Here is a 72,089-nt window from a genome sequence, read left to right on the forward strand (position 1 = left end):
TGTTTATATCAGAAACATATTAATCCTGCCCACCACAAGTTCAGTTTAGAGAATAAATTTCATTATATGAAGAAATAAAATAATATTTGAAGTTACAATGAGAACTCTCTTAGATGTCCTCACTGTTGAATTAGTAGGACCTCCTTAATATTCTTGAGAATATAAGTGCCAGACAGAGGGCTAAGTATTTTGAATGAATTGATACCCTTCTTCACAACAGCATTTAGTGGAAGACACTAATATATTATTTTATGGATGGAGTAGCTGATGTTTAAAGAGGTTGAGTAAAAACCTAGACAAACAAGTAGTTATTAAAGCTAAATATTTTGTATAAAATCTTATTAAGAACCTGCCTCCTATTATACTAAATTTTACTATCTTAACAAAAGGAAATTTGCTTTATCTAAATTATCAAGTGTTCATTGTTTTTTTTTCTTTATTCAAGCAGAGCAGCTCTGAGTCAGTACCCTAATTATTCCTCATGAAACATTCAGGTAAAGCAGAGTAGTCTAGCAAAAACCAAAGGACTTTTTTTTTTTTTCAGAGAACATGCATAAATTAAAATTTAGCAAAATATCAATGACAACTGCATGTGCTTAAAAAAGAAAAGATCTTGATTGATAATTATTTGTTTCAAAATAAAATTACTTATATTTAAATGTAAAAGTTTTGGTGACTTTTAATGTTGAAGGAAATGTTAATCATAAGTAAAAAATAAGACATTCAAATATTCATTATAAAAGTAAATGAATATAAATTATCACCACTTTGGTTAAGTTAAAATTTCCTGTTAACTAAGGAAGAAAAAGGCCTGTAGAATTATGTGTAGCTGTCATGGTTCAGACAAAAAGGATGCAAATTATTTTCAGGATATTTTCCCTGACACCAATTCTAGAATGTATTGATTATCCAGATTTTGATGTAAGGGTGATTAAATAACATAAAGAGCAATTGCTCTAACTTCAGCTTTACAGAGGACAAAGAGCTCTTTTGATAGACAGTATGTATGTTCCTTTCTGGAAAAGTGAAAGTGTTTATAACTAAATCTACATCTACTGACAGTATTTCCACTGTGGCCTTGAGTATTAAAATCTAGACAAATCCAGAATCTGTGACAATAAAAAGAGTTTAAATAATCTTGGAAGAATATTTAACATTTGTTTCCAATAACTATCTATTTATTGTAATAATTATCTTGGAAATGTTTTAAAAATTCAGCTTCCAAGACTTAACCCTGGACCTATTGAATAAATATTTCTTTATAGGACCCAAGAAATCTCTCTAAACTTTCAAATATTGTTATTGATATTTTTACAAGTGTGGATTGCAGTCAGTTATTTTATAACAGTTCATAAAACGTTAGTATTTTAGATTAATTACATAAATAAATCATATTTTAAAAGCAGGCTATAAAAATTTAAAAGTTAAGGCAGAGTTAATTAAAATTTTAATAGAGAACAGTTTTTTTTTTGTTAGTTTCTACACGAGTGTACGTATATTAGCCATTAAAAAAAAGTAGGTCTGAATCTGCAAAAGTGTGCAGACAAGCATTGCATTGCTATCTCACAGTTGTACCAAATAGCAGGGAAGCAATTCTATGGTTACAACCATAAAGGAATACCAGTATGGCTTCTTCAAAATGTATTGCTAAGATTAAATATTACAACCCAATTTTTGCACATGTTGCATTAATATCTCCATTTCAAATAGTAGTCATGTTTAAAAATCATACAGTAATACCACTTCATTTATAAAAAATAAGTAACTAAAATCTCTGTTGTAGGAATTTTTTATTGAAGAAATTGAAACCCTAGAGTAAATACAAAACTATGTATTTAAATGTGTCCAATGAGGTTGTGAAAACCTATATATAAATATGTTGCTATTTACTAAAAACAAAACAACAACAAATAGCCAAGTGTTATCTGATGAGAGGGAACTAGAGGTTATTCTTATGCCACTATAGAAATGACACTCACTAATGGCCATAATTAACTTTAAATGCAATTATGCAATGCACTACATTTGGCTTGGGAGTGTGACTGGTGATTACAATTTTAAAAATTAATGACACGCCTACAAGCACACAGATTACCAACACAAGACTCCTGTTTTCATATAGAGTATAGAAAAATAGAACATTCTCAGGTGTTCAACAATACCACCACCAGCAGCAACAACAACAACAAAGCTGGGCAACCATCTGATTCACAACTATTCTTGAAACCATCAATGAGCTAAGATCACAGGCCAACCAAGTAACTCCAAATCCATGGAAAGACAAGTATATCTAAGGACAGATGCAGATCAAGCAGTTGCTTGTCTGGGACAGACACCACTGGTCAGCTAAACATTTTGAGAAATTCTTCCACATAATGCTATGGTTTGATGTTTGTCCCCTCCCAAATTCATGTTGAAATGTGGTTGCCATTGTGTTGGTGTTGGAAGGTGGGGCCTTTGGGAAGAAATTGAGCCATGAGAGCTCTACCCTTATAGGTGGATTAATGCCATTATAAAATGTCCAGTTTGTTCCCCTCAGGACTTTTTGCCTGTTCGCCTTTCACCATATTAGGGATGCAGCAAGAAGGCTCTGACCAGATGCTAATGCCCTGATCTTGGACTTACCAGCCTCTAGAACTGTGTGAAAATAAATTTCTGTTTGTTTTTAAAACATAAATTACCTAGTCTGTGGTATTCTTTATACACAAAATGGGCTTTTAACACAAATGGACTAAGATAGGCGGGGTAAGAACTAATGACAAAATATAGATCCTCTGGGAAGGAGAATGCATATACAAAGTGAATGCATACCTACTTACAGTCTATTCTTTAGGGACTTCTCCAAGTGCTCAAGAAAAATATTGGCCACAGTACTGAGAAAGTATACTTTGTTGTGTGGACAAAGAGCAGACAAACAGTAGCCACTGAAGGATAAAAAGTCCCAAAGCAATTAAAGAAAACACCCCAACTTTCTCCTATAGAAGGAAAGGCTTAAGCCAATGGGGAAGTGGAGCTGAAGCATTTTCCTTCCCTGAAGGCACTGGTGAAAACCCATGATAGCTGGAGAAAGAGAATGGAACAATAAAATAAAATAAAATACCTACACTCTTGAGAGAAAGGCAGTAATTCATGCTGGGCCCAGGTATACAGCAGGAAGTGGAACAGCCATTGACAAAGCCTCACTGTCTGACTACCAGGTCCGACCCACAGACCCTGACAGAGTGACAGATGAAAAGCTGCACTCAGATACAGGTATCCAGTAAGAGTGGGCTAGGGGACTGGGCCACTCACAGAAAGAGTTGAAGCAGCAGTGTCCCTAACAGGCTGGTGCTGAAGGCATTTACTTAGTACAGATTTAATGACAAAGGCTTTGAGTCAACACACTTGTGGGTGATTAACATGGTTGCCACTGTACCCCTCCCGCCCACCGCCTCTCCCTCCCCTAAGCCCTGACAGAGCAGTCCTGCGTGTAGATGATTAAAGGCCAGGTTCCAAGGCCTAAGTAAACTAATGTATCTAGCTCAGTTTCTTTATACCCCCTTGTTATCTAAGCTAAGCTTTCAGGCACCAGGTAAGAGAATCTGGCTGCCTTCAGTCAAATCCTTTTCCAAAGCTTTTGTGAAACCTCCTCACCTTCCAAGGAGGTTTGCTTCTTTCTATAATTTCCTCTTATAATTTTTCCCACCACCCTAACGAAACTCCTATACCTTCCCCTTTTCTGTTTTTTACATCAGGTTGTGTTGATTGAAGAGTACAGACATGTGCAGCAACAAGTCTGTCTGGCGTGGTGGTCACTGCTCATATTCCAACTTTGCATCCTAGAATTAGTAAATAACATAAGACAAACATGAGTATAATCAGCAACATTCTTTTCCAATCAAGTAGTGACCTGCAGTGTTACTTGGCATTTCAGTTTGATGTGTGCTGTTACTAAGGAACCCCACTGTAGGTATGTTAATCCCTCTTAGCCAAGCAGTCACATTTGTTAGAAGCTGGGAAGGGGGTGTTTGTCTCAGTAACAGGGTAGAAGAATGGAGGATTTAGAAGATGGGCCCAATAGAGTGTAGCAGTTACTGGTTGCAGGCAGAGTGAGAGAATTAAAAAGGATTAATAAAGCATAGCAAGGAACAAATTATCTGGAGTGAATGGTGTCTGTATCCAGAGTAGGTTTTGCTCAGTCTTCTGACTTGTTTTTTCAACATCATGTCTGGGGCCTGTGTTGGCCTATGTCATCTGAAGAAGCGGAATGGTCTGGTGCTGTGGGTCCTTTACAGTCATTTTCTTTATTACTGGTACCAGGTTGGGTCCTAGCCATGCAAGGTATGGTTTGACACGTCGTGCTGGAATCTAAAGAGGACCTGAGGGAGTGTGAACATAAGCATATCCTCTTGCCCATGTTAACAATTCATTTGGATCACACTATACATTACTGTTTACATTTTTCCATAAAACTGCAGGTTTTATATCTTAAGAGGTTTTAGCAAAGTGCTTTTCTATAGTTGATTGAAATTTATCATTTAAATTTTTAAAAATTAAATAAGCCTGTGCCAATAGTGTTGCAGGGTACTTACTCATATTCCCCCCTTTTTTGTTTTCTGAGCTATTTTTAAGGGTGGAATGGACACGTTCTATTATGGCCTGTCCTTGGGGGTTACACAGGATGCCTGTGGAATGTTGGATGATCCACATGTAACCAAATTGTTGAAACTGTGAACTGGTATAAGCTGGATCATTGTCAGATTTAATTTTTGTGGGCCACCCCATAAATGCAAAAGTTAAAAGAAGATGTTTAATGACATATTGGGTGGACTCTCCAGGAAAAGCATGAGAGCTAATTAAGTGAGAACTGGTATCAATGGATACATGTGCATATTTAAGTTTTCCAAATTCAGCAACATGTGTAACATCTGTTTGCCATAACTGATTAGGTTCTAGTCCTCTAGTGTTAACACCTGTTGAAGGAGGGGACATACTTGTGGGCTGGCAATCTGGGCATTGCAGGCTAATTTGTTTACTCTCTGGGTAAGTTGAAATTGTTTAGTTAAATTTCTCCAGTTGTGGAAAAATTGATGTGACTGGGTGGCTTGACCAAACACTGTTGTCATAACTTGTAGATTTGCTTGATCATTGACATAAGCCAATGGGCCAGGCAGTGAGATGTGGGCCCGAATGTGTGTAATAAAAACAGGATGTGTGCGTTGATCTAGCAATTGCTGAAATCAAAGAAAAAGTACACACAGGGTGGGCTCCAGAGTGGACTTAATGAGGGCTGTCTCAAGGTTCTGCAATAAATAAACAGAGGAAGCAGAGTCACTAACAATATTGAAGGGCTGAGCACAGAAAGTTTTCCAAGGCCAATATTAAGGCTCCCACCCTAGCTTTCTGAGTGCCAGTAAATCCAGAACAAGTGAGAGAATTATGCAATCTCCACCAAACAGCCACTTTTCCATTTTTACCAGAGCCATCAGAAAACAGTGTTAAAACATTAGGTTTGGGGAATTGAACTATTTTTGTAGGCAAAACCACAGAAGTATGAGGTAAAAACTGAGGGAGTTTGTCAGCAGGAATGGCATGCTCTATATGGCCTGTGTAATCAGAGAGTGCTATTTGCAGGTCCATAGATAAGGGCAACACTGCTTCGAATTGCTTTTTACATAAAGAACTTCTGATGATATCAGGGTCATAATTTAGTAATAGATTGCATTGTCTGTGGCCTGAATGGATGGCTTTACTAACTAACTGGATATAGGGATAGAGTGTTTTAGTCCCATTGTGTGAGCAAAAAATCCATTCTAGAAAGCATAGCTCTGGGCCATCTCTGCTATTCACCCTGTAGGGGAGTGTTTAGTGGGAAAAACAAACAATTGAATTGAATACCATGGATCTATCTGATCTGGTTGCCTCTGAGAAATAGCCTGCTCTACTTCCTCAATTTCCCTTTGTGCTGCAGGAGTTAAATACCTGGGAGAGTTGAAGGCAGCATTGCCTTTTAAGAAAGAAAACAGGTTCTGTAACTTGTCAGCAGTTATACCTATGGTGGAGTGAAGCCAGTTAATATGGCCTAGTAATTTTTGATAATTATTTAAGGTGTGTAAGTTGCTAGTATTTAATTTAACCTTTTGAGGTCTTACTGACTGGGAAGTTAGTATGTGCCCAAGATATTTCCAAGGAGAAGACATCTGTACTTTTTCAGGTGCTGTGATTAAGCCTCTTAACTGTGTATTCTTTACAACAGAGGCATATAACTTTAAAAGTACTGGCTTCATTGGGGCTGCTACTTAAATATCATCCACAAAATGAATAATCTTGCAATTAGGCAATTCTTTTCTACTGGGGAGCAAAGCCTGATTTACATGATGGTGACACATGGTAGGACTGTTCTGCATTCCTTGAAGAAGCACTTTCCAATGAAATTGGCAAGCTGGCCTTTCATTATTAATAGCTGGTATTGTAAACACAAATTTTTCTCTGTCCTGTTTGCAAGGGAATAGTATAAAAACAGTCTTTTAACTCAATAACAATTATAGGCCAATCTTGAGGAATCACCACAGGGAAGGGGAGCCCCTGCTGAAGGGGACTCTTAGGTTGCAAATTAGCATTGATAGCATGTAAGTTATGCAAAAGTCTCCATTTACCAGACTTTTTGGGAATGACGAAAATGGGCGAATTCCAGGGGCTTTTGGATGGTTCTATATGGCCGGCTTTTAATTGTTCCTCAACTGTCTCATGGGCTCTTCATAATTTCTCTCCCTTTAAAGGTCACTGTTCTACCCAAATAGGATTTTGAGAGAGCCATGTCAAGGGTAGTGGAGGAGTAACAGTGGTCATTATAAGAAAGAGGTCTGTAGATTGACCTCAATTAACCCTTTTATAAATGTGCTGAGGCTCTGTTTTCTCTAATGCCCTTTTTTATCTGTTTGCCTTGTTGATCTTGCATTGCCCGGCAGGATAAGAGCTCCCCTTCTAATGCTGTTTGCATAAGACAGGGTCCCATAGCTGTAGCATATCCCTTGTCTTTTTTTCCAATTTATTGGAAGAGGGGGCTTAGGCAAAACCTCTGTTTCCTCTTTGTTATTTTTACCCAGAAATGGCAAGGCTGAGGGAAATGGAGGCGGTAAGGTAGGTGACAGTTCCTTCTCCCTTCCCTTTTTAGGCTTTTCTGTGTAGAGTGGGACCAGAGTCAGCCTAACTAAAGCCCATAATGTTAGAGATTTTACTATGACCCATTGCCCTTGTGTATGATAAGTTTTCTCCCCACTTTTTCCCAGAGCTCTACATGTAGTGTGCCGCCTTCTGGAAACCATGGGTTATGGAAAACAACAGTTTTCATTATGTCCCTTAATTCAGCCTATGAAACTGAGGCTCCACTAGCTTTAAGCAGCTGTTTCAATACTTTTATATACTGTTGCTATTGAGCTGATAACTATTGTCCCATGATGAAACCCTAGCCTGAACACTTCCCTCAAACTTGGAAATCCCGAGCAGGCACCAATGACTTACTGACTTACTGACTGCACAGTGTCTTCACCTTCGCTTCCAAAGGTTTCGCCATGATCCATTGCAGCATTCCTCATGCAGGGCACCACGTGCCATGTCAGACCCACAGATCCTGACAGAGAGATAGATGAGAAAATGCATTCAGACGCAGGTATCCAGTGAAAGAGAAGGCCCGGGGACTGGGCCACTCACAGAAAGAGTTGAAGCAGCCATGGCCCTGACAAGCTGGCACTGTGGGCATTTATTTGGTACAGATTTAATGACAAAGGCTTTGAGTCAGCACACTTGTGGGTGATCGACATGGTCACCCCCACCAGAGAGAGCAGTCCTGCACCTGGATGATTAAAAGCCAGGTTCCAAGGTCCAAGTAAACTAATGTATCTAGATCAGCTTATTTATATCCCATTGTTATCTAACCTAAGCTATCAGGCACTGGGTCAGAGAATCTGGCAGCCTTCAGCCAAATCATTTTCCAAGCTTTTGCAAAACCTCCTGGCCTTCCAAGGAGGTTGGCTTCTTTCTATAATTTCCTCTTATAAATTCTCCCACCACCCTGACCAAACTCCTACACTTGAGCCTACTGATTAAGAAGCAGGGGTTACAAATTATTAGTGCCAAATTTTTCCTGTTAATACACATTTTCCTCAGTCATCTTCAAATCATTATCTTATTAAATGATGAGTGTTGGTATGTTGATTATTTCAAAAATTAAGATATGAAGGTAAAAAATAAGTTACAGTGACACAGGGAAGATTTATACATGCAGATCAGGGCACTTTCCTGGATCATGGTGCTTCTAATAGAACTTACCCATGTGCTAGTTTAACTAATGTTTTGGATACATAAATAATCCTCTCAGGATTTGCTGAAGTAGATTATTTTTTACTCCTTTCTTATATACACTATTTGCAGTCACAGAAGAAGCATACATAGCAGCCAGCTTACAGCCAGGGGAATTGGGTAGACTATAAGGAATAAGTGTAAAATAGAAATTTAAAAAGAACTTCTTTTTCAGTTTAGACTGGCTATCAGAATCTAGCTCAGTGTCTTCAATCTATTTTATAATAATTTTATTATCATAAAATTAATATTTAACAAGTCTTTAATTGTGACATATTTCCTATCTTGACAAACTCATAGATCAGTGAAGGAAACATATATACACACATCATCATCATCATCATCATCATCATCCTCGTCATCTTAATGTCATGTGGTAAAAGCACTGAGGGAGTAATGCCCAGGGTATGTTGAAAACACAAAAATTGAAAGAATTAATCTAGCCCTGGGTTGAGGTAAAAAGGGAGGAGGTTAAGGTGTCTGAGAAGACTTCCTGAATACCTAATATGAGTTAAACTGAAAAGTACATACTCTGAGGAAAAAGAAAAAAAGGATGAAAAAGTATGTACTCAATTCTCATTCCTCTCAAGTTGATCCAATACAAAAGGAGAGGCAAATTTGATACCTCCTCTGATTTATCCTGATGTTTCATAAGAAGAGAAAAAATAATGCTCTTGTTCCTCACTGTCATTCACAAACATAGATTGCAGCCTGGGATAGACAACTGCACTGTTTTTGGGTTTAAAAATGTAATTTGAAATAGAATAAAATATATCAAATTGTTTCACACTTAGTAAGGGCAAATAGTATATGTTGTGAAACTTTTTATTCAGTTAAGTATATGTGTGTATTTTGGGTCCAGATGGAAATGCATTTCTTACTAGCTTTTGGTTTATAAAAGTTTAAAAGCAAGAGTCCTGTCTTACCTCTGTTTTAGCCTTTAGACATTAAGCATTGGAACAAACATTTTTCCCACTACAGGCTATTCTTTGAATCAGCTATTTTCCCCTTGGTAACAAAGTTGTAAGATCACAGATGAATGGATTTGGAGCCAGCTGACTGTAAGGTCTAATTTGCTCTTAGGTTAATTAGGCTTATCCATTTTTTTTAAAATCCCCTGATTCCAACACAGCTTACTAGAATTCATCAACTCTTCAAGAGCAATCTTTTGCCATTTCTGCCTATGTGTACACTTGTTTGGCTAGCTCCCAAGTGGAAGAATAACTAAAACATGGCAAATATTTGGTGTCTGCACGTCTTCATATTGTAATCACCAAATGGGTCAAATTAAGGTCATCAAGGAGACAATATTTTATGTTCTCTGGTTAAGGAATTTTGTAGAACTTTTTCTATACATAGGATCATGTTCACACACCATATACACAATGTATTCTCTTCCCTCCAAATAAAATATTATTTAATATCCCTAGCAGAGTAAACAAAAGCACAATAAATCAATTCATTGTCCCTACAGAGAAAACAAAAATTAATAATGTTAATAGTTATTGTTTATGGAGCACAGCACATACGCTATTCTTATGCTTACTGTAGCCCTGCAATAATATGATTATTAGTCCTGTTGGAAAGATGAGGAAACCCAGGTTCAAGAAATTTCAGTAACCATACTGATTCAAAACTTCATTATCATTTGCCAAAAGGATTTTAAGTTAGATTTAGCTCACCAAAAATGGCATTTTATCTATTAATACTCCTACTTTTAATATCAATTTTTCATTTAAGATGGGTGCTAATATCTATGCCTATTAATAAATAAAGATGTTCATGAGGTCATATAAATTATTATATTTTTACCAGTTTTAGTTTATAGATTAAGGGAGAACAGATAAGTGTAGTCTTCTTTATGTTTGAGGTTAATCAAGAAAAATGCAAAAAACTTGTTTAAAGACTCAAGAAGTTGTAAGACACCTATAACACCTATTGTTTTGATATGAATTTTAATTTGTGATTCTCGTATTTTTTTTATCATTACTAAGATTTGCTCCCACCATTTTAAGAATTCCACTGCTTGATTTAGAATTTGTATTTGGGATAACAGCTCCAACAGGCAATCATACCAGCTAACATAGACATGGAAATTAAGTTATATTCCTGTAACTGCAATTGAGATCACAGAGACCTGATTTTCATACTATCATTATTTTTTTTCCTAATGAAGTTCTTCACTGAATGACTGTTTATAAAGATTATTGTATTTATAGAAGGGGTATAGTATATGAAAAACAAATTTAAGCACAGATGTTGGCAAATCGATACATTCTAGGAATTTTCATTTGCTTCTTCAAATCTAACTACAAATGTTTACTCTTACAAGTTTTTATTTTACTTAACAACTGTGTGAGCACATAAACTTTTTATTTAAGGGCTCTTTGGTTCATCATGCTCAGAAATTCTGAGAGGTTCATCAGTGGATTTTATTGGAATCTGCTAAACCAGCTGTCTAGCTAAACTGAATTAGAATCTAAGACTCTCAGTTATTTACTAATATCTTCGTCTTCACCATATAGTTAAAATCAGCTCTCTCAATTCTCCATCTCTATTCTACTGCAGTCACTGAAACTTACACTTATAGCAGTGGTTCTTTTATTTTAATTTGTAAGAACCACACTAAAATTACAGATTCCTTGTATACGGGGATTCCAGCTTAGGAAGTATGATATGAGTCATAAATATGTGTTTTGAAAATTTTCCATATCCTTTGAGATAAAAGATCATGTATTCCTTTTTGAGAAACAGTAATACCTAATCCCTTGTCCCCAAACAGCACAGTGCAGACCACTGCAGCCAGCCTTGAGGCTTAGTTCAAAGTTCAGGCCAGGTCTCCTTGGCGATGTTTTGTGGACCCAGCATAGTCACGGATCTCACCATTCTTTACTGACTCCTGGTTGTGCCACTGGGCACAAAATAGATCAAGATAAAATGAGTATTTTTCCAAAGTGTTCTGCTTTCCAAAAATCAGTTAAAAATAATATAATCTGATAATAATACAACTTTGTCACTCTCTATTGTCATAATTGCTTTTTGCTTAACATTTATTGAAACAAGACGTGGGGCAGGACAAGAAAATCCCCCTCCGTACGTGTCTGGTACCTCTCCCAAATCCCCTTTTTTATATAATTCTTTAGGCGTTGAAGAAAAGATTACTTAGACCCTTGCTTTTGACAGTATAAGACAATTTCACAAATCATGAAAACTGTTTGTGTCCTTCTGTTCCTGTAGGTAAGCGCTTGCCCCGTCTATCTTACTGAAGCTGACAGCAAATATTTTTTAAATAAACAAAAACAGCTTTTGGGCAATTTCAAGTATTTCCACGTAACTTTAAAGCAATTCTGTATAATTGTGTGCTTTCTCACACACACTTAAAATTATACTCACCAAAGGTCTAAATATTTATGGCACTAGTCTGACTACATTGATATCACTGGAAATCATTGTTAGGACTTAAAACAGGAAAAAAAAAAAAAAAAAAACAACCACACACAATGAAAAAGGCCCTAGGAGTTGTGTCCTGTCTTTTCAATGTCTTTCAGTTAAGCTTGTTCCTTCATTTCTGATCCTCAGTTTCTTCAAACTTAAAGTGGGTGTTGCTGGAAGGGGCAAACTGCTGTCAATAAAAAAAATTGTATTTATTCCTACTTTCTAACAATAATGATACAATTAAGATCAGTGAGAAAAATAAATCTTTATTTTGTTCAATACAACTTACAAATAGAGAGGGGGAGAGAAATTAAAGAGAACAAAATTCCAAAGCCTTTGTCATATCCTCCCTATGATGAACACTTAGACCCAGAGTAGTTGGGTATTTGTCTGAGCATATTAATTAATTACTAGATATCTAAAGAGTAGTTGGAAACAGATGCTTGGATTTTCTTTGTAAGAAGAAAACAAGAAATTGAGTTCCTAAATGTATATCTTGAGGAAGAGATAAATGAGAGAGGAAAAGGTGAAAAGGAGAAAATGAAAGAAGGACCCAAAAAACATTGAAAGAGGAAATTCACAGTGAAGGAAGCAGGGATGGTCAAAGAACTTTAAAATAAAAAACAGACCCATCACTTTGAGAGGCCGAGATGGGCGGATCACGAGGTCAGAAGATCGAGACCATCCTGGCTAACACGGTGAAACCCCGTCTCTACTAACAAACACAAAAAAACTAGCCGGGCGAGGTGGCGGGCGCCTGTAGTCCCAGCTACTCGGGAGGCTGAGGCAGGAGAATGGCGTGAACCCGGGAGGTGGAGCTTGCAGTGAGCTGAGACCGGCCACTGCACTCCAGTCCGGGCGACAGAGTGAGATTCCATCTCAAAAAATAAATAAATAAATAAATATAAATAAATTAAAAACAGAACGTCTAATATTTAACTTTAAGTTGCTGCTGTGTAATATTGTTTTATTGCTATTGCCTTCAAAGTTTCAATAAGTCAGCCAAATACAGTAAACCTTGTCTTAGTCTGTTTTGTGTTACTATAACAAAATATCTGAGACTGGTTCACTAATAAAAACCAAAAATTTATTTCCCACAATTCTAGAGGCTGGTAAGTTCAAGATCAAGGCACCGGCTTCCGATCTTGTGAGGGCCTTCTTGTGGCATCATCATTTGACAAATGGCAGAAGGGCAAGCTAAGTGAATGTTGTCTAAAGCTTCAATTATAAGAGTCTTAATCTCATTAGCAAGGGAAAACCCCTTATGGTCTAATCATCTCTTAATACCATAATGTGGGCAAAACCTAAATTTTGGAGAGGATGCATTAAAACCATAACAAGCCTGTATTTCTTCTTCGTAACTATTGCAAAGCAAAGTAATCAATCCTAAAATGTGAGCTGTAATAAAATAGAATAAATAGCAGGTGTTGGTAATTTACTAGGAGATATACAAGCTTTCTGTGAATTCTGGGAGATACTAGGATAGAGAGACTGGGTTTCCCTAACATGTCTGAAATGTGAATTTAAGTAATTTTCACTCAAATAAAATTCAATGTGTAAATTGAGGAACTGAGGATTTTCAGGCAATTATTAGTTACAGGGATTTCAATATACCCACTCTCTATTTCACAGGGCACATGGCTTGTTATAACGCTCAAATAAAACATTATGTATAAACCCTTATTGTGCTTTATAAGGTCATAATCAAGTATGTTCATAAAATCATCTGAATAACATAAAGGCTCATGCTTATAGTAAATGTAGAAGAGAGATTTTCAAATATGTTTTATCACAAAACACACTCCAATTAATTATTGTTATACTATTTTGATGTTTTAATAAATGTCTACTTTAACCCGGAAAACAATGACAGATAATAAAAGTGAATATTCATAGGAAACAGCTAGTGTGAATGCAGGGGAACCTAATAAATGTTTATTAAAAACCTTTAAAGCCTAAAATAATGTTTAAATACTCTAGAAGTCACATAAATAGCAAAACTAAATTAAATTAATTTTCAGTGACTTTAAAACAAGGCATCGATTTGTTGCTGCTGCCATTACTGTCTGAATGTATCTCAGGGTGGGCAGGCAGGTCATGGACCATCCCTTGAAGTACAATTCTCTTGCCAGTTCAGTCATCATTAAAAATTGATTTCAGTAGTTTCTAAATGAATCAGAGACAACTCCCAACATATTACTTTGTTAATGCAAACTTCTAGGCTAAGTTATCTATTGATGATACTACAATTGAAAAAAATCTTCTAAAATTATAAAGAAAATTTATAGTAGAATGTTGAATATCACAGAAGAGTTAAAGTCAAATGAGAAAAAATTTTAAATAAATATTGTGATTTTTCAGTATTTTAATTTAAAACTGAAAGTAGAAGTGATATATATATGTGAAAAATATCTACCAAGCATAATTAGAAGCTTATATATTTAATAGTTAAAATAATATTTTTTAAATTAAAGAGGTTTATATTACCCTAAAAGTGATATATATTATTTCAGAAAAAAACTTGAGCTGAAAATTAAAATTATAAAACTATTCAATGAAAAGCAAATTATAAGGTAGTACATACTTATGCATTTGAACATGTATGTAACTCCTTGGCATGCTATGAATCTAACAATAGTTTTAATCATTTATTCTTTCAGACTGTAATAAATTTCCTCCATTACCCACACATATGAATGGATGCATGGATGCATGGATGCATGGATGCATGGATGGATGGATGGATGGATGGATGGATGGATGGATAGATAGATAGATAGATAGATAGATAGATAGATAGATAGATAGATAGATAGATAGATTCATGTATAGATATACAAATACAATACTCATAACTTAAAAATGAAGATTTTGCATCACTCTTTCTTGTCAACTCCACCTAATGAGCGATAATAACTATAATACAGACCCAACTCATTGTCAAGAAAGGTGAAAATGTAAAAGCTTACCATGGTTCTAAAAATGTTTTTTAATGTTGTTTTCTTCGCCATTTAAAGCATGTTTTAAGTGTTTAACAATGATTTGAAGTATTGCCCTTCATTAAAGGAATACTCCACAAATAAAAAATTAGGCTAAAAATCAAACTACTACTGATCTCTCTAACGAAGAGGCTCAAACTCTAAGATTAAGGTACACATAGCAAACCATCACAGTTCAAGCAAGAGAGCCATAAGGTAGGAGAAACTACCAAGCAGCTGTTCTCAATCAAGTGTCCACTCTTCAAGATGCTTCTGATCCAGTTGTAATGGCACTTTCCCCAACTCACATGTCATGCTTTATATCCATGAGAGGCAGGAGAGTGCAATGGCTGGGTGTGGCCTCTGGTACCAGCTAACCTGACTTTGAAACCTGACTCCAGTCCAGTGAATTAAGCAAGATTTTTTCTGTCCTTAAGATAATGTCTCACGTTAGTTACTGACTTTTGGCATGCATATATGCAGAACTAGACTTTGAGATTAAGAATTAATCTATGCTTTACTGAATTTTTGTCTTTTGCATTTAGTATAACGTATAAGCTTTTTTACGAGAAAGGAAAGAAAAAAAGAGGTGAGAGAGCATATAAATTTCTGTGGGTTATCAAGAGTTGGTATAAAAATTGCATCAGGAGATGGTTCTGGATAGATTAGCATTAAAGTGATCATAGATATTGAGACATTGAGAATCTGTACCTTAAATTTACGATTGACATATTGGGGTCCACAGCCAATTAAACAGATAGAAGAGAATCTGTAGTTCTGGTTAGAACACACATTTCGCTTCAGGACTGCAACTAGGAAAGAAAAATGCCTCAGAGAATTAACTTTAGAGATTAGCAAAGGTTTGAACTTGCCAATGAAACAAGGTAGGGAAAGTTAAAGTTTTCTTACCGGAATTATGAGAAAGAGAAGCATTCTAAAGTTCTGGAAATGTGACAGAATAGATGATCAGGGATGTAATTTCAGGATGGAAAATTGTCAAGTTTATTCAAAAGTGATATATCTCTTATAAGGAAAAAATTGTGATTTATTAAAATTTTATACTGACTTGAAAAAGTTGAAGGAATTTAAAATTAATATGGAACATTGTGTATCTCTTGAATATTACAAAAGCCATATTTATTTTCTTCCTTTCTGTTTTCTTCCCTTTTCATTCATTTATTTATTCTTCAGAAAATTAATAAAGGTTAATGAAAAGTTTATTATGTGGAAGGGTTTTATATGTAAAAGGCACTTTTCACATCCTGGAGAAATGAAGATTAGAAAGTTGAAACATCTTCAAAACACACAGTTTAGTCAAATGGGAAAAATAATTACAAGGAATTGTTATATTAATATACAATAATATTGCTACAAAGGATGATTATAATAATTGACTCATTCAGTAGTAAATTAGTAAATTAATCAGGAAAAGCCACATAGGTAAATGACTCCGAAGATACTGGGATTAAGAGAAGAAATTTTATAACTAGAAAGATAAATGTAACCATGTTAGCATAGGGACCAATACATTCTAACAAAGGAGGTAAAGAAAAACCCCACATAATGAACCATAGTGCTTATTCATTAATTTTTAAAGATCTTTACTGTTTTGTATTAGACACTGAAGAGTAATAGCCAAAAAATACAGACTAGCTCTCCTTCCCTAGAATATCATGTGGGAAACAGACAAGTAAAATTGAGTAATCACAATATCTAATAATAATTGCTAGGTAGGGGTAATACAGGGTTTTAAGGATGGAGAACAAAGTACATGTGACTCAATATAGCTACGATATATTTCACAAGATTTTTTTACAAAAAGGAACAAGAAAAAAGTCTCTGTTATTGTTGCTTAACATAATGTATTAGCTTTATTCTCTTTCCTCCCCTTCTGGGACACAAAGTGTGGTGTACTAGACATTTTGACGGTACCTACCCCAGGTTTCTTGAAGCTTTTCCATCTTTTTTCCTCTTTATTTTACATTGCATATTTTTATGGACATGCTTTGATGTCACTAATTCTCTTTTTGTGAATTCTATATATTGCTAAACCCATCCAATGAGTTTTTAATTTCAGGTATAATATTTTTTAGTTCCAAAATACATTTGATTCTTTCATGCAAATTATAAAGATATGTTAAAATCTTCCAAGTTTTTCATTTTCATTTTGCATCTTTTCCTGTTTTTGTATATTTTAATTATTTTAAGATATTTTTTCTTTTATCTCTAGTACCTGAATCAATTATGGATATTTTCTATGTTACAGTTTTTCTCTTTCTTTTTGGTCAATTGTTCCTACTTTTTAGAATGTCTCATTGTTGACTGGATGATGAAATTGTGGATGACAAATTTAGACAATATTAGTATTCATGTTTTTTATAAAGAGAAATTGGCCGGGCGCGGTGGCTCAAGCCTGTAATCCCAGCACTTTGGGAGGCCGAGACGGGCGGATCATGAGGTCAGGAGATCGAGACCATCCTGGCTGACACGGTGAAACCCCGTCTCTACTAAAAAATACAAAAAACTAGCCTGGCGAGGTGGCGAGCGCCTGTAGTCCCAGATACTCGGGAGGCTGAGGCAGGAGAATGGCGTGAACCTGGGATGTGGAGCTTGCAGTGAGCCGAGATCTGGCCACTGCACTCCAGCCTGGGCGGCAGAGCGAGACTCCGTCTCAAAAAAAAAAAAAAAAAAAAAAAAAAAAAAAAAAAAAAGAGAAATTAATTTTATTCTGGATTTCTTCTGGAATCCAGTAACAATTGATCAGCTTGATCCTGCCTTTTTTTGTTTGTTTTTCAAGTGGGGTTATTTTATAATTTCCCCCACTCCTAAAGTGCAGCACTTATTCCTAGGAAGTCACTTTTAAGGTATACCTCTTGCTCCAAGTCTGTGGCCTTATGGGTTTTTAACTAAAAGCTCATGTGGTTTACCACAGTGTCTCCACATTAGCATAACTTTAAAGTACAACCTTGCTTTCTAACTCTCTAGAGCTTCTAAAATCTTTCTTCAGTATCATCCCAGCTACTGTGTTGTACCGGGTATCTTAAAGTTATGCCTTTATTATTGTATATGCTCAGGAGTCCAAGGCTTGAGTGGTGTTTGTATATAGATTTCAGGGCTCCTTCTCTAGAGTTCTTTCCTCTATGGGTTTGTATTTCCTAAATCACAGCCATTTGATGGAACTAGACTATAAGGTCTCCAAGTTCAGGAAGGTTGCTGCTTTTTCCATGCACTCCACCTCACACACAATGATTTGGTAATATCCTAGAGGAAAAAGACAAGGTGAATGTGGATATTACGTCACATCTTCCCTCTGTCAAGGATTATAGGTCACCAAGTCCTGTGTGCGTTGATCGCTTTCCAATGCCTTCAAAATACAGGGTTTTGTTTTTTGTTTTGTGTTTTTTGTTTGTTTGTTTTGTTTTTTTGTTTGTTTTGTTTGTTTTTTTACACAGGGTTTTGCTCTGTTTCCCAGGCTGGAATGCCAAAATATAGTTTTATTATATTATTATAATAGTTAGATTATTGAGTTATCTTTCTGTAGCAGAATTAATCTATTAGCATGTTGGTGGGGAATGGAAGAGGATACAGTTTTCTTTGATCTGATTAAAGTTTGCTGTTAGCCAGGCATTGTGATCCTGGATTTAGAACGTGTGGATTTCACCATGTTTCTATCCCCACTCCAGTCATAATACTGGGACTAGCATGTATTCGCAGCCTTCCTCAGGGGGAAGAGATTGTTTTTATTTTCCGTCTGCATCTCCCAGTTGCACTCTGTTTTTAGCCAATGTTCTTAGATTATAGTGTTGGTCTCCATTCCCCGTAGATTAAGGTTTCTTTGACTTTACTTAGGAGAGACATAGGTCTGGTAGAGTTTAGGTGCTGGCTTCTGTTTTCTACAACTGCAATGGGATTCTGCCAGTATGCACCGGCTACAGGTTTTGATGGCTTTCTCTCTGGAGTCTTTTGTTTCATTTTGGAGGCAGAAGTGAGTCGAAATATTTCAGGAGTGACAGTTATTCCCTTCCCCAAGTAAGTCATAAAGAGAGTGTTCTCTAGATTGTCTTTGCTCCACTCTGCATGATTCTGGTGAGGTTCCTGGAAAAAAAAGTCTGCAGGAGGAAGAACTCCTGTATGTCTGCATCCTCCAGAGTCTTCATACTCTCAGTCCAGCCCATATTTGTTCTTTAGTGACTCATTAAAATTTTCTAGCTTTATCTTCCTCCTGGCTTATTCAGATGGCTCAGAATTGACTCAGATATTCAAATGTTCACATTTTTTCCTTCCCTGCAGTTATATTTCCAGATTTTTATTGCTTGTTTGCATTGCAACCTTAGTTCTCTGATAAATTCAAGAAAAGTTGCTAATTTGAAATTTGTCTAGCTTTCTACTTGTTCTGAGGCTCTTTTCACATCTCTACATCTCTGAGCTGAAAACTAGAATTCAGAATATATGATTTTTAAAATTCTCCTTTAAATTGAATTGAAAGGATGGTAGCAGAATTTCTTATTCCGCCAAAGTATATTAATAAACAATATGTAGCAAATAAGTTTTAAACATACTTACTTGCTAGGAAAATGATGAATTATATTTACTTATACACTTATGAGATTGGAAACTACCTTAACATTTTAATCTATTTTTCTTCTTTAGCATAGTGACCAAAATAGGCAATGTAGATTTTAAGCTAACCTTAACATTATTCACTGTAACAATCTATCCATCCTCCATGATCTCAATTTATTTTGAAAATTGCAATACAACCTGCAATATCATTAATGCCCTGGTGTGAGAGATGTGGAAACTTAAGGATTGAAAATACCTTAGAGGTAAAATCAGGAGTTCTCAACCAGGACATAAATCATTTGCAAAATTGCGTGTAGAAAACACTGAGATATTTTGAGGAATGGGTCAATGTATTTTATTAAATTCACAAAAGTACCATGGCCCTAAGATTGTTAAATGCCACCAATGCGACTATGTATTTATAGAAATGCATCTATTTAAAATCCATATTTCTAGAGAGATTAACCTTGTGTCCACAGTCTTAATTCCTATATTTAGAATTATACTTAGAAATCATTTCAAAAATATCTAAAGGAAATAAAAGAGAAAGGAACAAAATTTTCTGTACATGAATCATGTGTTAATACCAAAATCCTCAACGTCTATCTTCAAAGAAAAAAATTTATCTCTCATTCTTCTTGCTCATCACTGTTGCTTTGATCTGCCTTACTGATGAATTTTAACACTAGGATACTACAATATCACCATTTATGGTATTGATAAATGTATTAATTACATAAGAAAAATAACTTTCCATGGTCAAACTTATGTAACTGTGAGTACCTAATACTTATTTATCTTTAAACTTTATTAATGTAATACCTAGCTTTATTATGATGAAGGTTTGGAAAGCTGTCACAAATGGCTATTTTAAGAGTATTTTTATTCATAAAAGAATAATGTTTAACAATATTAAATTAATAAATACTTGAAGCATTTGGTGAATAATGTCAGCTAGATGATTTTTTAAGAATAAAAAATGAGCTAAGCACATAAATAAGAGTAGAAATATACTGAAGATTACAGAAAGAAAGAAGTGCTTAAATGAATCCATACATTAAAGCCATCAAAAATGCTGACAATATAAAAACTTAAAAGAGCTTAATTTTGATTAACTCATACAATTAGAATAAATATACCATTGTAAAATTTAAGGAAGTTTCAACTGGATATAAGCAATAAATAAAAAAGTGATTTTTTTAGCATTACCCTGCCTTTGTTTCTTCATTTCAATGCATCCATTTAAGTTGTCTATAATATTGAGTTATATAACTATTTTATTCCCAGTGTCAAGCTCATGATACAGCATGAAATTGTTGCTTAATCCATACTCGGTAAATAATTGGGTGAATGAATCAGAGTTTTACAGTTTGACTATCATTTGTTCTAGAGAATTTCTTCTGGAACTATTTGTCTGGCTTCTCTGTAAAAATTACAACTAAAATTTCTTCTGCCTCATTTCTCATTAACTTTCAGAAAAAAATAATTAATTCAGTTTAAGATATCTATGGTTAAGTTGATTTTAATATGATAATTTTTCAGAGAGCAGAGACCATATTGTATTTATTGTTTCATTCTCAAAGAAACTGTGGCTCAGAGCTTGGAAATGGGATGTGCGGTAGAAGGTTGATTTCCTAGTTCTCTGGACTACAATATATGAATTACTTGTTGCATCTTAATCCACAAATATTGTTTGTCTGTATTTCAACTTTTTGTCAAAGTTGTGATTTTACAATGTATTTGAGAATTGCTTACTTTTTAATGTTTTTGTTTTTCTTTAATTTTCAAACAATTTTAATTTCAAAAACTAAAGATCCATTAACGTGGACTTAAGATATGATATATTGTACAATCAAAATTTATTTTTAAACTTAGAAATGACTGTTGATTACATAGTTATTGTGTGTTCTCTAAAATAATCAAATATTTTGATTTTTTAAAAATTCATGAAGGCTACATAATGCTTATTTTTGAGAGCATGATTTCTTATACTTATATAACTTTTTTACATGTCCTGAATGATTTCCTATGATAAACTAATTAAGCATTAGCTCATGGCTTTTGCTTTGCTTTTTTGATGTCATTTAATCAAAGATGGTAATATCCACTTTAGGCCCTCTAGGAAAAAAAAACTGACAACAAAAACTCTTCAGAAAATTTTGAATTCAACTGTCTTAGTGATTTAAAATATTCAAATCTATTCCACTTACCAACATTTCCAAGTTTTGAACATCCATTTCTACAATAGAAAAAAATCATACAAAAAAATAAATAATGATCTAATTTATAATAGCACTCAGGAAACAAACTATGCAAATAAATATATTAAGTGAAAACAAGCTTCAAATAAATTATAATCTCCTGGAAGGTGTCATTTAATTTTTCTTAAATCTCAGTGTACGGGCACAGAACAGGTCATTAATAAATCATTATGTGGCACTTAAGGAGATTATCATAACCACTGATGTTAGTAAACATCTATGAGATAAATCAGATACTCAGGAGAAAGGTTAAATGTCTTTGAAATACAAAATACATTTATCAAAATAGCTCTGCAAATGTTCTCCCATTTCTCTTCTGAGAAACAATAAGCTATCAAATTAAAATGAATTCCTCATAGACTGGCATTCCCCACGCTGTTCTTTCTAGGTTATCTGAAGCTAATTGTGTAAATTCAGCTTTGGAGGAAACAGGTACATATTTATTAATGGGAAAAGTCGATGCACACATGCACACCCATACACATACAGAGGCACACACACTCACTTACTCTGTTAATAACATGCAGTTGTGTTCCAGGAATTGGCTTAGGCATTCATTATGTATCCGCTCATTTCAATACACACTAAAAATCTGTAAGTTAAGGGACTGAGACACAAGAAGGTGATTAAACCTAGGTCAAACAACCAAAAATAAATAAGCAAACAAAAAACATTTGAACACATCTAATCTAGCTCTTCAGACTGTGCTCTAAATTATTATTATGCTGCATTGGAAACCAAAGGAAACCCTATTGGGGATCCTTTTTGTCCCCTCCTTCCACCAGAATGTTTTACCATTGTATAGAAAACATTGAGTAAACTACTTGTGAACTGGGAGTTATTAATTAAATGCATAACAATTCATTACATCAAAATGTTTTACATAAATAGTAACTTCCTTCAATGCCTAAATGAATACACTTGTAGTTTGGGTTTTGTGTTAATCAGAGAACTCTCACTCTATTTTTTTTATTTTTATTCAATTCATTTCCTAGTTGCACACTGGCCTTACTTAGTCTGGGTAAAGGGAAACTCTAAATCCCTTTTTAAAGGAAACATGAAGATACATTACCAAATAGAATTGTTCAACATTGTTAATGTTTTGTATAAGCTTTTAAAATGTTTTTGTGTGTGTGTGTGCTGGTGCATAATTGCTATTAATTTTCCAACAAAAGACATGACTACTTCACTCTCCAGCCTACCTTCTGCTGTGAATAATTTAAACTACAATAGTACTAGTATTAGTAAAAACAAAAATGATAATAGTAATGTGATAACACAATGGTTGATAAAGTGTCAACAAGTATAGCAGATGATAGTAGTGTTCAATAAATACCTCTGTCCTTATCATTTTAGTACACTCAGTCCAAATTACTCCACTAGGAATTATATTCCTTATCTGAGTGCTTTCTTCAGCTACTGAAACATACCTTCACCCCCTGTGCTCCAGGCCATAAGTGTTGGGGAATCAGGGCTACCTAAGACCATTCCTTACTCAATAACTGATACGAATTGGTGTACAAAACCTATCTCAAATTGGGATGCTATAAGCATTGTACTGTGTGTGTGTGTGTGTGTGTGTAATACATATGTTTCTGTTAGGCATATTCCAAGGTTGTGTATTTGATAAGACACATTTAATAAGTCTCATCAATATTAGATGGTGAGATCGTATAATCTATATAAGAATTAATGTGAATGATTTAGAAGAATATCTGGCATATATTTAATAAACGTTAGCTGCTATTATTATTGTTTTGTCAAATTACCAAGATAAATGTCATCTAGTAATATAGCTAAGATGTTAAATATTTGAACTCTACTCATGGGTAGACCCAGATCAGAATTTTTATTGTCTCATTTTCTAGCTAAGTGATGTTCAGGCACATTACTTGAGAATTTAATTCTTATTTTCTTCACTGTAAAATATACAACACCATAGGCTTTGTGTTTAAGAAGAAAGTGCAAACACAGGCTTATCACAGTATCTAGCACATAAAGCTCGAAAAACATTAGTAGCTATTTATACTATGTAATTAGTACAGCTACTAATATATCCTCTTTTACTCACACTATGTCTTGTAATGTACCATGTGAATTTAATCAGGGGTAGTGCTTAATATCTTAGCTGTTTCCCTGGATACATAGATGTGTTGCCCAACAAATCAACCAATCATCTAGAACCTTCGAGTTCTAATTTCCTTTTAGCTTGGAAGTTTGTCAGATACATTACTGGATCTTTCTGAACTTCTAAATCAGATGCGAATGTCCAGGTAATGAAGAGTTAATATAAAATGGAGAGATTCAACAAGGATTTTATTTCTTTAACTTCAAAATGTATGAAAGACAAGGCTGCTTATCATGCTAAAATTAATACTGAGTGTATCTGAAAAAAGAGACCCCAAACACTCAGTGTTACTAAGTACATCTCAGGGCTTATAAGCTAATTAAAATTCTGCCTTAACTTAGATTTCAAATTACTATATTTAAACTAAATTCATTTTAAATGAAGAGGCATAATTCTTTGTTTAACTAAAGCTCACTGTTGCATTTTCTCAAAGAAAAAGTTATAATGTGATGTCCTTTAAAGCAAATCCCTAGGGTTTTATTAAGGTAGTAAAAATACCAATATATGTGACAGTGGATTTTCTAAGGGAAATAGTTTTTTTCTCTTATACACTAATAAAAAAGAGATATACATATTTCTTGAAGGAGTTGGTGTGAAAAATAAAAAGAATCATAACTCCTAGAGTATATCTTATTTATATAGCTGTTAAATCTTTCCACCAGCTTTCTCTCTGACAGAAATGCAGCTATGCCTCAATAAGGTTGATTTTTAATTAAACAACCTGTGTCTCTCAGCATGTGAAAAATGAGCTAGCAGCAATATAGTCATATGAAGGCATCAGAGCTTTATATCTAAAATCTGCTACTGATGATGAGTTATTTGGGCTAATCATATCCACAGAGGTTAAGAAGCAGATACTACAATATATTTAGGTACAATATACTGTGCTAATAATGGTTTTCAAAAGTGCACAGGACATTTTAAAAATTCATATTCAAGCTAATATTTCAAGTACTGAATTCTGTATCCTTGACTATTAGTTTGATTTTAATTGATTTAAACTTATTAATAATCTTAACTACAGAATGAAGGAGTATGTCAGTGTTTTAGGAGATATACAATATGTATCTCATGCCCTTCTCTTAATCTCATGAGAATGGATCTATTTTAGAAGTATGGTGTATGTTTATTAATTGTGGTTTTTCCAATATTAATTTTAAAAATCTATAGGGCATATTTCCATTGAATGGCAATAATACCAGAAAACAACGTTTCTTTGATTAATAATAAAACCTACAAACTTAAACAAAATCAAAAATATTCATTTTGCTTAAGTGAGGATCTTTCTATTACATGATTCTTCCCTGATGTGCTTTGTGGCCCATTTGCTACTTTTCAGCAGAGTTGAGAAGTGATCATATATAATGTCAAATATCCTATTTCTATGGCTCAGAGCCTCTTTCTTAGGAAACACTGGTTTATTACCTTTTTATCCCAATTCACAAGTGTTATCTACCAGGTAGCTGGATACCACTTTACTGAACTTCAGTGAAAGCAAACCCAGAAAGTCCTTCCTCTCAACCTCCCTCGCTTCCTTTCCCCTTCATTCCTTTCCCTCCCTGCCTCCCTAGGTGCCTGCCTCCCTCCCTGCTTTCCTTCCTTCCTTCCTTCCTTCCTTCCTTCCTTCCTTCCTTCCTTCCTTCCTTCCTTCCTTCCTTCCTTCCTTCCTTCCTTCCTTCCTTCCTTCCTTCTTTCCTTCCTCCTTGCCTCCCTTCTTTCCATCCACTGTCCATCCCATAGGAGTTAAATGTTTCTTGCAGGAATGTCAAATGTAGGCTTGATCCCTCTTCTAGCTAATGTGCAATTAAAAAAAAATAGTAGGTACTTGCATCCTGATTCTTCAAGCGGACAAGATGAGATAAGTCATCCAAATCTGGAGCAGTGTAATTTGAAATAACAAGTTTAATATTTTAATATAAATTTCTATTTTGAAAAAAAAATACATAGGGCTTTCATAGTACAAATAACATGAAAGTAAAACACCAATAAAATCATCTGGACTGTTGAGGACAAAAAGAATTTAATAACTCGTAATGCTTTAAGTAGAGAAACTGTGTCCTAAGTCTGCAAAACAGTGAAATACATTATTATTAGTTTGAGGTTTGACTTCTGCTTTCCTAAAAGCCTCCCCTCCAGCTTGCTATCCACCCATCAGTGTTCTGCTCACCACTGTAGGATATTTCTTGTTCCAAGCCATGTGTGTGAGTATGTGTGTGTGTGTGAGTGAGTTTGTGTATGTTTTCCTTGTCCAATGACTCAGCAGATCATCAGGACGCTCCTGCACCAATAGCAAATGAAAGGAAAGCTGCCAGGGGAAGAACTTGAGGTTAGCTTTCCTCATCTAAGATAAATCATCACATGCAAAGGCTAATTAAGACTAAAGTATATTTGGAATTATAGCTATGAAAATTGGTTTTTCATTCCACAGTGATAAAAAGGAGCTACTTCACAGGAGAGATTACTGTAGTTTTTCATGGCCTGATATTGTATATACTTGATTCAGCTCTGAGAGTGTGTTCCTTCATGTGGGTATCATCTTAATTTTTCAAACCCATACATAATCTGATACCATAATTTGAAGACATTTTCACATATATAGCTTCTACAATTTCCATACTTGACTTCCCTGCTTATTATTTATATAGAATAGAAAACAAAATCAATGTTTATCATTTGTACCTAAAGGTAAATAATATGTCTATAGACAGTGAATATTTAAATATGCTAAGTGAATTTTAAAAATATAAAATAAAAATTTACATTAGACAAATTTATTCTCATACTATCCAGAAACATTATTGCCCTCTAATAAAGGCTATTTAAGATTCATATCAAACATATTGGTCTTCTATTAGGAATGTGTTTTATGCATGGTGAAAATATTCATCATATGTGTTATGTTTTATGGATGAAATTTTTAGAAGTAATGCAATGCATTAGACACTCTAGAAATGTAACATCAAAAGTGGATTTAGGAAAGCAAAAAGTATTCATCAAATAATGCTCTAGTCATTTTCTCTTCTAATCAAGAAGTAATTCAGGAGGCTAGAGAGCAGAATAATTGCTTATCTGTCTTTTCTTGAGCTAAGTTGTGTGGAAATGTTCACATTTAGGAACAACAGGTGTGCCCTGGATATCCTGGAAAAGACATAAATTTGTTTTTAACTGCAGTTTTAGAATATTCATTCCATTTCTAAAATTTGAATATGTACCTTTTAAGAATCATGCACTTAGAATTAAAAATAATGGTTCTAAGGTTAAAGGAGATGATTTAGTACTACACTTAGCTGTTAATTTTGGGGTCATTTGAAGGTCTGTTTAGTTGAAAGCCAGCTAACTATCTTACAGACTCTCTATGCTGTCCCTGCTACCGCAGGTGTGACTGCAGTTTCCCTTCATTCATTGTACTGTTGCATTTTGCTGTTGCTGTCATGATACATTAAAAACTTGAGGATTCTTAAGAATTATTTTTTGATAGTTGCTTCCTTCAGAATTTCTTTATTTACTTAATTCACTTTTTTTTTTTTTTTTTTCTGACATGGGGTCTTGCTCTGTCGCCTAGGCTAGAGTGTAGTGGCACGATCTTGGCTCGTCGCAACCTCTGCCTCGGGTTCAAATGATTCTCCTGCCTCAGCCTCCTGAGTAGTTGGGATTATGGGCATGCACCACCACACCCAGCTAATTTTTGTATTTTTAGTAGAGACAAGATTTCACCATGTTGGTCAGGCTGGTCTCAAACTCCTGACCTCGTGATCCGCCTGCCTTGGCCCACTTAATTCACTTTTATTGGTCTTCTAGCATTTCTATGAGCAAGGAGATCATAGATGCCATTGAAACTGCAATAACCAATATTTATTTGTAACTTAAAACATTTCAGAAGTGAAATGAAGTTCTGAAATTTTATGACATTTTTAAATATCAGAATTATCTGCATTAATATTGAGGTTTATCTAATGACCACACACTTAAAGACTTACAAAAACAAAAAACAAAAAAAACAAGTTTTTAAATACTATTGTATTTAAGTGAAACTAAAACAGAAATAAAAATAGAACATTCAAGAAAGAAGCATAAATAAATAAATTCCTGTGAGATAATCGAATCCATGAAACATGAGGGAATTTTAATAAAATAGGTTATTTTGTAGAAATACATAAAAGGAATAGATTTTGAAAATGAATTACTACCAGTGTAGTAGTTTGTTCTCAGGATGCTATGAAGGAAAACCCAGGACTGGGTAATTTATAAAGAAAAGAGTTTTAATTGACTCATGTTCCACATGGCTAGGGAGGCCTCAGGAAACTTACAATCGTGGCAGAAGGCCCAGGGCAGCAGGAAAGACAATGAGTGCCAGTAGGGGAAATGCCAGGTGCTTATCAAACCATCAGATCTCATGAAAACTCACTCACTGTTGTGAGAAGAGCATAGAGGGAATTGCCCCCATAATCCAATTACTTCCACCTGGTCCCTCCACTAATGATCCATGGGAATTATTACAATTCAATGTGAGATTTGGGTGGGGACACAGAGCCAAACCATATCACCTGTGGATACATGATAATGTTCAAAAACATTTTAATCACAGATACATAATAGTTGTTTTAATGCTTCCTTGATCAGGAAGACTATGATGTGATCTTCAATAAGGAAAAGTGAAGTCCATGAACTACGTCTGTATATAAGTTAGCATGGTTTTTGAAAGAGTTTTAATAAAAGGGAAGTATGTAGTTACAGTGCCTCATAGTTCTTCACATTCTTTAAAAGCATGTAAGTTTAGAATAAAAGGAACAATCTGTTTCAGGCTGTGACTAAAAACACAAGGAAACAAAAACTCTGAATATAAATTCAAGAAGAGTAGACAGATAGTGGAGCTCATATTAGAGCTCTCAAAACAAAAATCATAATCCATCTGTCCTGTGTTTATAGAATCAAAAATTTAGCGAGTAGATTGTAGAGCTTATCTGTTACAAGTAATGTCTATGCACATATAGAAATGACATCACAGGGCCGGGCGCGGTGGCTCTCGCCTGTAATCCCAGCACTTTGGAAGGCAGAGTGGGTGGATCACGAGGTCAGGAGATCGAGACCATCCTGGCTAACACGGTGAAATCCTGTCTCTACTAAAAAAAATACAAAAGAAGTTAGTCTGGCGCCAGTAGTTCCAGCTACTCGGGAGGCAGAGGCAGGAGAATGGCGTGAGCCCGGGAGGTGGAGCTTGCAGTGAGCGGAGATCGTGCCACTGCATTCTAGCCTGGGCAACAGAGTGAGATTCTGTCTCAATAATAATAATAATAATAATAATAATAATAATAAAACATAGGACATCACAGAAAAACAAATGAAACAATATGCATTAATATGTTTTGTCTTAGACATATGTTAAGTATATACACCATACAAAGTATAGTGGCAGGGCTAGGAACAAACCATGACTAAAACTTGAATCTCCTGATTTCTTACTAAGTTCCTATTTCCATGCTACCATGCAGTTATCACTAAAAACAACTTAGTAGTACATCAAATCTGCAGAAGATTCAAGCACATATAATAAGGTTCTTAGTTCAGTATAATGGCCATAATATTTTTTATTTCATAAATATATTTATACCCTCCCTATCAGTCATTTCAGTCTATAATATCCCAACCACTGAATTAATAAAGAGGATTGATTTGTTTGTAATTTAAAGTTGATTTGTCTTCAAAGGCATAATCTCAAAATCCAAATTAATTTTCTTTTTGTTTTTAAAAAGGGAGTTTTCTAAATTTCCCAAATTCCCATTTAATATAAAGAAAGATATGATATTCTTAAACTTACATTTTATAAATATCAGCAGGGTTATATGATTTAGCAAAACTGACAACCAGCATAAGGACTATTCTCTTTGCAATAATGTGGATAAAGCCCAGTATAGGGATGAGGACGTAGATTCGAATGGAAGCCAGAAATCAAATACGAAAGTGAGACAAGATATAAATTTGATTCATCTCAGTTTCCCCTTGATATCAAAACATTTAAAGGTAGACTAAGGTTTAGAAAACAGTCAGAGCAGGGAAGATTTCCCACCATTATAACGACTTACCTGAAAAAAAAATTGAAAGATCCTAAGAGAGTTCTCTGGAATAAAACTGTGGTATCAGAAGAGTATGATGCTGCTCAGAAAGAACGTTTAGAAATGGTTGTGGACTGTGAACAAACTCATTATTTGGAAAAAAAAATGGGCAAATAAAGGGGAAGATTGAAGCATTTATCCTGTGTTTTCTATACAAGCAATACTAATGAGTAATAAAATAGTAGATCGGGAAAGTTTATTTAATAGAACTAGAAAAGAATGATAAAATTAGAATAACATCACTGTGAAACTGCTAATGAATCTAGACAGAGAGCCTCAAAGTTTGCTAACTTTAGGAAAGAGAAATAGCTGGTCATTACATGCTTATAGATAGAAAAACAAAACATTACACATGACATAGTAATTTTATAAATATTGACTCTGAATCTAATCAAGCCCCTAGAATCAATTCCCAATGTGGCGGACAGAGGATTGTGTAAACTACATCATACCACCTGCAATCAGTTAAAAGTAAACTGTAGGACAAAGGGCAAATCACCTAGTTTCCTAAATGATGACCTTATAGAAAGAGAAAAGGAGACAGGGCCTATCAACTAAAATAAGTTTGCAAACATTTGAGCCATTTACAATGTGTAGAGCTTCTTATTCGGATTCTGATACATAGACTTTAAAATATATATTTATACTTGCCTTGATAAACTCATTGGTAGAAGACTGTCACCCTCATCATAGACATATATAATACTGGAAAAATATATATGAGCAACTGTCTTTTAGGCTACAGAAAACAGGAAGCATAAAACTGTGATTTTTCTGAAAGAAAGAAAATTCTTGACTTACTCCAAAGCATACGCACCTCTCCAGTCTTGGACAATTAATCTGTGTCTTAGTCTGTTTGCACTGCTATAATGAAAAACCACAGACTGGATAATTGATAAGCAATAGAAATTTACTTTTCAGTTTTTGGAGTCTGGGAAGTACAAGATCATGGCACTGGAAGATCTGATTGTCAAATGAGGCCTTCTCTCTGCTTCCAAGATGGTGATTGAACACTGTAGACTCTGGTGGGGAAGAACACTTTATCCTCACTTGGCAGCTAGTGGAAGTGCAAAAAGGAGCAAACTCCTCCAATCAAACCCTTTTATAAGAGCAACTAATCCTATTCCTGAGGGTGGAGAGCACTCTCATGATTCAATCACCTCCCGAAAGCCATACTGTTGCATTGTGTATTAAGTTTCAACATAAATTTGGAGGGTACAAAAACATTCAAAGCATAGCACTTAAGTATGCAAGGAAACTGTATCTGAGCTGTATACAAGGGTTTTCCAACGTGCAGTGGCAATGACCAGATATTGGCACAATTGAAGTGACTGGGATCTGTGGATGGGGTCATAGGAAATAAGAAGCTGCAAGGAGACAGGCCTTGAGAACTACACGTAGGAATCTCTTTCAACATTTTGGCAGAACACAGGTTGTACATATTCTATCAAGATCACCAAAGAGGTTATTAATAGAACTAGCGGATGCAAGATTACACAAAGAAAATCGCAAAGAATGTTGGGAGTTCACTCATTCCAGAGTGAAAATATCTTCTTAATATCTGACAAACCTGGCATCTAGCTAAAACAAAATAAAAATAGGAATAAGAAAAATGCCCTAGAATATGAACTATTCATATTCTTTGAGACTTCCTCAAGTCTCATTAACAAAGACCTAAAGCAAGCCTACCAAGATTGTTAGAAGACACAACATTTGGATACTGAGTTAGGGGCCTAGGAAATGCTTTGACCTTTGCTAGATTTGTCCTTAATAGAGCATCGACTGAGCCAAGACAAGTTCGAACAGCAATTTCAAAAGTTCAAGGTGATCAAACCAGTGTTAAAACTGAAAACTCTTTGAAGGAAGAAAAATCCCTAGCCTGTACAAGGCATTGTTCATGTGTCTGGTATTTGATACAAAATCATCATATGAATGATTTTTGTTTAAAAAGTCCTTAACAAAGAATGGGAAAACAGAAAAAGCAAACTACAGATGAAAGAGATGCTGAACCTAAAATATAAAGACTTTAAGGTAGTTATAATAATTACTTTTAAATAAGTTAAATATGATGGTTATGTGAAAGCAGGAATGAAATAACAACAGAGATAAAAGAATAGATGAGAACTCTAAAACTGAAAGGTGGAGTAATGAAAATCAAAATAGGCACTGAATGGATTTAGCAGCAAAAAGGAGATAGTTAAAAAAAAATTAACCAAATAACTTAGAAAATAACATTCCAGTCTGAAAAACATAGAAGGGGAAAACATCAATTTAAACAGAATCTCAGAGGTTAGTATCACAGCATCATATAATCCAACATATGTGTAACTGAAGTATCAGTAAGAGAAGAAAATACAATGTTAGCAGAAAAAAATAGTTAAAGAAATAATGGTCAAAATTTTCTAATTTTGATGAAAAATACTAACTTAAAGATCTGAGAATATACATGTGGAGGTTTGTGTGCATGTGGGTCTGTGATCATCAATGTTACAAATAGAGTGGGGTACTGGTATATATTTGATTTCCCCAAATGCAGGCAGGAAAAGAACCACAGAGGAGCAAATAAGCAAAAGGCATGAATAGGAAGATGACATGTTTAAACATAATATCAATAATTACATTAAATCATATAAATAAGTAATGATTACTTTTGGGTAGTTGCTCCAATGAGTCATCAGAGATGTGCAAGTTGAAACTACCTCATCCCCAGTTGAATGGGTTAAGAAACAAAAGACCAGAAATACAAAGTGATGGTGAGGATGGGGAGTAAATACAACCCCCATTCATTGTCACGGGGGGCATAAAATGATGTAACTATTTTGGAAAACAATTTGACAGTGTCTCATAATGTTAAACATGCATTTACCATACAATCCAATAATTCTTATCCGAGGTGTTTACCCAAGAAACACAAACAAACTGTTTGTGTTTACCCAAGAAACAAAACAAACTGGAATATACTTTCAAACACATTCAGTTTTCTCTCACCCTCAAGATTCAGTTCTATAGGCTCTTCGAAATGGCTTCCCCTACAATGAGTAATACAGGAAAGAAGGAGATAGACACATAACTCCCCCCCCCCCACACACACAGAATGATAAAAATAATAGTCATTTTGTAATTTAATCTCAAATGTGACATGTAATTAGTCTTTGAATTTTAGTATTTCCAGTCTTTTGAATTTTAACCATTTTACTGAGATGAAGTGATTTCAACTTTTATTTATTAGTTATTAGTTATTTTACATATAACTATTGATATAGTTTAATGTGTTATTAATATGATGTTTAAATTTGTAATATTGTGTCCCCTATACTGTATTATGAAGCAATTCTCTAATTGCTTCATGATTAAGAAACAGAAATGAAGCCCCACCTTTTGAGGGGAAGAATATCAAAAACTTTGTAGAAATTTTTTTAAAACACACACTACACTCTGACCATATATCATATACAATTTTCCCACAGTTAAAATACTTTCATCCCTATAAAAGGTCACAAAGCCCCATCAATCACAATATTTTGTTGAAATCCTGAGTCTCATCATTTAAATCATACCGAGATCTGGATGAAGTACCTCAGGTGTAGTTCTTTAAATATAGCACCTTGAGTACCGTTCCTCTTAACCTGAACACCTAGGAAATAAAAAAGATAGTTATTTACGGCTCTACATGCAACACGCAATGGTGGCATAGGCATAGGACAGTCATTATTGACATTTATGTTAAAAAATGGAGAGCACGAGAGATAAAAGTCATTGACAATAGTAATTCTGAAATTCGGACTGGGACATGTTAAATGTTCCTAGATGAGTTCTCATGAATTCTGGCTTTGTGCTTTGTTCTCTTGGTTCTGCTCTCTGAGGCATCCTTTTTTTTTTCATGGAGAGTAACATATTGATATGAATGAAGGGATAAACTGACTATGTGGCATTAACTATAGAGATAAAACATAAATTAACAATATATTCTTGCAAACTTAAATATCATGACTTGGGTCAGACACCATGGTGTTAATTCATTGCTTTCCTAACAAAGGTAATTCTCAAACAGCAATTGAGCCTTGCATGGATTCTCTCTAATGCTCACTACTTTGCAGGCATTCAGGAAATATAAAAAACAGAAAATAATGTTAACATCAACAACAATGAAAGTGGACAGCTAGGTAATAAACTTCTCCCATGTCTCTAAAAATGAAACTAAGAAAAGTAAAAACTACAAGGACATGAAAAGTAACAATTTTCTTTATTGTCTAAAAATGTGTTAGGAAAGATATTGATATTTTAGTTTTGGTAAAATAGAAAGGTAGAGGAAGACATTACATGAAAGGAGAAACTAAGAAATGTCTTTTGCTGCAAATACTTAATAAAGATTATGTGCAATTTTCTTTCTAACACCAGACATAGACTTTGCTGCTGAGAACAAGTCTAGGAGTGAATATGTAACACGGATTCTTTCTTCACTGAACTTCAAATTCTTGAAAGATATAGCTATAACTTAGCATGCACCTTTGGTGTATTACAAGGTTTTATTTTCTCAGACATGTACCATTATTATCGCTAAAATAGAAACAAATACAGCTTAATGAGGCAGTTATTTCTCTAGCATTTGGAGTAGCTGTAACATAATTTTCCACACTCATTATTCGCCACAGATATTGTGAGTATAATGTCTAAAAACTAAATCAACTTGTAAGATAATATCACTTCCTTTTAAAATCCTGATAATTATATTTAGTATAAAGGATGGAATAAATAAGAGTTTTGTTTATTCTACTTAGATATATGCCTATACTGACAATTTATACTCATTTTTTGAGGCCACTAGGAAGCTCCATCACCCAAAATATTTGTCGAATGCCCACTGAAAGCTGATACCGTTTAATGATGTACAAAATTTGTATTTCATAATTTAAGATATAGAAGCAAATGCTAATAATCTTATTGTAGATGATGAATTGTCAACATAGCCAACCATTCTAGGTCTGTTTTGCATTGACAAAATATAACTAATAATTAATATTAACTCAATATATTTCAACTCCTAAATCTTTTTTTGTTTCTAAATATTCAACATTGAATTATTCTAGAAAGCAAGTTTAAATTGGAACAGAGAACAATGACAATTGAAGATGTTTCAAACATTAGGAAAAGAGAGTGGGTGACAAGCACAGAAATTCACAGTAAAATGTTGAGCAAAGGAACTCTAGCAGCAGAGATGAAACTTGTAAACATCAGAATAACTGAGAATGACAGGACCCAAGATGATATCAGCTTGTAACACAGTGTTGTATTCTAGTGACTTTATTAAGCACTTGGAAGCTCAATTTTATTATCTTGTAAAATGGGAATAATAATATACATTTTATTGAGCTACTGGCATGTCAGTAAAATTCTTATCAAAGAACAAGGATCATATCTAATGATTAAAAAGTTAACAGATACATTTTAATAATTTAGGCATAACAATCATCTTTTCCAAGATGAAGAAATTTGCTCAGAATATTGATAAGATCAAAGTTTATCATAAACCTCAGGCAGTAGAAACTGATTGACAGATTCTTTTTTGTGTCTCTATCTTCTAATAGTGACTGGCACCTGGACAGGAGTGTATGAGTATTGAACTATTTGATGATTAAATAAATAATAATTTGCCAAGGTCAAATGGCAATTTGGTTGCTAAGCAAGCATTCAAACCCATGACTCAGTGGCATCAGTTCATTCTCTGACTTCTTAATTCTCCCTCTACTCCTGATCCCTTTCTTTCTCTCTCTACATCAGAGAGAGAGAGAGAGAGATAGAGAGACAGAGACAGAGACAGAGAAAGAGACAGGGACAGAGCAGTAGAAAATTGAGCATTTGATTTAAGACGATACAAGATCATAGCTGGAAATTTCAAACAAATCAGGTTGCGTAGAGGGCCATTGTCATCCAAGGGGAAGTATAGAATATGGTTATCTGTGAAAAAGCAAGAGGAGGCATGTAACCAGTATGTATCACATAATTTTTCTTTCCTAGACCTGAAAGTGTTATTATAACTTAAAATAATTACTTTTCAAAAAATTTAGTCTTAGTATCTTTAAAGTAATGGAAGATAACACCAATATATTTTTTTCACTCAAGGTTTAGTAACATAGGATAGCAAGTTCAGCAATTCTATTTAACAAAAAGATCTTGCCTGTTTATAAGCATATCACCTTTAAGGAGTTGTTTTTTGTTTTGTTTTGTTTTGTTTTGTTTTTGAACTTTCTGTGTTGCTTCCTAGATTCTGAAAAATCAATTAAAAAAAAAAAACTAACATTTTTTAAGGAAGCACTCAAGCTGTCTTTAGGACTTAGCACATTTGTGTTTAGGGCCTAGGGAAAGTAACGGCAAATGCACTCACAACCTTTATAGATTTCTGCCTCTGTTCTGAACAGAACCTCAAGGATGTGATTGTTTTCAACCCAAAAAGTGAAACTCTGCAAAGAATATTTGATTAGGTTGACAACATTCAAAGGTAAATCTAGAAATAAGTGTTGACAAGTTTTACAGTGTCCTCTTTAAGAGAAAATGGCGATTCTGCTTTAACTCAGAGGATGAAATGCCCTTTATAACACATGCTTTTGGAGATCTGACCTTTAGGTACTCAGGATCTAATTAATCCATCTGCAGGTAAATATGTGTTTTTAATGGTGCTCTCCAATGTGATATGTTATATTTTACTTCTGATTTCCTGACTTCATGTATTTATTACATAGATGATAGAAACTATGTAATACAATATTTCAACTCTTAATAGTCTATTCTTCACAATGACTAATACTGATGACAACGTGTCTGAGATATTTTCCAACGTTTCTTTTGTCACACTTGTCAAGTTAGCAACCATCATATCTTCAGTAGTTTGGCTAAGTCTGCCTAAGCAAGGAAATTAAATTTTCTTCTACTTAATTTTTGTTGTAGTTTTTCTTATTTCTATTATAGTTATGAAATTCTAATTTTGCAAGAATATTTTCCCTTAATTTCCTTAAATTGGGATTAAATCTGAATAATCATAATGCCAAACCGCTTCAACTATCTTTCCATTTTTTAAAAATTTGCCTCTTTTATCTTTGTGCTAGGATAGTTCTTCTGGGCTATCTCAGGAATAAATCGCCCAGAAAATGATTGGCTTTCCTGTCATAAGCCAAAATAAATGACCAGAATGGCTATAAAGCAGTCAATTTGACCAGTTGTGAGGGTAATATCATGGACTTTAAATATAGTGCTTGTATTTTATTCTATGTTATGCTACTTTATGTCAAACAACACTTTATCCCTATGTAGCATTTTTAAAAATACTCACTAAACTTTTAAAATTTATTATATATAATGAATATATATGTACATAATTTAAAAAGCATTTGACAGTATAGATAAGCTTTAAAAAAAGACTCCCAGCCATCCCATTACTGGGTATATACCCAAAGGATTATAAATTTTGCTGCTATAAAGACACATGCACACGTATGTTTATTGCAGCACTATTCACAATAGCAAAGACTTGGAATCAACCCAAATGTCCATCAGTGACAGATTGGATTAAGAAAATGTGGCACATATACACCATGGAATACTAGGCAGCCATCAAAAAGGATGAGTTTGTGTCCTTTGTAGGGACATGGATGCAGCTGGAAACCATCATTCTTAGCAAACTATCACAAGAACAGAAAACCAAACACCGCATGTTCTCACTCATAGGTGGGAACTGAACAATGAGATCACTTGGACTCGGGAAGGGGAACATCACACACCGGGGCCTATCATGGGGAGGGGGGAGGGGGGAGGGATTGCATTGGGAGTTATACCTGATGTAAATGACGAGTTGATGGGTGCAGCACAGCAACATGGCACAAGTATACATATGTAACAAACCTGCACGTTATGCACATGTACCCTACAACTTAAAGTATAATAATAATAAATAAATTTAAAAAAAAAAGACTCCCAAATCTAATTTCTAATGACAAAAAATCATTTTGTTCTTTCAATTAACTCTAACTTACAATTAATTAAACTTGGATTTTTAGAAATTTATTAAGAAAACATTATATATTTACTTCATTATCAGAAATATATAGAGTTAGTTACCTTGCCATAACCTCACCTCCTTTATACCATCTCTCAATGCAGTTATATAATTATTTCTGTCTTTCCACTGGTCAAATCTGCATTTTCAAACAACGTTCTAGAACTTCTATTTCTTTTTCTAAAATATTAGACACTATGTTTTGACTCTCTGCTTTGTTGGTTTTGGTTTTGTAATTGTTGTTTGTAACTTAAAGCCAATAACATTTATTTAATTATTGTGATTCTATAACTATTTGCAGTAATAAGTCAAGTGATAGACTGTGTAGTGAAAAATTAACTTTACCTAAAGAAGGGATGGGCCTTCACCTTCAATTGCTTCACGTTCAGTAACTGTGATCTTTAGGATCCTGGGAGGTCATGCCTGATAGAAGTGTCTTTATTTGCTTAGAGACTTTGTTCACTGGACAATCCAACAATGTGGTTTGTAATGGAGGCTTTGGGATATACCATATCAGTTCCAACCTCCTAAGAACCTAGAGACTTACGTCATTAGCCTGAATTCCAGGAAGGGCTAGAGACTAAAGGTCAACCACATAGGCAGTATGTGTTCAAGCCTTAATAAAAACTCTGAACACCAAAGGATTGGGTGAGCTTCCTTGTTTGTCAATACTATATGCGTATTATCACAAATAATAGTCCAGAAGAGGTAATGCTGTCTTTATCTCCACAGTAAGATGCTGATCAGAAACTCCACACTTGGACCTCCAAGGCCCTACCCTATGGATGCCTCCCTTTGCTGATTTTAATTTGTCAGTATTCAGTATAGCATACTGATAAATACTAATTTATCAGTATAGAATACTGATAAATTATAAATACTGTTAGAGTAATTTCAGTATTCTAACAAATCTAGGAGTAAGTATAGAACATTCCTGAGCTCTGAGAATCATTCTAGTGAATTATTGAAACTGGAGGTAGCCATGTGGATCCCGCAAATTTTAGCCAGGGTGAAGTGAGGGTATTCTGGATACCCTAAAGTTGTGGTTAGTGCCTAATGAAAGGGCGATGTCATGAGGACTCTTCCCTCTGACTTTGCAGTTTATACTCATTGAGTGTAACATGATTACATTCCCTTCTCTAGATATCCAGACATGACTATTATGCCAAATAAAGGTGACTATCTTCAGCTCAAAAGCCTTCTTGTTTATAATTTACACTACACAAATTGCACCAAATCGTGCACATTATAGCTTATTTTTTTCTCATTTTTGGTACTATCCTTTTACTACTTGTTTTTTTATGGCGTTTCCATTTTTTACTAGATCAGATGTACTGTTGTTTTTCCTTAACTGGTCCAGGATTAGACTTGAATTCAGAAACGTTCTCTTTTTCAGTATAATCACTTGTTTTATTAAGGTACATTTTCTAAGAAGTTCCTAAAAATATTTTATGGAAAATAAAATTTGAGTTTTGTGAATATAAAAATAATTTTATATGGCCTCGATATTTTTTGATAATTCAACTGAATATATATTTATAGACAGAAAATTATTTTCCCCAGAACTTTGTACATCTCACTTTGCTGTCTAACCACATGTAATTTATCTTTTCTCTTAAATTTCTTATTTATGTAATATTTGTTTATTGATTTGATGTTGATAGCTCCTTGAATTTATCTTTGACCCAATTAATGTACTTACATGATCCCTGTTCAATTTCCAGCATGTAGTAGAGAGGCTGATGAAAGAAGGCTTATAATAAACATGTATTGATCCTCTCTTACCTGATTCTATGCTCTTTTAGCATCTCGTCATCATTTATAAGAACTTTATAATGCAAATAATTTGTATTTTTTAATTAAACAGAGCCTTCTTATGGGGATGATTACTGACATATTTTACTTTTTTTCATTTTGTTTGTTTTCTTAATTCATTATGAAATATATGCGGAGCACTTCATTTTGAGAAAGTTCTTTTTATAGTTTTTAGGTTATCTAGTTCATCCATTTTAGCAAACGTGATTATTCTGATCAACACCTAGCAACACAATCTTACAGGCAAAAGTAATATTACATGGGACATAACAATATTTGCTCTGAAATTTCTATAGTAAAGTACTTTTTTTTTGGATATTCCTTATTATGATATTTGATGTAAAATGTATACCTTAAAATAGAATAGAAATTAGAAAAAAAGTATAAAAATAGAAAATAGAAAAAGAATTTAGAACAATCTAAATTTGATATGCACAATCTCAATAAATATATACAATTAATGTATTCATTCACTAAAAATGTTTAATAGCACATATAACAAAATAATATATTGATAATGGGATAAAAAATCAATAAGGTATACCTATTAGTTATAAACCATAGTGATATTAAGTTATATCAGTGTATACATTTATCATTTACATATGTATTTATTACTTATATAAACATATGCATAAAACTTATGAAGCATATGTTGTTAATTGTATGTGTAATATTTTGACAATATTTAATTTAAACATCATTGTAACTTTCTTAAAGAAGGATATTTTAGTGACTTCTAGAATCTATACAAAAATGAAACAAAATTTGATGTTTAGAATGTCAACAATATAAAAGGTAAAATATTGTATCACATTATTTGAATAGCAAACTCCAAATGTTGTATGTATTAGAATCCATCATCCAAAGTGGTGATAGTGTTTAAATGCAGCCATTTAAATTCTATTACTTAAAATAAGACTTAGAATTGTGACCCTTACATCTTTATATGGCTAAATTTTTTATTAATATAGCATATGAACAAAAGAAAAACTCTCTTGTTTATAAATATATTGTAATTTGCATAGATGTTATACACATAGTAAGCTGTCTATAAATAGCCAGTGAATTATGGTATCTAGGAGCTGGATACAAAAAAGAAATTGAGTTGGCATTAAAATAATGCCTGGGAATTAAATGCAATCACCAAACATAAAACTCTACATTGAGTACTTGTGCTTCAAATTCAAATTTTCAACAGTAAATTAAAATAATGATATATTGTAGTTTTTTAAATCTTGAAGAGATTAGATTTTTAAGTGTTCCCATCACACACAAAAAATGTTAAATATGTAAAGTAATGCATATGTTATTTAGCTCAAAGTAGTCATTCTGCAATGCATATAACTATTTCAGTTCATCACACACATGATAAATACAGTTTTGTGTTAACAACAGGGTAATCTCTGAGAAATGCACTGGTACACAATTTTGTCATTTTACAACCATCACAGAGTATACTTACACAAACCTAGATGGTATAGCCTACTATACACCTGACTATATGATACACTCCTAGGCTATGGGGTATTGTTCTTAGGCTACAAATCCATAGAGTGTGTTACTATAAGCAGTTGTAACACACTTGTAGATATTTATGTATGTAAATACATTTAAAGGCAGAAAAGGTCCAGTAAAATATGATATAAGAGATAGAAAATGGTATAATCATACAGGGCACTTTCCATGAATGGAGCTTGCACGATTGGAACTTGCATTGGGTGAGTAAGTGAATGAGTGTGAAGGCCTATTTCACATTACTATGGGACATCACTATAACCTACTATAGACTTTATAAACTGTATACTTAGGCTACACTAAATTTATTGAAAACTTCTTTTTTCAATAATAAATTAGCCTTGACTTACTATAATATTTTTACTTTATAAGCTTTTAAATTGTTTAACTCTTTTACTCTTTTGCAATAACACTTAAAACACAAACCCATTTTACAGTTGTACAAAAATTGTTTTCCTATATATCTTTATTCTATAAACTTATTTTGTTTCTAATTTTTTGTTTATTGTTTTTAATTTTTTTGTTAAAAACTAAGACATGAGCACAGACATTGGCCTAGGCCTACACGGGGTCAGGATCATCAATGTTACCGTCTTCCACCTCCCTATCTTTGTCTTAATGGAAGGTCTTCAGGGGCAGTAACACACATGGAGCTGTCATCTCCTATAATAGCAAAGTAGTCTTCTGAAATATCTCCTGAAGGATGTACCTGAGGTTATTTTACAGTTAACATTTTGTAATAAGTAGAAAGGGTACACTCTAAAATAATAATTAAAAATAGCATGGTAAGTACATAAATCAGTAACAGTCATTTATTGTCAAGTATTATGTACTGTACATAATTTTATGTGCTATACCTTTATAAAACTGGAGTGCAGTTGGTTTGTTTACACCAGCATCATCACAAACATGTGAGTGATGTGGTGAGCTATGACGTTACAAGGGTTTCAGCATCACTGAGTGGCATAAATTTTTCCATTTCATTATAATCTCCTGGGACCACTGTCATATATGTGGTCCACCATTGACTGAAATATTATGTGGTATATAACTGCATATACAATTTTTATTTGTCAATAATAAACATATAAATTAGGAGAAAAAAAGAACATCTCTTGCTACTGGAAAGGAATGTCTTACTCTGTGTCAGTGGGTATGTATAAGACATATATAGGCTTTTAGATAAATTCTTGTGATTAGAAATAATGTTAACTGGTAATTTGATGCTTTGCTTAGTATCTTAATTCTTTCTTTTTAATTATTATATTTCAAGTTCTGGAATACATGTGCAGAACGTGAAGATTTGTTACATAGCTATATTCATGCCATGGTGGTTGCTGCACCTATCAACCCATCATCTACATTATTTTTCCTAATGCTCTCCCTCCCCTAGCCCCCCCACCCCCCGACAGACCCTGATGTGTGATGTTCATCTCCCTGTGTCCATGTGTTCTCATTGTTCAACTCCCATTTATGAGTGAGAACATGTGGTGTTTTGTTTTCTGTTCCTGTGTTAGTTTGCTGAGAATTATGGTTTTCAGCTTCATCCATGTCCCTGCAAAGGACATGAACTCACCCTTTTTTATGGCTACATAGTATTCCATGGTGTATATATGCCACATTATCTTTATCCAGTCTATCATTGATGGGCATTTGGGTTGGTTCCAAGTCTTTGCTATTGTGAACAATACCACAATAAACATACATATGCATGTGTCTTTATGGTAGAATGATTTATAATCCTTTGGGTATATACCCAGTAATGGCATTGCTGGGTCAAATGCTATTTCTAGTTTTAGATCTTTGAGGAATCATCACACTGTCTTCCACAATGGTTGAACTCATTTACCTTGCCACCAACAGTGTAAAAGCATTCCTATTTCTCCACATCCTCTCCAGCATCTGTTGTTTCCTGACTTTGTAATGATTGTCATTCTAACTGGTGTGAGAGGGTATCTCTTTGCGGTTTTGATTTGCATTTCTCTAATGACCAGTGATAATGAACTTTTTTTTATTTGTTTGTTGGCTGCATAAATGTCTTCTTTTGAGAAGTGCCTGTTTATACGCTTCACCCACTTTTTAATGAGGTTGTTTTTTTCTTGTAAATTTTGTTAAGTTCCTTGTAGATTCTGAATCTCCCTTTGTCAGATGGATAGATTGCCAAAATTTTCTCCCATTCTGTAGGTTGCCTGTTTATTCTGATGATAGTTTCTTTTGCTGTGCAGAAGCCCTTTAGTTTAATTAGGTCTCATTTGTCAATTTTGGCTTTTGTTGCTATTGCTTTTGGTATTTTAGTCATGAAGACTTTGCCCTTGCCTATGTCCTGAATGGTATTGCCTAGGTTTTCTTCTAGAATCTTTACGGTTTCAGGTTTTATGTTTAAGTCTTTAATCCATCTCAAGTTAATTTTTGTATAAGGTGTAAAGAAGGGGTCCAGTTTCAGTTTTCTGCATATGGCTAGCCAGTTTTCCCAACACTATTTATTATATAGGGAATCCTCTCCCCATTGCTTGTTTTTGTCAGGTCTGTCAAAGATCAGATGGTTGTGGATATGTGGTGTTATTTCTGAGGTCTCTGTTCTGTTCCATTGGTTTATGTATCTGTTTTTGTAACAGTATCAGGCTGTTTTGGTTATTGTAGCCTTGCAGTATAGTTTGAAGTCAGGTAGTATTATGCCTCCAGTTTTGTTCTTTTTGCTTAGGATTGTCTTGGCTATATGGGCTGTTTTTTGGTTCCATAGTATTTTAATTCTCAAATGAGGATAATAATCTACTAATCTCCAATAATCACAAGAAATATTGAAAAATAATAAAAGGAAGAAATGTTGCAACTTGAAAACTTCACTAATGTGTTATTGTACAGCTCAATAACAATATACTGGATTGTTAAATGTCAGTTTTATTTTTAATAGACATATGATAAGAAGTATTATTTTATAATAGTAATTGTAATAATTGTATACCACTTTTTATAAGGGATATAAAAATCATATCATCTGAATTTTCTTTCTGAAAACCAAGATTAAAAGTAAAATAAACTGATGAACATAATAATGAATGTAGGACAACAATACTTTCAGAGAGACCACTTAAAAAGATGAAAATTTTGCAAAAAAAAAAAAAAGAAAAATCTGGTTAAAGAATTAGAAATAAGCTATGGCAACCAACATTTAATGGACACATAGAGCCAAGAAAAGGGAGAAACAACTTGAGAACATGATCTGACTGACATTGTGCAGATACTTTCTCTCTTGAAGTATCTGTCAATTCTGGTCAAAGGGAAAAATTTAGGATTTGAAAAAGAGCCCTGGCCAAGAGCCTCTACCAAGAGAAAAAAAAAAACAAAACAAAAAACAAACAAACAAAAAACAGAGATGTGAGATAAAAATCTCTATAACATTATTCTGAGAAGAAAAAAACATAGTTTTTAAGAACTGTCAGTGGGAGAGAATCTACTGGTGATTATCCTAGACGCTCAGAATATGTAGAAGGCTGTACACTACGAGGAGGAGCAAATTCAGGGTCAGAGGTAGCTTTCGAATTTTCAGATAATCTTGGAGCCATCTCATTCTCTACTTTAAAAAGGTGATAAGTCTCTTCTCTACCTGCCTGAGCAGAGAAAAAGCTGATTATCCCTGGAGAAAAAGATAGTCATAAAATTCTGTATTTTTTCAAATATAATGATCATAGTTTATTATAAAACTATGTTATGCAAGGAGACCAGAGAAATTCAAAAGAAAAATCACATATAAACAGCCTTGCTGATAAACCTGACACTGCAGTTATAATGAAACAGCTTTAAATATGATTAGTATCTTCAAGGAATAGAAAAAAACATAATCTGAAAATCCCATGTCAACACATGACTCTAAGCAGAAAAGACACAGCAGAAAAAAAAAGAATTAGTGTATTGAAAAATACTGGAAGGTAGATTAATAGAAATTCTTTATATTGAAGCATATACTAAAACAGGAGTACATATTAGAGAAATGACAGTAATAGATATATAAAACAAGGTGGAATGCCCTAACTTATTTTTAACTGGAGTCCTATAAGGTAGAAGACAATGGAGCAAAAGCAACATTTGAAAAACTATTGACCAAGAGTTTTCCAAAATCATATACTGACACCAAGCCACAGTTGCAATAAATTTTGTATACTGGAAGCAGGATGAATATAAATAAATCTATATTTAGGAATATCATGTTTTAAGAAAAGAAAACCAAAAACAAAGAGAAAATTTTAGTAGCAGCTACAAAAAATGACACATTACCCTAGAAGGAGCAACAGCATCACTGACAGCTGACTTCTCAGAAACCATGGAAACTAGAAAGGAATGGAAATCATTATCAAATGCTGAGAAAACAAAGTTCTAAGAATTCTATATCCAGAAAAAAATATTATTCTAAAGGAGACCAAATAAAAATGATTTCAGACAAGCAAAAACTGAAAAACACCTGCCCTTAAAGAAATACTACAGAGTGTTGTTCAGGCAAAACGATAATTATTCTAGACAAAAGCAGAAGAAACAGGAAAAAAACCCAGTATATCTGAAAAGATAAATATGTAGATAAATATATTAGATATTAGCTGCAGGAAATAATAATTATAAGGTCAATATTAAGTATGTAGAAAAGTAAAATGCATGAAAATATAAACAATGGGAAGGTACTAAAGTTGAGGAATTATTAAAACAATAATTTATGTTAGACTGAGCTATGTCAAGACTCATCTATGTTTAATTTTCTATTACAATCACTTAGTAAAATAGTGTACACAGAATAAGCTGATCATATAATAAAAGAATAATTCAGAAGAAGACAAGACGTGGTGTAAATGACAAAACAAATAGTAAAATAGTAGATATATATGGTTTGCTGCCACCAAAACTTGTGTTGAAATTTGATCCCCATTGTGGCACTGTTGGGAGGTGGGGCTAGTGGGAGGTGTTTGAGTCACTGGGGTAAATCCTTCATGAATGACTTGATGACCTTTTCACTGTAGTGAGTAAGTTCTGGTTCCAGTGAAATTGGGTCAGTTTCTGTGACAATGGATTAGTTTCCATGGAGTGAGTTGATATAAAGCCAAGATACTCCTTAGGTTTTTTATTTTTGCATGTGTCCACTTCCCCTTTGACCTTCTCTGCCATGTTATAAGGTAGCATAAAAGCCCTGACAATATTGCTGACAATATGATCATATACCTGGAAAACCCTAAGACTCATCCAAAAGTATCTAGAACTGGTAAATGAATTCAGCAAAGTTTCAGGGTGCAAAATTAATGTACACAAATTCGTAGCTCTGCTATACACCAACAGCAACCAAGCTGAGAATCAAATCAAGAACTCAACATTTTTGTAGTTTTCGTTGTAGAGGTCTTTCATGATAGCTGCAAAATAAATAAAATACCCAGGAATATAACCATCCAAGGAGGTGAAAGACCTCTATAAGAAAAACTATGAAACACTGCTTAAAGAAATCACAGATGACACAAACAAATGGAAACATATCCCATGCTCACGGATGGGTAGAATCAATATTGTGAAAATGACTCTACTGCCAAAAGCAATCTACAAATTCGATGCAATCCCATAAAAATATCATCATCACTCTTCATTTAACTAGAAAAAACAATCCTAAAATTCATATAGATCCAAAAAAGAGCCCCCATAGCCAAAGCAAGATTTTGCAAAAAGAACAAAATTGAAGGCATCATTACCCAACTTTAAAGTATACTATAAGGCCATAGTCACTAAAACAGCATGTTACTGGTACAATAATAGGCAAAAAATCAAAAAAATCAAACCCACAATGCAATACCACCACACTCCTGCAGGAATGACCATAACCAAAAAATCAAAAATTAATAGATGTTAGTGGGAATGTAAACTAGTAAAATCACTGTAGAAAACAGTGTGGAGATTCCTTAAGTAGCTGAAAGTAGAACTACCATTTGATCCAGCAATCCCACTACTAGATATCTACTCAGAGGAAAAGAAGTCATTTATCAAAAAGATATTTGTACGTGCATGTTTATAGCAGCACAATTTACAGTTGCAAAAATATGGAACCAGCCCAGTGGCCCATCAATTGATGAGTGGATAAAGAAAACATAGTGTATATAATGTCTATCATTGACTACTACTCAGCCTAAAAAGGAAAAAATAATGGCATTTACAACAACCTGGATAGAATCAAAAACTATTATTCTAAGTGAGGCAGCTCAGGAATGGAAAACCAAATATTGTATGTTCTCACTCTAAGCTATAACACACAAAGCATAAGAATGATACGCTGGATTTTGGTAACTCGGGGAAATGGTAGGGGATGGGGAGGGATAAAAGACTACGCATTGAGTACAGTGAACATTGCTTGGGTTATGGGTGCACCAAAATATCAGAAATCAGCACTAAAGAACTTATTCATGTAACCAAACACCATCCGTTTCCCAAAAACCTATTGAAATAAAAATAAAAAAAATTACAAAAATAAACGACATCACAATTAAATTCTTTTTACATACATTATTATTAGAGTAAAATGTATCGTCAAGACGGGAAGAAAACAATTATCAATTCATAAATTTGACAAGTAATTCACATATGGGAGAGAAATACATCTTAGAAATTGAGGAGAATAAAACAGAAAACTACCAAAAAAGAATATCAAAATAAGGAAAAAACTTACACATGCAATAATATGAATTAATCTAATAAACATATATTGAGCAACATAAGAAAGGGTGAAAAATTCACTGACTATAAGATATTAATAGAAAGTTCAAAAATAGACAAAACTAATCTATGGTGTAAGAAATTAGGGGAGTCATTATTTTTGGTGTGCTAATTTGTAACTAAAACAAGGCACAATGAAGATTCTCAAGTTTCAATACTCTATTTTAGCCCACCACTGATTATATAAATATGTTCAATATATACAAATTGTGCAATCTGTGCACTTATGCTTTGTAATTTTTTGTATGTCCTCTGTGTATGATACACCCAAAAAATAGGTTATCATTATAAACATCTAGATTCTAAACACCATTCTGTCTTTTTTGTTTTTTGAGATGGAGTTTCGCTCTGTCACCCAGGCTGGAGTGCAGTGGTGTGATCTCAGTTCATTGCAACCTCTGCCTCCCGGGTTCAAGCGATTCTCCTGCCTCAATCTCCCAAGTAGCTGGGATTACAGGCATGTGCCTCCATAGGCATTTAATTTTTGTATTTTTAGTAGAGACGGGTTTCACCATTTTGGTCAGGCTGGTCTTGAACTCCTGACCTCAGAAAAACCACCCGCCTCGAACTCCGAAAGTGCTGGGATTACAGGCCACCCTGTCTTTTTATCCTAAACAACCCTTATTCAAGATTTCCATTGACTACAATTTCTCAGTCATACTAAGTCCAAATCAGTCAAGTAATGTTAAATTTTGTTCAAAAGTATTTTGCTTATGTGTAAATATCACAGAGAGGAAAATTGTACTTTGGTGCGCACGCGCGCGCACGCGCGCACACACACACACACACATCTGTAACTGTAGGTTTCATTTATTTAGTTATTTCTCCAGATATTGCAAGACCGAGCAAGTGGGAATGGGTTGGGGTTATTATAAAAATTACAAATGTAATAATCATTCTGAAGCTCTATTCCACCTGTTATTTAAGTAGTCTCAATCCTGTGTAATACTGTCTTCCCTAATCCCTTCAAGTTATGTCCTGCAGTTCTCAGGTGTTCTTGTCATCTTACAAAAGCTCTGTCAGCTCACTTATTTTCTTCCTTGTTTCCTCCTTTAGCAAGACCCACCGCAGAAGCCTGTGCTGCTCATAAAATTTCCTAAGCTCACCCACAGCGATCACTGCTTCAGCTGGCACTCCTTCTTAAGTGCTCTAAAGCCTCCCCACTGTGTGAAAGCCCAGCATGCTGTGACAAACCTACCATGCCTGACTCCCTTCTGATGTATGAGTGTCCATGAGGTATTGATGCTCATGTCACTTTGGCTGATGCCTAGCTCTAAACTTTGTATCTGAAATTTGCCATATGGGTTAGATAATATAATAAAAATAAGCGCAGATGGGAAAACCACAATATTTAAAAACCAAACATACATCTCTAACACATGTAATAAACTTCTGAATTAAAAGAATAGAATAAAAAGATTTTTAAAGTACAGATTACTGACATAAATGGAGCACAATTGTTTACATAGATTCAGTATGCAAATATTTATAGAAATCATTTAGTATTCATTTGCTCTGGTGCCTTTTAATTTTTCCACTTTGACTTTTTCATTTTCCACTACACTCAAAAATTGTAACAAAAAAGATTAATAAATAGCAATGGGAACAATATTGAACTGTAATATTGAAGTTCAAAATTAAAAAGAATAAATATTCTAAATGTTTTTATTCTGAAACAACTAAAATAGTGCCAATTCTGAGGACTGATATGAGCACAAAAGCAAATAATACTGTAACAAGTATTTTTAGTTATGTTTGAAGAAAGAATATGAAAATAATTATAATGTGAGACTTAATGAGAGTAAATTACAAAGACAATAGTCATTCTAATTGTGAATAAAAATTTTTGTAAGAAATATTTGAGGAAAAGTAAAATTGTTAAGTATATGAAAACGTGACTAGAGAGGGTTTACAGGAACTAAGTATGCCGAAAAATAATTTAACAAAACTGGCTATCCAAAAATACTTTTCCAGAATACCTCACTTGTCAAATTTATCAATTACTGAGTGACAAGACATTTTATGACCAAATGGTGCAAATTCATAAGTTAACAGGTTTTTCTAAGAGGCTGAAATAGCCAAAGATCAGTATAACCAAAACTCTTCAGAACAGCCAAACAGTACTAGGTTCGCAGCAAGACAAGTATATCGAGAATGAATAGCTTTCCACATTTTACAAAGTTGTATTAAAGAAATCACACAAAATAAAACTTTCTGAGGTTATTTCAGTGACATTACAAACTCTCATTATTTATCTTTCTAATAAAGGAAACCAAGTAAATTCACCATTCAATATAATTTCATAGGAGACTATGTCAAGGACCACCATGAAGGCCTGTGTCAGTTGTGGCCTGTATGTGACACATGAAGTAAGTGATCAGGGATTAAAAATTAAGCTTTCACACTTTTCACATAGCTGTGTGCCATTAGGGGTAGCTGTGCTTCCACAGGAAGGTGGACACTCTTAGAATTAACTCAAGGTACAGGATAGCGGTGGCTATGGAGAATGTCATGAGAGAGAGAGAGAGAGTATTTTTCAGATAATTAGAATGAATTCAAGTTACAAGATCTATTTCAAATATCTATCATGCAGTTACAAATTAATAAAAAATGCTCTTAATATCTAATAAGTTACTAACAAATTGTCTTAATGATTTTCATTTCTAAGACATAGAAGGAAACGTTTCCTTACAGGATAATTTAAAGGGTTGTATGTTTCACTTAATCTCCCACTATCCCCCAAGCCAGCTGTGATACCTACAAAGGTTACAAATGGTATGAGCTTAGTTACAATGTTTCCTACTATCTAAAAATTGCTTATTTAACCTCTCATTCCTGTTTTCTAGATGAATAAATATGAATTTTATTCAATTATTTACTTTATATTAAATGTAAACTACTCTATGTCATATTCTATAGGGATAGAAAAAAAATCATTCAGGATGCATGCATTCCCAGTTTTAGGTCTTGAAAACATCTTCAGAGGCTTCCACAACTTAAGGCTTCAAATGGAGTTCTCTTCCATTTACACTAATTATACCAATACATTCTTTGTCTATGCCATCATGGTTTCTGAGAGAGAGTCAGATCTATGGCTTTCCGGGAAGTAAATCACTGTCAAGTGCATATAATTATTCTTCTCTGAGTCACTACCATATCATTTAGGAACTCCTAAGTAGCGGGACACATCCAATTTTGGGACTAAAGATACCCCATATATTTACCAGATTGGGAATTCACTTATTCCCCAGGTACAGTCATGGTGTCTTTGTTGCCCTAAGTATTCGTAGATCTCCTTGCTTTTCTGAGAAAATTCTGCTTAATTTCCTAATAAGGAGTCAGGAACCTAAATGTTAAGAAGGGAACTTATTTATTCTTCATGAAAGAAAATTATATAAAATGTATCCCAAAATAAAGGAAATCGCATAGTTGGCTGTCTTCTTCGAACAAGAAGGAGCAAAATAAAACAAACAAAACCACACCATAGTAATTTAATAAATTATTTCCTATTTTTCTTCTACAATAAGCTTCATTTTACTGGAAAAGTAGTTCACTTCCCTTTCTGAGATTTTTAAAGTTATTTTGAAGAGCAGAGCATGAAGTAGACTTCACAGAGCAGTACCCCTTTAACATAGTTACTATATACCTCAGTGTTGTTCTCATTTGTTTTCTTTGTTTCCTTGAGTACAAGCTTCCAAGAGTAAGCAGTGGTCTTTATCCCCTAGCCCAGCACGTCTAATTAATCCCTTAGAGTCAATATACATAGTTTTACTTATGCTAAAGGAATGGTTAATGGAATTTGTATTAACAGGGTGCTTAAGAGAAGGAACCTGGGAATCTCAGGTGGGAAAAAAATGGCAAGCAAAAATATGGGATAAAACAACATGCTTTCTTTCTCTTGATTTTTCTAATTAATCTTTTGATGGTTGAAGAAAGATTATAGCACTGTGTTATATGGTTGTAAATGTATTTAGAGAAGATATTTGACAAGTATATTATAAATGGAGTAAGGTAAGGGGATTTAGAAAGACATAATTCTAAACTTCACTCAAACTGGTAGACTCTTTAAAAATCATAATGTAACACTAAGAACAACCACTAATATGTGTGTGTGTGTGTGTGTGTGTGTGTGGTGTGTGTGTAGAGAGAAAGAAACAGAGATACACTAAAAATTATAATTTAATTAAACTGGAACTCTACACAATGTCCATATATGAATGCAGAAAAGGAAAATCAGAAAAATGAAAACAGAATCAACAAACAGAAAAACAAAATGGCAGACTTAAGCCTTAATATATTAATAATTAAATTAAATATTAACATTATACCTGCAACAATTAATACACAGAAATTCACAGAATATTATTTTTAGGAAAAGACCTAACTTCAATTACAAAATATGAACAGTGTTTTATAAAGTAAAAGGACACAAAAAAATACCATGCAAATAATAATCAAACAAAAGTAGGAGTGACTACACTAGTAAACAGGAAAGGTGGACTTAAGAATAAAAAATATATATAATAAACAGAGGGGCATTATACAATGACAGTAGGGTCAGTTTTCCAATAAGACATTGAATTCCTAAACACGTATAAAACAACACCACTGCAAAATACATTAAGTGAAAGCTGATAGAACTGAAAGAAATAATGAAATTCACAGCTATAGTTGTACAAATCAACATTCTCTCAACAATTGATAGAACAAATAGAACACTGGCAATGATTCAGAATAACTCTGCACCATCATTAACCAACAGAATAAAATACTAATTTATAGAACACTCTGTCCAACAAATAGCAGAACATATGTTCTTTTCAGGAACTCAAGCAGCAAAAACAAGGATGGATCATATACTGAGCCATGAAACAAACCTCAAGGAATTTAAAAGAATTGAAATCATATAGATTGTGTTATCCAAACACAGTGGGATGAGACTATAAATTAACAGAGGGGAGGTAACAGGAAAATATCCAAACATTTGGAAATAAATAACAGAATATTTTTTTTTTCTTTATTTCTTCTTCTTAAAAAAAAAAAAATCCATGAGATACATGTGTGAAATGTGCAACTTGTTACGTACATATTCGTGTGCCATGGTGCTCTGCTGCACTTATTAACCCATCCTGTAAGTTATCTCCCCCGACCCCCCACCCATCAATGGGCCCTGGTTTGTGTTGTTCCCCTCTCTGTGTCCATGTAGTCTCGATGTTCAACTGCCACTTATGAGTGAGAACATGCGGTGTTTGGTTTTCTGTTCCTTTGTTAGTTTGCTGAGGATGATGGCTTCCAGCTTCATCTATGTCTCTGCAAAGGACATGATCTAATTCCTTTTTAATGGCTGCCTAGTAACCCATAATGTATATGGACCACATTTTCTTTTTCCATTCTACCATTGATGGACACTTTGGTTGGTTCCATGTCTTTACCATTGTAAATAGTGCTGCAGTAAACACACATGTGCATGTATCTTTATAGTAGAATGATTTATATTCCTTTGGGCATATACCCAGTAATGGGATTGCTGAGTCGAATGGTATTTCTGGTTCTGGATCCTTGAGGAATTGCCATACTGGCTTCCACAATGGTTGAACTCATTTACCGTCCCACCAACAGTGTAAAAGTGTTGCCGATTCTCCACAGCCTTGCCGGCATCTATTGTTTCTTGACATTTTAACAATTGCCATTCTCACTGGCATTAGATAGTATCTCATTGTGGTTTTGATTTGCATTTCTCTAACAATCAATGATGTTCAGCTTTTTTTTTTTTCATATGCTCAATGACCCTGTAAATGTTTTCTTTTGAGAAGTGTCTGTTCATATCCTTTGCCCACTTTTTGTTGGGGTTGTTGTTTTTTTCTTGTAAATTTAAGTTCCTTGTAAATTCTGGATATTAGACCTCTGTCAAATTAGCTGTGTTGAGAAAACTCAAATAAACTCAAGAATGACAGAGAAGGAATTCATAATTCTATAAAATATATTTTAAAGGAGATTGAAATGAATTTTTTAAAAAAAGAAATTCTGTAGCTAAAAAATGCAATTAGTATACAAAGACTGCATCAAAGTACTTTAATAGCAGAATTGATCAAGCAGAAATAAAAGAATTAGTGAGCTTGAAGACCAGCTCTTTGAAAATACATAGTCAGAAGAAACAATAAAAAAGATTTGAAAAACAATGAAGCACACCTGCAAGATCAAGAAAATAGCCTTAAAAAAGCAAACATAAGAGTTATTTGCCTTAAAGAGGAGGTAGAGAAAGAGATAGCAGTAGAAAGTTTATTTAAAGGGGATAATAACAGAGTACTTCCCAACCCTAGACTAAAATATTATATATAAGTACACAAAGGTTATAGAACACCAAGCAGATTGAACCCAAAGACTATCTCAAGCATTTAATAACCAAATTTCCAAAGGTCAAGCATAATGTACAAATCTTAAAAGCAGCAAGAGAAAAGAAACAAATAACATACAATGGTACTCCAGTACACTTGGCTGAAGACTCTTCAGTGGAAACCTTAGAGGCCAGGAGAGAGTGGTAAAACATATTTAAAGTGCTGGAAAAAGAAAGTTTTTGTTTTGCTTTGTTTTGTTTTTTTGTTTGAGGTGCAGTCTCGCTCTGTCACCAGGTGGGAGTGCAGTGGCATGATCTTGGCTCATTGCAACCTCCACATCCTGGGTTCAAATGATTCTCCTGCCTCATTCTCCTAAGTAGCTGGGACTACAGGTGCATGTTACCATGCCCAGCTAAATTTTGTATTTTTAGTAGAGATGGGGTTTCACCATGTTGGCCAGAATGATTTCGATTTCTTGTCCTTGTGATTCACCTGCATCAGCCTCCCAAAGTGCTGGGATTACAGAAGTGAGCCACCTCGTTGGACCAAAAAAGAAGTTTTATGCTAGGATAAAATATTCTGTGTATTCCAGAAAAGCTAAAGCTGAGGGATTTCATAAACATCAGACTTATGCAACAAGAAATACTAAAGGGAGTACTTCAATTAGAAAGAAAAAGACATTAACTAGCAATAAGAAATGATCTGAAGATTAAAAAAAACTCATTGGTCATAGTAAGTACTCAGAAAAACACAGATTATTCTAACACTGTAACTGTGGTGTGTAAACTACACTTATCCAAGTAGAAAGCTAAGTGATAAGCCAATAAAAAATAATGAAAACAACAGCTTTTCAAGAGATATTTAGTATAATAGGATATAAATAGAAGCAACAAAAATATTAACACTAGGGGGATGAAATTAAAGCACAGAGTTTTTTTTATTACTTTTCTTTTTGCTGGTTTGTTTATGCAAACAGTGTTAAGTTCTTACCAGGGGAAAATGATGAGTAATATGATAGTATTTGCAAGACTCATGGTAACAAACCAAAAAGCATACAATGTAGACACAAGAACATAAGAAGCAAAAAACTAAATCACATCACCAGAGAAAATGACCTTCACTGAAAGAATACAGGAAGGTAAGAAAGAAGGAAGAGAAGACCATAAAACAAGAAAACAATAACAAAATGGCAGGAGTAAGTCCTTACTTATCAATAATAATGTTAAAAATAAATGGACTAAGCTCTTCATCTAAAAATAAATGCTAAAATCAGTAGCATTTCTATATGGCAACAGTGAACAGTGTGAAAAATAAATTTAAAAAAGAGTAATCCCATTTACAATGGCCACATGTAAAATTAAATATCAAGGAATTAACAAAAGAAGTTAAATCTATAATGAAAACTATAAAACACTGATGGAGGCCGGGCGCGGTGGCTCAAGCCTGTAATCCCAGCACTTTGGGAGGCCAAGACCGGCGGATCATGAGGTCAGGAGATCGAGACCATCCTGGCTAACATGGTGAAACCCCGTCTCCACTAAAAAATACAAAAACAAACAAACAAAAAAACTAGCCGGGCGAGGTGGCGGGTGCCTGTAGTCCCAGGTACTCGGGAGGCTGAGGCAGGAGAATGGCGTAAAACCTGGGAGGTGGAGCTTGCAGTGAGCTGAGATCTGGCCACTGAACTCCAACCTGGGCGACAGAGCAAGACTCCATCTCAAAATAAATAAATAAGTAAATAAATAAATAAAACACTGATGGAAAAAAGGGATTAGGAGTCAGAAAATAGAAAAAACAATTCCTTGTTCATGGATTGGAAGACTCAATATTTTTAAAATGTCCATACCGTCCTAAACAATCTACAGATTCAATGCCATCGCTATCAAAATACCAATGACATTCTTCACAGAAATAAAATATCCTAAAATTTATATAAAACCACAAAAGACCCAGAATAGCCAAACTATCCTAAGCAATAAAAGTAAAACTGGAGGAATCACATTACTTGACTTACAGTTATACTACAGAACTATAGTAACCAAAACAGCATGGTACTGGCAAAATAACAGAGTCATAGATCAATGGAAAATAGTAGAGAACCCATGAACAAATCCAGACACCTATAGTGAACTCATTTTTGACAAAGTTTCCAAGAACATACACTGGGAAAAAACAGTCTCTTCAATAAATGGTGCTTAGAAAACTAGATATCTATATACAAAAGAATGAATCTAGACCCCTCTCTCTCACCATATACAAAATTCAAATGTAAATGGATTAAAGACTTACACCTAAGACTTAAAACTATGAAACTACTACACGAAAACATTGGGGAAAATCTCTAGGACTTTGGGTTGGAGAAATATTTCTTGTAGTACTAACAAACATGGACAACCAAAACTAAATCGACAAATGGGATCACATCAGGTTAAAAAAAAGTAATAACTTCTGCATAGTAAAAAGCATACAATCATAAAAGCATACAATCAACAAAGTGAATATTTTCTGCCACAGAATGGGAGAAAATACTTGCAAACTATTTATCTGACAAGGAATTAATAACCAAAATACATATTAATAGGTAGCACAACAACTCTATAGGAAAAATATCTAATAATCCAATCAAAAATGGTCAAAATATTTGAATAAACATTTCTCAAAAGAAGACATACAAATGGCAAACAGGTATATGAAAAGGTACTCAACATCACTGATCATCAAAGAAATTCAGATCAAAACTACAATGGGATATCATGTCACCTCAATTAAAATGTCTTATATTCAAAAGACAGGCAATAACACATGCTGGTGAGGATGTGAAGAAAGGAAACTCTCTAACACTGTTGATAGGAAGGTAAATTAGTAAATCCACTATGGAGAATTGTTTGGAGGGTCCTCAAAAAACAAAAACTTGAACTATAATGTGATCTAACAAGTCCACTGCTAGGTATATACCCAAAAAGAAAGAAAATTAGTACATCAAAGAGATACTTACACTCCTATGTTTGTTGCAGCACTGTTTACAATAGGCAATATTTGGAAGCAACCTAAGTGTCCATCAACAGATGAATGAATGGAGAACATGTAGTGCATGTACACAGTGGAGTACTATTCAGCCATAAAACAAATGAGATATAATCATTTGTAACAACAATGATAGAACTGGAGATTATTATGTTAAGTGAAATAAGCCAGGCACAGAAAGACATATGTCATATGTTCTCACTTATTTGGGGGAGGTAAAAATTAATATAATTGAACTTATAAAGATAGAGAATAGAAGCATGGTTACCCAAAGCTGAGAATAGTAAGTGGCTGTTGGGGGGCGGGGAAAGTGGGAATAGTTAATGGGTACAAAAAATCGAAAGAATGAATAAGACCTAGTATTTGATAGCACAACAGGGTAATTACCATTCCTAATAACTTAATTCTACATTTTAAAGCAACTTAAAAAGTGTAATTGGACAGTTTTTAACTCAATGGATAAATGCTTGAGGAGAGGGAAACCCCATTCTCTATCATCTTCTTCTTTTACATTGAATGCTGGTATCAAAACGTCTCATGCACCCCATAAATATATACACTTACTATGTACTCACAAAAATAAAGAAAGTGAAAATTTAAAAAAATTATTCTAGCAATTTTGAATTATACTGTGTAATATATAATATTATTAACTATAGTCATCTTGATGTGCTATCAAACACTAGAATTTTTTGTTTCTATCTAACTGAGTGTTTGTACCCATTAACAAACCTCACTTTATCTCCTTTCTGCAATCCTTTGAAATCTCTGTTAACTATCACTCTACTCTGCTTCCAAGAGATCAAATTTTTTTTAGCTGTTACATATGAGTGGGAACATGCAATACATGTTTTTTCTGCCTGCCTTATTTCACTTAACATAATAAACTTCAGTTCCATCAATGTGTTACAAATGACAGAATTTTATTTTTTGTTATGGATAAATAGTATTCCATTGTGTATAAATATTCATCATATTTTTTATCCATTTAGACATTGATGGACACTTAGGCTGATTCCACATCTTGTCTAATGTGAATAGTGCTGCAATAATATTGGGGTACAAGTATTTCTTTGATATACTGATTTCTTCTCCAGATAAATATTTGGTAATAGGAATGCTGGATAGAACTACTTTATAAAGTAGCTCTATTTTTAGTTTTCTGAGAAAAATCCATTTGTTTCCCATAATGACTGGACTAATTTACATTCCCACCAACAGTCTATAAAATAGAGTTCCCTTTTCTCCACATCCTTACCAGCAATTGTTTTATTTTTAGTTTTTCTCTTTTTGATAATAGCCATTCTAAATGTGGTAAAATAATATCTCATTGTGGATTTGACTTGTATTTCCCTAATATTTTTTTAAGTTTATTTATTATTATTATACTTTAAGTTGTAGGGTACATGTGCATAACGTGCAGGTTTGTTACATATGTATACTTGTGCCATGTTGGTGTGCTGCACCCATCAACTCGTCATTTACATCAGGTATAACTCCCAATGCAATCCCTCCCACCTCCCCCCTCCCCATGATAGGCCCCAGTGTGTGATGTTCCCCTTCCCGAGTCCAAGTGATGTCATTGTTCAGTTCCCACCTATGAGTGAGAACATGCGGTGTTTGGTTTTCTGTTCTTGTGATAGTTTGCTAAGAATGATGGTTTCCAGCTGCATCCATGTCCCTACAAAGGACACAAACTCATCCTTTTTGATGGCTGCCTAGTATTCCATGGTGTATATGTGCCACATTTTCTTAATCCAATGTGTCACTGATGGACATTTGGGTTGATTCCAAGTCTTTGCTATTGTGAATAGTGCTGCAATAAACATACGTGTGCATGTGTCTTTATAGCAGCATAATTTATAATCTTTTGGGTATATACCCAGTAATGGGATGGCTGGGTCATATGGTACATCTAGTTCTAGATCTTTGAGGAATCGCCATACTGTTTTCCATAATGGTTGAACTAGTTTACAGTCCCACCAACAGTGTAAAAGTGTTCCTATTTCTCCACATCCTCTCCAGCACCTGTTGTTTCCTGACATTTTAATGATCGCCATTCTAACTTGTGTGAGATGGTATCTCATTGTGGTTTTGATTTGCATTTCTCTGATGGCCAGTGATGATGAGCATTTTTTCATGTGTCTGTTGGCTGTATGAATGTCTTCTTTTGAGAAATGTCTGTTCATATCCTTTGCCCACTTTTTGATGGGGTTGTTTGTTTTTTTCTTGTAAATTTGTTGGAGTTCTTTGTAGGTTCTGGATATTAGCCCTTTGTCAGATGAGTAGATTGCAAAAATTTTCTCCCATTCTGTAGGTTGCCTGTTCACTCTGATGGTAATTTCTTTTGCTGTGCAGAAGCTCTTTAGTTTAATTAGATCCCATTTGTCAATTTTAGCTTTTGCTGCCATTGCTTTTGGTGTTTTAGACATGAAGTCTTTGCCCATGCCTATGTCCTCTTTGCAGATGACATGATTGTATATTTAGAAAACCCCATTGTCTCAGCCCAAAATCTCCTTAAGCTGATAAGGAACTTCAGCAAAGTCTCAGGATACAAAATTAATGTGTATTTCCCTAATATTTAGTGATGATGAGCATTTTCCTCATATATCTGTTGGCCATTTTTATGTCTTATTTTAAGAAATACCTATTCAGATACTTTGCCCACTATTTAATGGGATTATTTGTTTGATTTTCTTTTTTCTTGTTGAGTAGTTTGAATTCCTTGTATATTCTGGATAGCAGTCTTGTGGGAAGATAGTGTGAAAATATTTTCCCTTATTCTACAGTTTGTCTCTTCATTCTATTTTTTTTTCTTTCTTTTTTTTTTTCTGTGTAGAAACTTTAGTATATTTTAGTTCCATTTGTCTACTTTTGTTTCTGTTTCCTGTATTTTTGAGGTCTTAGCCATAAAATATCTGCCTAGATCAATGTCCTGGAACATTTCTTCTGTTTTCTTCTACCAATTATAAAGTTTCAGGCCTTACATTTAAGTCTTAAATCCATTTTGATATGATATTTCTTAATGGCGAGAGATAGGGGTCTAGTTTTATTATTTCTTACATGAATATCTAGTTTCTCTGTAACCATTTTATTGAAGAGAGTGTTCTTCCTCAATTTGTGCTGTTGGTGACTTTGTTTAAAATAAATTGGTTGTTAACATGTAAATTTATTTCCAGTTTCTCTACTTTGTTTTATTAGTCTATGTGTCTGGTTTTATATCAATATTATATTGTTTTGGTTACTATCATTTTCCACTGAATTTTGAAGCTAGGTAGTCTGATGTTTGTTTTGTTCTTTTGAGTCAGAATTAATTTTTCTATTCAGGTTCTTTTGTGGTTTTATACAAATTTTAGAGTATTTTTCTGTATCTGTGTAAGAATGTCTTTGGTATCCTGATGGAGGTTGCATTAATTCTGTAAATTCTTTTGAGTAAGATGGTCATTTAAATTATATTAATTCTTCCAATTCATGAGCATGGAATTTCTTTCCATTTATTTTTGTCCTCTTTAATTTTTTCATCACTTTTTAAAATAGAGGTCTTTTACCTCCTTAGTTACATTTATTACTAGGTATTCTTGTAGCTACTGTAAATGAGATTGCATTCTTAATTTTTTGTCAGCTAGGTCATTATTGGTGTATAGAAACACTAGTGATTTTGTATATTGATTTTGTATCCTGCAACTTTACTGTATTCATTTATCAGCTCTAGGAGTTTTTGGTGGTTTTTAGGTTTTTCTATATCTTAAAGCATGTCACCTGCAAAGAGAGACTATGTGATTTCCTCTTTCCAAAGCAGGATGCCTTTTAGAAATTTCTCTTGCATGTATGCTCTAGCTAGGACTTTTACTACTGTGGTAAATAGGAGAGGTGAAAGTTGACATTTGTGTCTTGTTCCAGTTCTTAGAGGGAAGGTGATTAGTTTTTTTCCCATTTACTATAATTTAGCTGTGGGTTTGTCATATATGACCTTATCATGTTGAGGTATGCCCCTTCTGTACTTAATATATTGAGAATTTTTATCATGAAGGGATGTTTAATATTGTTACATGACTTTTCTGCCTCTGTTGAGAGGATCATAGGGCTTATGTCCTTCATTCTGGTGATGCAATGCATCTCATTTATTGATTTATTAATTTGGGTATGCTGAACCAACCTAACATCCTTGAGATAAATCCCACTTGATTAGAAACATCATCTTTTGATGTGTTGTTAGATTTGGTTTGCCAGTATTTTGTTAAGGATTTCTATGCTATTTTCATCAGGAATATTAGCCTGTAATTTTCTTTCTCTTTTTTTTTTTTTTGTAGTGACTTTTTCTGGTTTTGCTATCAGGGTAATGATGGCTTCACATAATTAGTTGAAAGAATCCCCATCTCTTCAACTGTTGAAATAATTCACACAGAATTGGTGTTAATTATTCATTATCTGTTTGACAGAACTTGGAAGAAAAGACATTTGAACCTGGGATTTTCCTTGTTGAGAGATTTTCATTACTTTTTAAATTTTAATATTAGTCTGTTTATTTGGGGTCTGCTATCTTTTTTCTTGGTAAACTAGCTAGCAGTATATCAACTTTTAAAAATCTTTTTAAAAAGGCAAGTTTTCATTTCATTGATCCATTTTTTTATGACTATTTCAGCTAGTTCTGCTCTCTTTATTGTTCTTTTATTCTACTGTTTTTTAATTTTATTTGTTCTTCCAGTTCCTTGAGGTGCATAATTAGATTGTTTATTTGAAATTGTTCTACTTTTCCCATATGGGTATTTATTGCTATAAATTTCCCTTTAGCACTGCTTTTTGCTGTATCATACAGGTTTTATTAGGTTGTCTTCCATTTTCATTTGTTTTATTTTTTTTAATTCTTCTTAATTTTCTCATTGATCCAATGGTGATTCAGGAACATATTATTTAATTTCCATTTACTTGTACAGTTTTCAAAGTTCCTCTTGTTACTGATTTCTAGGTTTAATTTATCATGGTTTTAGAAGATACTTGATATTATTTTAAGTTCATAAATTTTGTTGAGAGTTGCATTGTGGTCTAACATATAGTCTATCTTAGAGAATGTTCCATGTGCTGATGAGAAGAATGTGTATTCTACAGCTGTTGCATAAAATGTTTTGTAAGTATCTCTCAGGTCCATTTGATCTATAGGGCAGTTTAAATCCAATGTTTTATTGTTGATTTTCTGTCTAGGTGCTTAGAGCGGGTGTTGAAGTTCCCACCACTGTATTGAAGTCTATTTCTTGCTTTAGATTTAATAATATTTGTTTTGTATATATGAGTGCTTTGATGTTGGGTGCATATATATTTAGAAATTTTATATTCTCTTGCCAAATTGATTCCTTTATTGTTATATAATGACTTTATTTTTCTCTTTTTACAGTTTTTTATGTAAAGTGTGTTTTTAATCTTACATAAGTATAGCTAACCCTGCTCACTTTTAGTTTCCATTTGTGTGGAATATCTTTTTCCATTCCTTCACTTTCAGTTGATATGTGTCCTCATAGATGATGTGTGTTAATTGTAGGCAGCATAGATTTTGATCTTTTTTAAAAATCCATTCAGTAAAGTTTTTATTATTTAAGTGAGCAATATAATACATTTACATTCAAGGTTATTATTGACAGATAATGACTTATTCAGGTCATATTGCCAATTGTTTTCTGATTGATTGTTCTGTAAATCCTCTGCTACTTTATTTTTGTTTATCAATGAGGTGTGGTGGTTTTGGTAGTTATCTGCAGTAGTAACATTTGAATCCTTTATCTTTCTCATTTGTGTGTCTGCTCTATATGTGAGATACATACTTTCATGAGTTTTCATAGTGGTAAATATTTTCCTTTCATTTCCACATGTAGGACTCCCTTAACTACTTTGTGTGGGGGCAGTCTAATGGTGATTAATTCTCTCAGTTTCTGCTTGTATGAGGAAGACATCATTTCTTCTGTATCTTTGAAAAGTAGCTTTGCTGGGTATAATATTCTTGTTTGTCAGGTCTTTTTCTTTAAAACTTTGAACACATCATCACATTCCCTCCTGGTCTGTAAAGTTCCTGCTAAGAAATTCACTGTTAGTCTGATGGGGGTTTTTTTATACGTAACATGACACATTTATCTTGTTGGTTTTAGAATAATCTTTGTCTTTGGCTTTTGACAACTTGAATATAATGCGCCTTGGTAAGACCTTTTTGATTTGAATCTATTTGGAGAGGTTTGAGCTTCCTGCATCTGGAAGTCTATGTCACTTGCAAGACTTCAGAAGTTTTTAGTGATTATTTTGTCAAATAGGTTTTGTCTATACTTTTCCATCTCTTTTCCTCCTGTAACACCCCAAATTAAAGCATTTGGCTGCTTTATGGTATTCCATATGTCACATAGGCTTGCGTCTTAGTTCATTATTTTTATATTTTCTTTTATTTTCTCTCTATATAGAGAAATAAACAATAAAATAATATATAGATAAAATATTATATCTGACTGAGTTATTTCAAAAGACCTATCTTCAACTATGGAATTTTTTTCTTAAGCTTGATCTCATCTATTGCTGAGGATCTCAGTTACATTGTTTATTTCATTCATTGGATTCTTCATTTCCAGAAGTTCTGTTTGGTTCTTTTTTATGATGTCTATCACTTTGTTGAATTTTTCATTTAGATCATAAATTGATTTTCTGGTTTATTTGTATTGTTTATGTGTTTTTTCTTGAAACTCACTGAGCTTCTTTGGTATCATTATTTTGAATTGTTTTAAGGCTATTTATTAATTTCTTTTTTGTTTGAATTTGTTGCATGAGAATTATTCCAGCTTTTGGGTGGTGCCATGTTTCCTTGCTTTTTCATGTCTCTTGTGTCCTCACATTGGTATCTGTTCAACTGATGTAACTGTGGCTTGTAACAATTTGGTTTTTGGTATTGGATTTCATAAGCAAAGACTTTTTCCTATAGATGTATCTATAGTGTTGTTTGGGTAGAGTGCCTTATCTTTAATTCTAGATGTGTGCAGTAGCATAGTCTCTGTATTTCTTTGTCTGTGAGCAGTATCAGTGATATCTGTAATTTCCTCTGTGGCTTAGACTGCTTTTGTTAGTGGAGGCTGTGGTAAGGCTTTACTGAAGAAGGGAACACCGAGTCAAGCCAGTCTTGTGCCCCTGTGGCAGTGATGGCAGGCCAAGTGGAATGCCTGTTCTTGGGTCCCAAGCAATGTATGTGGGCACTGGTGTTAGTTAACAGGTTCAGGTGGGCTACTTCTTTGGCTTCCATGCATTTTGGTTGGGGCTGGCAGCTGCAGCAGTGGGTTGGGTGCGTGTGTGGGTCCTTAGGATCCTGGTCAGTATATGTAATGTCAGTGATAGCAGTAGTTATGGTGGGCAAACCCTTGGGCATGCAGGTAGCAGCACATGCTGATGCCAGCGGTGAATCAGTCACTAGTTTCCCAGGTGACATGTGCAGGTGGGTGCTGACAATGGTTGTGACAATAGGATGGGCAGGCTGGTCATTAGGCCCCTGGGAGGGGTGTGCCAATGCTGGTGATGGTAGGTAGAGTGGGATGATTCCAGAAGACAGATGGTGGCCAAATCATATATGGCCTTGAACCATATTGGATTGTACTCAGAGGAAATAACGGGCAAGTCAAGTATTTTTTTTTTTTAATGTGACTTGCCAGGTTTATATTTTATAAAGAAAATAAGTAGTAGCTTAAAGAATAAATTAGAGAATAGCAAGTCAGAGGCAATTTTCAGCATTAAAGTAAATAGTAGATGCTTAAAAATGGAGAAAAAATTGTTGGTATACAAGCAATATTGTTTTTATAAACTCAAAGCCTTGACATAATTATATGTATTTTATTACTAATTATAAAATTACATTCTTATGTAAAGGAAGTAATAAAAAATCCCCCAGGTGGTTTTAAATCATGTTCTTGTTTTCCAAAAGTAAATTATTTGATAACAGCCTTGTTAGTAATTTAATAATTTTTAATTGATGACTTATGGCCTAAAGGATCTTTTATACCAGTATATAACAAACCAAGTGTGTAATTAGTAAGAATTTAATGATTCAAGTGACAATTTTCCAAACTGTTGCATTTAGTTGATTTTGCACAGTAAGACTATTATCCTGTACATTATTTTTAAAAACTTTATTGTTAAGCTCTGAGCCATCTTCTCATAATTATAAATCTCTATAAGAAGAATTCTACCTTCAAATAGACTGTATAAATATAGAAAATAATACAGTAATTGGCTCTGTTTGTTTTTATTATAAAAATCCGTAGTCATATTCTATTTTATATTTCATAAACATTCAATTTAATTATAAAAATTTAGTGATATATTAGAGCCTGTATGAAAAGATAATTAAAGAAAAGCAAACAAACAATTAGAAATTTTATTGCCATATTTCTATTTTCCTTTTCACCACATTAAGCATCTCATCTTCTTAAGCATTTTGTTTTAGTCTGCTGGCACATTGTTTCATAGCTGCAAGATGTCTACTATACTTGGAGAAATCACATTTTCATTGACTATGTCAGAAGGTTGGAGAAGGGTGAGGAGGGACAAAGGGCATTCTCCTCATGCTACTCTGGCCTTCATGTATTAGTCAGGGTTCTCCAGAGAAACAGAACCAATAGAAGATACATAGATATAGATGATATAGATAGATCTAGATATAGATATAAATACAGATGATGGACAGATGTGTAGATAAAAGATTTATTATAGGAATTGGCTCATGTAGTTATTCAGACAAGAAGTTCCATGATCTGCTGTCTCCAAGCTGAGGAACCAGGAAAGCCTGTGGTGTAATTCAGTCAAAGTCTGAAGGCTTGTGGTGGTGCAGGGGACCTATTAGATGATGGTGTAAGTTCAGGTCTGAGTCTGAAGGCTTAAAAGGACCAGGAGCTCCACTATGCAAGGACAGGAGAAGATGAATGACTCAACTCAAGCAGAGAGAGCAAATTTGCCCTTCCTCCATCTTTTATTTTATTCAGTCCCTCAGTGAATTGGATATGCTCAGCCACGCTGGGGTAGGACATCTGCTTTAGCCAGCTCACCAAGTCAAATGCTGACATCTTTCAGAAACATCCTCACAAATGCACACAGAAGCAGTCTTACTAGCTATCTGGGCATCCCTTAGCTCACAAGTTAACACAAAATTAACCATCACACTTTATCAGGGAGAAACATTTTTTTCTTAAATCTCTTAAGTGTATTTTATCTGCTATTGGCCAAGATTGAGTTCCATTCCAATCCTACGACCTAGCAGAGGTATAGGATCACCATGATTGGCTCAGGCAAATAAAGATGTGCCCCTCGGAGCTGGACACGTTACTTCTGAATAAAACTTAGGTTTTGCTAGCATAGAATGACGAGCTATTCTATGCTTTTGATAAATTATCTGCAAGAGAAATGATGTCAGCTTGTGGGAGAGATAGAAATTAACATTTGCTGAATGCCTGTGTTTGTCAGTTACTATGCTCTAAGCTTTCTACAGGTTAGAGAAGAAAAGTCACATCTGATATTTTAAAAATAACATTACTGTCATATTTTGCATCTCTTCATCTTTGGGTTAACACTTTTAACATCTTTAATATCTTTAAATTAAAATGTTAATTTCTTTATAGACATGTATTCAATTAAAAAAATCGGTAAAAAAATTTTGAAGAGCAGAAGCTATATCCAAAATGTCAGAAGCTCCTGTATTTTTGATTAATTCAATCATTAGGTATTTACAGAGTATGGATGTAGGTACACTAAAAAGTTTCAAGAAAATATCCTAAGAGATGTACATCCATTGAGGGGAACCAAGTTTTGAAAATCTAAATTTTTATTACTAACGAATAAAGCAGTGTAATGAAAAACAAAATTTGGAATAAGAGTGTGAATGTGGATGAAACAATCACTGATCGAAGACTTCTTCTGTATTCTCATTATTGCTTCCTTTATGATGCTTAGGTGTAAAGACAGTTTATATTCTTTCATACTCTTCAGTTCACAGTATGCCATATTCATAGGTCTGTCTATTCAAAGCTATCCCTTTTGTGTTTAACTTTACTTCGTTTTACATCATCAATTCCATCTTATTTTAGTTCTCCCTTTCCTCTGATCTGCTTTCATGCACTCCTCCATCCTCATCTGTTCCCACTCTCCTGAATTAATGTGTTCTGAAATATGCGTGAAACATAGCATATGTAGTGTTGTGATATGTGTGCTTTAATTTACAGACATGATATTTAAATATAAATCATATTATTTTCCTTTTTGACACTGTTTTTGCAGTATAGCCATGTTTCTACAGCTCCACAGTATTGCATTCACCATACTTTGCTGAGGCATTCTCCATGTAATTCTCCATTTTGATGCCTAGGAAAATTCATTGCTATAAAGAAAGGGTAGATTCTTTTAATGGGACAATATGCCCATATTAGTTTGTGTATCCATAAAGATATGGTGAGAGACCACCATAGGGATTTAGAGAATAGGCTTTCATACAGAGAATTGGAAAGGTTTGAGTAGACAATGTCAGAAAAGTTTTCTGTTGGGTCTCAGATTGCTTCCCAGCTTCCATGACATCAGGAATGTGAGGACCTGGAGGAAAGCGCCTCCAATGTTATTGGGTGGGTAACTCTCAAGAACACACATGGAAGCTGCTAAGAAAATCTCACATCTGCTGAATCCTATACCATTGCCTGCTACTGTCACACTGTATCCTGTACACCTTCTGAATCACATGTGAGTGATTTTTGTTGAAAGATCTACAGTAGCACTAAATTTTGGAAAATGTATTTCCATACTTCCATCTTCTGTGACACATGATAAAATATAGAGGAAAGTGGAGATTACAGTTTTTTTTCAATAAATAATTTGTAGCATATCAGGCTTAAGCATGCCGAATTTTGATAAAGAGTACTTAATTGAATTCTACAAATGGTCATTTTTACACACTTACACCAGGGCCTAAAATCCATCTCCTCTTGTTTTTGCAATTCACTAGAAATGATACCTATTTCTACCACAAAGATACGTGTAAACTAGAATCTTACAATTGCTTTTGGTCTGAGTTTCTCTAATATCTAGTAGATTCAAGTATCTTTTTATATGCATTTTAGCCGTTCAAGTCTATAGTTCTCTAAACTGCTCATTAATATCCCTTGGTCACCTTACATTGGTTTTTCTAATTATTTTTATTCGATTTAGATATTCTTTAGTACATTGATGTGGTTAGGCTTGTGTCCTCATCCAAATCTCATCTTGAATTGTAATCCCCATGATCCCCATGTGTCAAGGGAGAGACCAGGTAGAGGCAATTGCATTATGGGAGCAGTTTCCCCCATGCTGTTCTCATGATAGTGAGTAAGTTCTCATGAGATCTGATGGTTTTACAAGGGGCTCTTCCTCCATGGCTGGGCACCCCTCCCTCCTGCTGCCTTGTGAACAAGGTGCTTTGCATCCACTTCACCTTCTACCATGATTGTAAATTTCCTGGGGCCTCCCCAGCCATGCTGAACTGTGATTAAATTAAACCTCTTCCCTTTATAAATTACCCAATCTTGGGCTGTTCTTAATAGCAGTATGAAAACAGACTAATATGTACGATAAAGATATTTATCCCTTGACCATTTTGTTTTTATTTTTATTTTACTTTAAGTTCTGGGATACACATGTAGAACATGCAGGTTTGTTACATAGGTACACATGTGCCATGGTTGTTTGCTGCACCTATTGATCTGTCCTGTTAATTCCGTCCCCATCCCTCCCACCCCACAACAAGCCCTGGTGTGTGATGTTCCCCACCCAGTGTCCATGTGTTCTCATTGTTCAAGACCCACTTATGAGTGAGAACATGCAGTGTTTGGTTTTCTGTTCCTGTGTTAGTTTGTTGAGGATGATGGCTTCCAGCTTCATCCATGTCCCTGCAAAGGACATGATCTAATTCATTTTTAATGGCTGCATAGTAACCCATAAAGTATATGTACCACATTCTCTTTATCCAGTCTATCATTGATGAGCATTTGCGTTGGTTCCATGTCTTTGTTATTGTAAATAGTGCTGCAATAAACATACATGTGCATATGTGAATGTGTCTTTATAGTAGCATGATTTATATTTCTTCAGGTATATACCCAGTAATGGGATTGCTGGGTCAAATGGTATTTCTGGTTCTACATCCTTGAGAAATCGCCATACTGTCTTCCACAGTGGTTGAACTCATTTACCTTGCCACCAACAGTGTAAAAGTGTTCCTATTTCTCCACAGCCTCACCAGCATCTATTTTTTTTTTCTTCACTTTTTAATAACGGCCATTCTGACTGACATGAGATGGTATCTCATTGTGGTTTTGATTTGCATTTCTCTGATAATAAATGATGTTGAACTTTTTTCATGTTTGTTGGCCACATAAATGTTTTCTTTTGAGAAGTGTCTGTTCATATCCTTTGCCCACTTTTCATTGTTTTCTTTTTTTGTTTGTTTTGTTTTTGGTTTTTTTTCCCCTTGAATTTCTTAAATTTAAGTTCCTTGTAGATTCTGGATATTAGACCTTTGTCAGATGGGTAGATTGCAAAAATTTTCTTCTATTCTGTAGGTTACCTGTTCACTCTGATGATAGTTTCTTTTGCTGTGCAGAAGCTCTTTAGTTTTATTATATTTAGTTAAATGTTTACTTAATTAGACCCCATTTGTCAATTTTGGCTTTTGTTGCAATTGCTTTTGGTGTTTTTGTCGTGAAGTCTTTGCCCATGCCTTGGCTATTTTAGATGACATAAACATCTTCTCCCAGGTATATGTGTTTCATCACTGTAACTAACTTACATTGAATAGAAATCATTGTTAATCATATGACTTATAACTTTGGTATCTTATAAAAAATTACTTTCCTAGCATTTGGTAAATACTAGCCCACCGTTTTACAATTAGCTTATCGTGTGTAACTTTAAGAAGCTTTCATTAGTGTGTTACTTCGTATTGTGAATTTGAATAAAATATAAATGGATTCCCCTATGCTTAGCAGTAATGTGACTATTTTATGCAATTGAATTTTTGAATATCATTTATAGAGTCATGGTAGAGTTTACTATGTTTTCTAAATGTTCTGATCTTTGTTTATCACTTTATTTACAGTTTGTTTAATATTTATGATTTATTTATTATTAATATGATCACTAAGATTTTGGTTTTATCCTATACATGTTCTGTTATGTGTTGTTAACTGATATCTTTGCTTATTAACTTAGACATGGTGTCTGCTGGGCTCTACCCTTCTCAAAACTGAGGGTCCTCTGCCTTCTGCACATTAATTTCTTTGTTAATGAATAAAAGAGGGGCATATCTAAAAAACTTTCTTTGTTGCAGGAGAGTAACTTTCTGATGGAAGTATGAGCTAAAAATAAACTTTCCCCACAGGGGACAGGAATAGAGGTGCCATTTCATGGCATGAAAGTGCCTTCAGAACACCTCTTTACTCCCACCTCATGAATATAGCATTTTAGGATTGGGTGAGAGACTCAGTTACTTTTTAAAGTACCTGCATTCTCAGATATGTACTGATCCATCCTTCAGAATGGCTGTGCATCCAGAATCAAGTAGAATGTTCTATAGAAAGAGCTGAAGCCATAATAATGGACAGACATGAATTAACATCTTTTATTTTACATTTTGGGATTCACTATTTTGCTTTTACAAGAAGAACAAAAATTGTAAGTATTCATGGCCTTTCCTCCTATCCACCTCAGCCTCTACAGAATATCATATCTCCACCTGCTCAGCCCCTGGGCTTTCGCTGTCTGCATTGTTGGTAATGGGAGGGGAAATAGAACTGGAAGAGCAGGGAAATCAACAGTCACATCATGAATGCAGAGTTGTAAAGAGTACAGAAGAGAATAATGGGAAAGCAAAAAAAAAAAAAAAAAAAACGAACTAAGCAAACTCAAACAGGATTATATGTGATCTGAAACTGAGAATACTTAGAAAATAAGAGCTTTTGATGGCAACTGAAGGCTTATAAAATGTTGAGAGAAGACTTGTGGAAAGGGGCATGGAGACAGCTGGTAGAAAAACATATTAAAATTTTTCTGTCTTAGGAGGAGATTTGCTTCTTTAATGCTTTACAGAGTCTTAAACACTTAAACTGCCTTTCAATTTTCTAAGCAAGTTTGGTGATTATTTAATTATAAATGTGCTCAGACAGCTGAAGATAGCTCAAATTTATGTGGGTTCGTTTGATTCATTATCCTTAGAATAAACTTTTTTTTGAAGTAAATATGCCATTATGCTATATTCTCTTAAGTTACTAAGAAGTACGTGTGTGTGTGTGAGTGTGTGTGTGTGTGTGTGTGACAGAAAGAGAGGGGTGGGGAGAGAGAGAGAAGGAGAGAGATTTTAAAATATTTTACTGATAATTTTTCTGCTGATTATATGAAATTTTGTGTAACATTGCTTAAGCACATGCTCAAGCATAAAACACAGAAAAGAACATTTTACAAAATGCTGGCTCGAGAAGATTACCATTGGAGTTCTGTAGTCCTACAACCTAGATAGCTAAATGCTTTCTATATTGTGAATATATAGTAGCTATTTAAATTGATAAAAGTGAAGACAAATCTAGACACATAAATGTATATGGAGATAGTAATAATTGTAATTCATCTATTGGCACAATTAGTAAAATCATTCTGCTTTACAAGACTTATACTTTTTTTTTTTTTTTTTTTTTTTTTTTTGAGACGGAGTCTTGCTCTGCCGCCCAGGCTGGAGTGCAGTGGCGCGATATCGGCTCACTGCAAGCTTTGCCTCCCGGGTTCACGC

At 34.1% G+C, this 72,089-nt stretch overlaps 1 long non-coding RNA gene across 1 annotated transcript; it reads right to left on the reverse strand.

Annotated features, from left to right (window-relative positions):
- Positions 1–3,443: 3,443 nt before the first annotated feature.
- LOC105484297 (uncharacterized) lies at positions 3,444–23,708 on the reverse strand. The gene is made up of 5 exons (XR_988852.2): positions 23,646–23,708; positions 22,084–22,181; positions 21,524–21,552; positions 7,509–7,609; positions 3,444–3,818 (listed from the first exon to the last, which is right to left on the reverse strand). It is a non-coding gene; the product is annotated as an uncharacterized lncRNA (long non-coding RNA).
- Positions 23,709–72,089: the final 48,381 nt, after the last annotated feature.

The sequence above is a fragment of the Macaca nemestrina genome, chromosome 12, assembly GCF_043159975.1.
Source record: "Macaca nemestrina isolate mMacNem1 chromosome 12, mMacNem.hap1, whole genome shotgun sequence".
Lineage (NCBI taxonomy): Eukaryota > Metazoa > Chordata > Mammalia > Primates > Cercopithecidae > Macaca > Macaca nemestrina.